At 43.2% G+C, this 58,040-nt stretch overlaps 5 protein-coding genes across 7 annotated transcripts; 1 reads left to right on the top strand and 4 right to left on the bottom strand.

Annotated features, from left to right (window-relative positions):
- The first annotated feature begins 11,111 nt into the window (after positions 1-11,111).
- On the top strand, positions 11,112-17,648 carry gjb3 (gap junction protein beta 3). Of its 2 annotated transcripts, XM_014157241.2 has the most exons (3): positions 11,112-11,293; positions 11,707-11,859; positions 14,540-17,648. In XM_014157241.2, the coding sequence occupies exon 3, from the start codon at positions 14,608-14,610 to the stop codon at positions 15,442-15,444; it is 837 nt and encodes a 278-aa protein (XP_014012716.1). In that variant the 5' UTR covers positions 11,112-11,293; positions 11,707-11,859; positions 14,540-14,607; the 3' UTR covers positions 15,445-17,648. The 2 variants fall into 2 exon arrangements, with proteins under 2 accessions (XP_014012716.1, XP_045571038.1); XM_045715082.1 differs by lacking the exon at positions 11,112-11,293 and having other exon boundaries at positions 11,408-11,859.
- Positions 17,649-18,656: 1,008 nt separating this feature from the next.
- On the bottom strand, positions 18,657-22,425 carry hmgcl (3-hydroxy-3-methylglutaryl-CoA lyase). Its single transcript, XM_014157129.2, has 9 exons — positions 22,159-22,425; positions 21,799-21,888; positions 21,461-21,568; positions 21,166-21,261; positions 20,802-20,950; positions 20,577-20,640; positions 20,220-20,408; positions 19,976-20,101; positions 18,657-19,718 (listed from the first exon to the last, which is right to left on the bottom strand). The coding sequence occupies exons 1-9, from the start codon at positions 22,255-22,257 to the stop codon at positions 19,617-19,619; spliced, it is 1,023 nt and encodes a 340-aa protein (XP_014012604.1). The 5' UTR covers positions 22,258-22,425; the 3' UTR covers positions 18,657-19,616.
- Positions 22,426-23,114: 689 nt separating this feature from the next.
- On the bottom strand, positions 23,115-27,311 carry zbtb8a (zinc finger and BTB domain containing 8A). 2 transcript variants are annotated; one of them, XM_014156955.2, is made up of 4 exons: positions 27,092-27,311; positions 24,513-25,372; positions 24,249-24,418; positions 23,115-24,138 (listed from the first exon to the last, which is right to left on the bottom strand). In XM_014156955.2, exons 1-4 carry the CDS (start codon positions 27,154-27,156, stop codon positions 23,818-23,820), a joined length of 1,416 nt encoding a protein of 471 aa, XP_014012430.1. In that variant the 5' UTR covers positions 27,157-27,311; the 3' UTR covers positions 23,115-23,817. The 2 variants fall into 2 exon arrangements, with proteins under 2 accessions (XP_014012430.1, XP_045571031.1); XM_045715075.1 differs by lacking the exon at positions 27,092-27,311 and adding an exon at positions 26,856-27,051.
- A 386-nt stretch (positions 27,312-27,697) lies between these two features.
- Positions 27,698-33,336, bottom strand: LOC106578183 (UDP-glucose 4-epimerase). Its single transcript, XM_045715064.1, has 11 exons — positions 33,163-33,336; positions 31,547-31,707; positions 31,260-31,375; positions 30,954-31,067; positions 30,470-30,646; positions 30,205-30,318; positions 29,216-29,282; positions 28,965-29,050; positions 28,756-28,833; positions 28,423-28,537; positions 27,698-28,064 (listed from the first exon to the last, which is right to left on the bottom strand). Exons 2-11 carry the CDS (start codon positions 31,698-31,700, stop codon positions 27,997-27,999), a joined length of 1,089 nt encoding a protein of 362 aa, XP_045571020.1. The 5' UTR covers positions 31,701-31,707; positions 33,163-33,336; the 3' UTR covers positions 27,698-27,996.
- An 8,743-nt stretch (positions 33,337-42,079) lies between these two features.
- Positions 42,080-50,419, bottom strand: LOC106583458 (C-type lectin domain family 4 member M-like). Its single transcript, XM_045694430.1, has 4 exons — positions 50,335-50,419; positions 49,824-49,949; positions 43,881-44,005; positions 42,080-43,650 (listed from the first exon to the last, which is right to left on the bottom strand). The coding sequence occupies exons 1-4, from the start codon at positions 50,417-50,419 to the stop codon at positions 43,546-43,548; spliced, it is 441 nt and encodes a 146-aa protein (XP_045550386.1). The 3' UTR covers positions 42,080-43,545.
- Between the last annotated feature and the right edge of the window lie 7,621 nt (positions 50,420-58,040).

Here is a 58,040-nt window from a genome sequence, read left to right as displayed (position 1 = left end):
TCATCCGCGATGGCCATCCGTCTGGATAACCTTCTTCAGGAGCGTTGGTGTCCACCTCGCCACTCACCTCCCTGCTTTGGCTGTCCTGAGGCAGAGCCTGAACCCATGGAGGTAGGGGCCACACACCTCTCCACGGCAGAGCGGTGTTGCCGGAGACAGCTGGGGCTCTGTCCCTATTGCGGCCAGGAGAGGCACCAGCTTCAGTGGTGTCCGGTGCGTCCTTACCCGGGTTCCACTAGAGCAGAGCAGGGTTGGCGTGAGTATTCCATTATCGTTTCCACCAAACCCTTTCTGGTTCCCATTTCACTGGCGGGCTGTCCCTCAGGTGTTGTCTCTACAGCTCTAGTGGACTCCGGTGCCGTGGGGAACTTTATCAACCAGGCCCTTGCCTCCTCCCTGAAGTTAACCTCATACCCTCTCTTCTTCTTTTCCTGTCCAAGCCCTGGATATGCGACCATTGGGATCCAGCACAATTACTCAGGTCACAGCACCACTCCCCCTCACCGTGGGACCCAAGCACCAGGAAAGCCTTCCCTTCATCACCGCACCCGCACACAGTCACCCTTGGCCTCCATCTCCATAACCTCACGGTCTCCTGGTCGAAGATGAGAATCTCCGCCTGGGGACCAGGATCCCGGAGGACCTTCTTTCCCACACCCTGTGGCTCCACGTCAGTGGAGGGTCCTGTGAGTGTCCTCCAGCCCATCAAGTGGTCCTCCTGTATCATTGGCCCCGTGTTTTGGGATGTAAATGTGGACATCGGCCAGGCTCTGGAGAGGGAACCCGCTCCTGCCATCTGCCCTCCAGAGGGCATGCACGTCCCCATGGGGATGAGAGATCGGCTGTTGACCTGGGCACACACATCCCTCGCCACTGAACACCCAGGTATCACCCGCACCATCCAATCCATCTCAGATAAATACTGGTGGCCCACCTTGGCACAGGACGTCACCAACTATGTCTACTCATGTTCTGTATGTACTCAATCCAAATCTCTCCGGCACGCTCCAGCAGGTAAACTACCTCCCCTTATTGTGCCTCAGCGGCCTTGGTCACATCTGTACACAGACTTTGTAATGGATGTCCCGCTTTCTGATGGTTTTACCACTATCTGGTTGTTGTTGAAAAATCCTCCAAATCCTGCTGTTTTTATCCCTCTCTTTGGTCTACCTACTGCTCTCCAGGTCGCTGAGACACTATTCCAGCAGGTTTTCCAGCACTATGGCCTTCTGGAGGACATAAACTCAGCAAAAAAAGAAACATCCCTTTTTCAGGTCCCTGTCTTTCAAAGATCATTTGTAAAAATCCAAATAACTTCACAGATCTTCATTGTAAAGGGTTTAAACACTGTTTCCCATGCTTGTTCAATGAACCATAAACAATTAATGAACATGCACCTGTGGAACGATCATTAAGACACTAACAGTTTACAGACTGTAGGCAATTATGGTCACAGTTATGAAAACTTAGGACACTAAAAAGGCCTTTCTACTGACTCTGAAAACCACCAAAAGAAAGACTCCCAGGGTCCCTGCTTATCTGTGTGAACGTGCCTTAGGCATGCTGCAAGGAGGCATGAGGACTGCAGATGTGGCCAGGGCAATAAATTGCAATGTTCGTACTGTGAGACGCCTAAGACAGCGCTACAGGGAGACAGGATGGACAGCTGGACAACAACAACTGCCCGAGTTACACCAGGAACGCACAATCCCTCCATCAGTGCTCAGACTGTCCTCAATAGGCTGAGGGAGGCTGGCTTGAGGGCTTGTAGGCCTGTCGTAAGGCAGGTCAAATCAAATCAAATTTATTTATATAGCCCTTCGTACATCAGCTGATATCTCAAAGTGCTGTACAGAAACCCAGCCTAAAACCCCAAACAGCAAGCAATGCATGTGAAAGAAGCATGGTGGCTAGGAAAAACTCCCTAGGAAAAACTCCCTAGAAAGGCCAAAAACCTAGGAAGAAACCTAGAGGAACCAGGCTATGAGGGGTGGCCAGTCCTCTTCTGGCTGTGCCGGGTGGATATTATAACAGAACATGGTCAAGATGTTAAAATGTTCATAAATGACCAGCATGGTCAAATAATAATAATAATAATCATAGTAGTTGTCGAGGGTGCAACAAGCACGTCCGGTGAACAGGTCAGGGTTCCATAGCCGCAGGTAGAACAGTTGAAACTGGAGCAGCAGCACGGCCAGGTGGACTGGGGACAGCAAGGAGTAATCATGCCAGGTAGTCCTGAGGCATGGTCCTAGGGCTCAGGTCGTCCGAAAGAGAGAATTAGAGAGAGCATATTTAAATTCACACAGGATACCGGATAAGACAAGAGAAATACTCCAGATGTAACAGACTGACCCTAGCCCCCCAGACACATAAACTACTGCAGCATAAATACTGGACAGGTCCTCATCACTGGAAACAATGTCTGTCGCCTATGGGCAAAAACCCACCGTCTCTAGACCAGACAGGACTGGCAAAAAGTGCTCTTCACTGACGAGTCGCGGTTTTGTCTCACCAGGGGTAATGGTCGGATTCGCGTTTATTGTCGAAGGAATGAGCGTTACACTGAGGTCTGTACTCTGGAGCGGGATCGATTTGGAGGTGGAGGGTCCGTCATGGTCTGGGGCAGTGTGTCACAGCATCATCAGACTGAGCTTTTTGGCATTGCAGGCAAACTCAACACTGTGCATTACAGGGAAGACATCCTCCTCCCTCATGTGGTACCCTTCCTGCAGGCTCATCCTGACATGACCCTCCAGCATGACAATGCCTCTAGCCATACTGCTCGTTCTGTGCGTGATTTCCTGCAAGACAGGAATGTCAGTGTGCTGCCACGGTCAGCGAAGAGCCCGGATCTCAATCCCATTGAGCACATCTGGGACCTGTTGGCTCAGAGGGTGAGGGCTAGGGCCATTCCCCCCAGAAATGTCAGAGAACTTGCAGGTGCCTTAGTGGAAGAGTGGGGAAACATCTCACAGCAAGAACTGGCAAATCTGGTGCAGTCCATGAGGAGGAGATACACTGCAGTACTTAATGCAGCTGGTGGCCACACCAGATACTGACTGTTACTTTTGATTTTGACCCCCCCCCCTTTGTTCAGGGACACATTATTCCATTTCTGTTAGTCACATGTCTGTGGATCTTGTTCAGTTTATGCCTCAGTTGTTGAATCTTATTATCTTCATACAAATATTTACACGTTAAGTTTGCTGAAAATAAACGCAGTTGACAGTGAGGACGTTTCTTTTATTGCTGAGTTTAGTGTCTGACCGTGGTCCCCAATTCAAGTCACGGGTCTGGAAAGCCTTTATGGAGAAGCTGGGGGCCATGGTCAGCCACACATCCGGGTAATGGCCTCAGTGTAACGGGCAGGTGGAGAGGACCAACCAGGAGCGGTGGAGGTTCATAAGGAGTCACTGCCAGGACCGGCAGGGGGAGTGGGCCCGGTTCCTTCCCTGTGTGGAATATGCTCAACTCACCGTCACTCCTACACCGGGCTTACTCCCTTCCAGTGTGTCCTGGAATATCAGCCATGTGGAACATCGCCCACGGGAGGCTCCAGCGTGCCGTCCGTCGTCAGAAGGATCAGGCAGACCGCCACCGCAGTGAGGCTCCCATGTTCCATCCTGGTGATCGCGTCTGGCTCTCCACCAGGAATCTCCCGCTCCGCCTGCCCTGCCGGAAGTTGAGCCTCCGGTTTGTGGGGCCTTCACGGTCCTCCGGAGGTTACCTCATTGACCCTATCGGATAGAACTCACCGCCAACTACCGGATCTCACCCTCCTTTCATGTTTCCCTCCTCAGGCCAGTGGTTCCTGGTCCCCTGGCTGATGCCACCCCCCCACCCCGGACATCGAGGGGACCCCTGCCAATGCTGTTTGACTTCCGTCTGGCCTGATTGGTGGAGTGCTGCAGAAATGGTTGACCTTCTGGAAGGTTCTCCCATCTACACAGAGAAACTCTGAAGCTCCCCCTGATTTCTCAGTTTGGCCGGGCGGCCAGCTCTAGGAAGAGTTTTGGTGGTTCCAAACTTCTTCTATTTAAGAATGATGGAGGCCACTGTGTTCATGGGGACCTTCAATGCTCCAGACATTCAATGCTTCCCAGACCTGTGCCTCGACACAATCCTGTCTCGGAGCTCTACGGACAATTCCTTTGACCTCATGACATGGTTTTTGATCTGACATAAACTGTCAACTATGGGACCTTATAACTCCTGAGCTAAATTGTTTAGACCGGCCAGGGCCTTGGTCACTGATCCATCTGGAGCTGTGTTCTCAGGGATGAAAGTACAGCATTCAGATCCGAATATCACACACACACCACCCTTTTCAGCCAGAAGCATATCCAAAGCTATTCTATTCTGTAATACCATCAAAGTAGTCGCAGCCGTCTGTTCTGCTAACCCTTGAATCGCATCTCTGTTATAGTTGATGAAACGCTGCTGGTTATAATAAATGTAATTTATCCAATCTACATTTTTATTGAGAGTCGACCACCAAGAAAGACTTGATTCCAATCCAGCCCATATCTGATTCCTAGCTTTAAACTCATCAGGCACCCCCCTTGGAACTCCAATGCTATCAAGGTAAACTCTATCGTCGAACGACCCTGACGGAGCGCCCCTCCTCTCTCTTCTACCTGGCACTAGGTCTTTGTGTTGGATAAGGGTGAAGGGCATGCCGAACTGTACCAATGCACAAGTACCAGTCCAATTCGTAGGCAGGCTAGGCCACAGCTTCTTACCCCCACACATCCACCCGACATCCGCTCTAGGACTTTTTATCTTACTGAAGTCCTCGGGACTCAACCACCCAGTCAGGTCCCTCATAGTTTCAGTCGTCGTCACGTTCTCTGTCCTATTGCATGTTCCTACTTCCCCTACATTCCGCCCGTGAGTGTTGTATCGGGTCAGACAATAATAGTCTCCTCCGGCGACTGTAAAAGGGCGAAGTCTGGACCTAATGGGCACATGGGGATACAGATAATGCAGATCAGTACAACTGTCATTGTCTGGCTTCCCTGCCTTCATGAACAGCTTTACCATACATGCCATACCCCTGGGTGAATTTCTTCCATCCAGTGGGAAGGGAATGGTTGTCAACTGAGGTTTGGCTGTTGCGCAGGCATAGCATTCTTCCTTGACCACTGACCTAGCTGTATACTGAATCCATTCCAGCCATAGGTTAGAATCCCCAAACCCGGTTTCCACCTCTATCACTTCCTTAAGATCTTTCGTCTGAATTATCCTTACCGGTCCTTGACTCTGGACAGCATCATGGGGGATGTCTATGTCCTCAGGGTTTGTGCTTGTATTCTGGCTAGTCATGGAATCCTTTCCTACCTCAAGCTTTGCTACTCTGAATGATACCAGAGTGTCAACTGAAGTCTGGTCAAATCCCACAAACCATAACCCTAAATCCTCTTTCTTTACGCTTCTAATGGCTATTCGTACCTTTATGCAATACTTCCCTCGCTCTGGATTACAGTCAAAAACCCTGACCTTTACGATGCTCCATCTGTTTCTATATTGGGTGTGTGGATTGACATAGCCTTCTCTCTCTGTGTGAGCTATGACCTGATTCCGTGAGTTATACAGGGATCTACACAGATATCTTCCCCATGAAGTCAAGAGTCCTAGACTGCCAGGAGGTTAGGGACCTCATTTGGTCTGCATAGAACTCTATTGAGACATCCTTCCCTAACTCTACTCTCACTTCCTTTTTATCCAGATCGAGTGACCTTTTGTACCTAGGCAATAAAAAATCCTCATCTTCTACACTATGGGTCAAGTTATCACTTTCTGACTTCTCGAGTGGTTCATGGTGTATTTAGGAATATGGCACCCACAATCAGACAGCTCAGACTGACCAGTACCCCTGTAAAGCCCCACCCCCTCCCGGAGAACATATCACTGGCTAGAGGCAAACCCACACTTTCACTTCTATGAACGCACACAGTGAGGATCGGGCAGGTTAGGGAATCTTCGTTAGAGAGGTAACCCCCGAACCTTATTGGTATTCGGTTCTTCTCCTAACTCTGTGATTGTTCGACAGTGTCAGTGTGTCTTACCCTCCCGCAATGTGTGATATGAACCCAGGTAGCTCTTTCAGCTATTCTCACAAGAAAAGCTGTTAACAGGAGCAATTGGTATGGCCCCTCCCACCGTGGCTGCTTCCAGTTCTTTTTTTCCACAGGGACTGGATCCACACCCAGTCTGGTGTGGATCAACCTTGCCGCATATCTAAACAATGACTTAGGTAGTATTGGTAACTTATCATGATACCAAATACCGTCCTTATACAAATTGCTCCTAACTTCTCCCATTTCGAAATCTCTTTCACTGGTGCTCTAGACTGACAATTTTAATATAGCTTTGTCTATGTTTACTTCCTCTTTTAAGAACTGCTGTGTCGACTCCTGTGGTTTAAGACCTGCCTGTTTTGCTCCCGCATCGGCTTTCCTAATTCCATTCTATCTTATCTCTGGCTGTCATAGCTTTACCATATATCAACTCAACTTTCCGGTATGTAATGCAAAGTCGGATATCCACGCACGACAATAGTTAATCATTCTAAGAAAACTCATCTGTTTCTTATTAAGCAGTTTAGGTACTTCTAAAATGGCTGCTTTTCTGGTAGAGTTAAGTGTTCTCTCTTCCTGTGCTATAGTATGTCTAAGATAACTTTCCTTTTTCATAGTCGCAACTTCTTCTTTCTTACTTTGTGTCCCTGTTCTGCCAAAAACATTAATAGTCCCAACATATCTGCCTTACAGCCCTCCTGAGAAGGATTCTTAAAATATCATTTTCATAAATCAAAATTTAGCTTCCCTCTGGGGGCTCAAATTTTCCTAAATTACTAATAATTACTTTTAATAAAATCTATAATTTGACTTTAGGACTACTTATCCTAAAATAACTCCTTTAATTAACCCCACATCAACGGGTCCTTGGGACCATAACACGGAGGGTACCGCTTCTAACTCTTCTTCCTGTGCCTAAGGATATCGGGCGCTACAGCGATTTTTGAAAAAAGTTCATGCCCATTTTAAACGGCCTCCTACTCAAACTCAGAAGCTAGGATATGCATATAATTAATACTTGTGGATAGAAAACACCCTAAAGTTTCTAAAACTGTTTGAATGGTGTCTGTGAGTATAACAGAACTCATATGGCAGTCAAAACCCCGAGACAGATTGTAACAGGATGTGGAATTCTGAATTGCGGACTCAATTTCATCACTTTGCCTATAAATCACACCGTGTGCTATGGTTCATTGAGCACTTCCTATTGCTTCCACTAGATGTCCCCAGTCTTTACAAAGTGGTTTGAGCCTTCTACTGTGAAAACGGACAGAATGAGAGTCTGTGGAACGTGGTCACATGGGGAGGGCCATCACCATTATGACGCCGGCGCCCCTGGCTACCCTCCCCTTTCGAAACGTTTTGAAAGACAATGCAATCGTCCCCCTTGAATGTTATTGGAGCTCTGGTTGAAAAAGGCCCTAAAGATTTATGTTATACAACGTTTGACGTTTGAACGAACTTAAGTAAATAAAAAATCTATTTTGGTAAGAGAGGAGTCCCTCGCACGACGGTACTTTTGGTGCAGCCTTCAGAACGCGCTAACAAGAAGACATAAAGGATTAACTTTTTCGAACGAAAATACATTTGTTGTGGACCTGGGATTCCTGGAAGTGCCTTCTGATGAAGGTAATCAAAGGTAAGGGATTATTGACAATAGTATACAAGACTAGATTTGATATGCGATTGTTCCAAGATGGCGCTGACCTGTATTGCTAGCCTATTTTTCTGAGTATCGCATCGCAAAGTGTGATTACCCAGTAAAGTTATTTTTAAATCTGGCATTGCAGGTGCTTTCAAGAGATGCTAATCTATAAATCTTAGAATGACAATATTACATTTTTAAAATGTTTTCGAATAGTAATTTAGTAAATTGTAGCGTTGTTTCACCGGACGCATTTGAGGGAAAATAGTCAACGTCACGCGCCGACGTAAAATGCTGTTTTTATATATAAATATGAACTTTATCGAACAAAAGAATGCATGTATTGTGTAACATGATGTACTAGGAGTGTCATCTGATGAAGATTGTCAGAGGTTAGTGCTGCATTTAGCTGTTTTTTGGTTATTTGTGATGCATGTGGTTGGTCGGAAAATGGCTATGTGGCTACTTTTACGATATACTCCTCTAACATAATCTAATGTTTTGCTTTTGCTGTAAAGCCTTTTTGAAATCTGACAACGTGGTTCGATTCAGGAGAGGTGTATCTATAAAACGATATAAAATAGTCCTATATTTGAAAAAATATATATATTACATTTTGTTATGCAAATGGAGATAGGATTTTTCGCTGGATGTCGAGCCCGTCCAGAGGCTAAGTTAAAAAAATAAATCATCCTGTCATTAACCTCTTACATCTATACGTTCCGCTAGCGGAACACCTGCTCCAATATCCAATGATAGGCGTGGCACGAATTACAAATTCCTCAAAAATACAAAAACTTCCATTTTTCAAACATATGACTATTTTACAGCATTTTAAAGACAAGATTCTCCTTTATCTAACCACACTGTCCGATTTCAAAAAGGCTTTACAGCGAAAGCAAAACATTAGATTATGTCAGCAGAGTACCCAGCCAGAAATAATCAGACACCCATTTTTCAAGCTAGCATATAATGTCACAAAAAACAAAACCACAGCTAAATGCAGCACTAACCTTTGATCTTCATCAGATGACACACCTAGGACATTATGTTATACAATACATGCATGTTTTGTTCAATCAAGTTCATATTTATATCAAAAACCAGCTTTTACATTAGCATGTGACGTTCAGAACTAGCATACCCCCGCAAACCTCCGGTGAATTTACTAAATTACTCACGATAAACGTTCACAAAAAACATAACAATTATTTTAAGAATTATAGATACAGAACTCCTTTATGCAATCGAGGTGTCCGATTTTAAAATAGCTTTTCGGTGAAAGCACATTTTGCAATATTCTGAGTAGATAGTCCAGCCATCACGGCTAGCTATTTAGACACCCACCAAGTTTAGCCCTCACCAAACTCCGATTTACTATTAGAAAAGTTTGATTACCTTTGGTGTTCTTCGTCAGAATGCACTCCCAGGACTGCTACTTCAATAACAAATGTTGGTTTGGTTCCAAATAATCCATTGTTATATCCAAATAGCGGCGTTTTGTTCGTGCGTTCAAGACACTATCCGAAGTGTAAATAAGGGTCATGCGCACGACACATTTCGTGACAAAACATTTCTAAATATTCCATTACCGTACTTCGAAGCATGTCAACCGCTGTTTAAAATCAATTTTTATGCCATTTTTCTCGTAAAAAAGCGATAATATTCCGACCGGGAAAGCGTGTTTACGTACAAAAGAGAGAGAAAATAAAAGCATGGGATCCCCTCGTGCACGAGCCTGAGTCTCATAGTACTGTGACTGGCCACTATCCAAACGCGCTAATGTTTTTCAGCCAGAGGCTGCCTCGATATCATTCAGCTTTTTCCCGGGTTCTGAGAGCCCATGGGAGCCGTAGGAAGTGTCACGTAACAGCAGAGATCCCCTGTATTGGATAGAGATAATCAAGAAGGCAAAGAAATGGTCAGACAGGGTACTTCCTGTACAGAATCTTCTCAGGTTTTGGCCTGCCAAATGAGTTCTGTTATACTCACAGACACCATTCAAACAGTTTTAGAAACTTTGGAGTGTTTTCTATCCAAAGCTAATAATTATATGCATATTCTTGTTTCTGGGCAGGAGTAATAATCAGATTAAATTGGGTACGTTTTTTATCCGGCCGTGAAAATACTGCCCCCTAGCCATAACAGGTTAATCGGGCCCCACGTCTAAGTGGACCCCAGGTTAAAACTTTCTCTCTGCTCTCTCTATGGCTCTATCACTTTCTTCTCATTGGTTCATATTACAAATATGTCAAAGAACTATAAAATCCATCATAATTATCATTTACACAAATTACCTTAAAACCAGTATTACAAATGACCTTAAATTGATAATCTAAATGGCCCTCCCATGAGGCTGATCAGACCACAAAGGAGTGCCATGATAGAGGTCAAAAGTCATACCACCCTTTCAAAACAGTGTTTCTTATTATATTAGACAAATTAAAGCAAAAGCCATCACATTTTCTACATGTTGGATCCCAGGTTCCCAGAACATTCCCTTATCACATATTTAATTAAAACTCAGAAAATAAAACTTCTAAAATTCCATATGTGTGCATGCCCCTTTAAGATATCGTGGCCCTTCAGCAAATGTAAATATCACCAAACCCAAAAGAAATAGTACACACAAACCCAAACATAGTATTTTAAAAACACCAACAAATAGTTATACACTATTTGTTGTGTGTATGTATTTGCTAACCCTTGTTAAAAACAAACAAAACATTTCCAGGCCTTTTTCAATTTGGTAGAAATATGTTCACTTGCTCCCTCCAAGATTATAGCCCTAAGAAACCTTCCAAAAAGAGACAATGAAACACTTATTTTCCCAGAGAAAAAAAAACACCACCACTTGGTCAGCATTCATTATACTATACCAATTCAGAAACCCAAATGTTGACTACAAACAAAACCTAATAATAATGATAATTTCATTGTACTTCAAATCTATGAACCTCCCCTACTTAATATACTACTTGAATAATTTGACCCACGCTTGCTTTACAACATTAAAACCCATTCAGTCTCTAAACTCAAAGTGCTTGATAGGAAGTTATGATGTAAGGATTCCAGGCATATGCGTTGTTAGTGGCTGTGATGTAGGGTTCAGCCAGGAGTGGATACTGTCGGAAGAGCCAATGAAATGGTAGGAGTGACAACCCAGCTTCAAGTGGTGTCAGATTTCCCATCCTGTTTCACACAGGTAGAAGATACAGTAAGTAACAGGTAATATGATAAGTCATTGTTTTGCCTTTATGGAAAAAGTTGAAAGGATTAATTCCCTTGATGATTTGAGAGTGCCCCCCTCCCTCTCACCCACTGCCATGCCCCACCTCTTCATCCCACAATAGAGTTACCTTGCACCAGGTAAACCTTTGATACTTTCCACCAATCAGGTGCGAGGAACAGCAGAAGAACAACAACTGTTATTCACCTCTGGGTGTGGTGGTCTCTTATGTTAGTGGAGGGCTGGAGGCCTTCTGGAACAAGTTTTAACTGGAAGAAAGGACTCTGCATGGAAACTATTTATTGTGTTTGTAATTTTAAAAAAAAATCGGTTTGAGTATGTAATATTGTAGTTCTTTCACCAAAACATTATTAGGCTAATCCATTGTTGTCACTAAGAATCATCTGACATTAACCATAATATCTGAGCTCTAATTGATGGACACAGTAAACTATATAAAATGGGTCTATTTGCTTTTGTGCTACTAAGGGATTAACATAGTTTGATAATTAGCCAAACCAGATGTGTTTTTATTGTATTTTACATATAATAGGCCATGTGAAGGACAAAGTCACAATTTCTTTATCATTGTAAAGTGCAGTCTGGACTGTCAGGAGGCAGATATCTATCGAACTAGTGTGATTAGTGGATGCATCAGACTGATCATAAAAGAGCGAAGAGTTGTGTATTCCAGCGAAAAAAAAATCTGTAAATCCTAAAGCTACAAGAATTTTTTCCCCCACCCACAGGCATACTCCAAATACCCATTACTCAAGGCAACGACGGTCTACCTGTAGAGCGGGCTAAATCTCTGCGTAAAACGAATTAACCCAAGACAAATCTACAGAAAAAGAAAAGTGATTTATGAACAAAGGCACAAACAACGGATTAACATTTGTTAAGTAAGTGGAATGTAGGCTATCTATTTTTAAATATAATCTGTTACTTACTTTTGCTGTGTGAATTAGTTGAGCATGGGGTGTAGGCATTTGTATTGTTTTATTGCGTTGGTGTTGAATTGTAGCCTACGTTTTGACATGCGTCACCTATTCCGTTTAAGTTGTTTGACAAAATTCAGAGATTTACCGTACATTGTACCAATGTATCATAAAAGTTTATACTCAGCCACCTGAAAATGCGCAATAGAAGAGGTTATGAGTAAAAGCTAGTTTGATGAAGAACCATGGTGCCTGTACGTTGAACTGTATCCATTCCTTTTTTGGGGATAATGTTTGAACAGTTCACATTGGCTTTATACCAACATGTTACATTTCTAAGCAGGCATAAGCAATGAGGGGAACAAAGAACATTTTTTAGAAAGATGATGGCACTGATGTCCTTCCCTGTACAGCCAAACAGTAAAAATCAGATTTATTAGGAAAATCATACTTATCCAATATCACAGACATCCCAACTGTTATAGCTAGGTCAGTGTGTGGTAAAGCAAGTTAAACCAAGACCTACTATAGCTGCATATGCCTTCATTTGCATTCCCACCTTGCCCAATTGTAATCCCCCCCCCCCAAATTCGAATTGATCAATTGCCACATTTACAGTGCATTCGGAAAGTATTCAGACACCTTGACTTTTTCCACATTTTGTTACATTACAGCCTTATTCTAAAATGTATTAAATTAAATACCCCATAATGACAAAACAGGTTTTTAGAAATGTTTGCAAATGTATTACAAATAAATACCTTATTTACATACAGTACCAGTCAAAAGTTTGGACACACCTACTCATTCCAGGGGTTTTCTTTATTTTTACTATTTTCTATAATAGTGAAGACATCACAGCTATGAAATGACACATATGGAATCATGTAGTAACCCAAAAAGTGTTAAACAAATATAAAATATATTTTGATTCGTACAACACTTTTTTCCATATGTGTTATTTCATAGTTTTGATGTATTCAGTCCCGTGTGGCTCAGTTGGTAGAGCATGGTGTTTGCAATGCCAGGGTTGTGGGTTCGATTCCCATGAGAGACCAGTATGGAGAATTTTTTTTATGAGATGTATGCATTCACTACTGTAAATTGCTCTGGATAAGAGCGTCTGCTAAATGACTAAAATGTATTCACTATTATTCTACAATGTAGAAAATAGTACAAATAAAGAAAAACCCTGGAATGATTAGGTGTGTCTAAACTTTTGCCTGGTACTGTAAGTATTCAGACCCTTTGCTATGAGACTCGAATTTGAGGTCATGTGCATCCTGTTTCCCATTGGTCATCCTAGAGATGTTTCTACAACTTGATTGGAGTCCATCAAGAACCCGATGGTTACTCTGACAGAGCTCCAGAGTTCTTCTGTGGAGATGGGAGAACCTTCCAGAAGGTCAACAATCTCTGCAGCACTCCACCAATCAGACCTTTATGGTAGAGTGGCTAGACGGAAGCCACTCCTCAGTAAAAGGCACATGACAGCCCGCTTGGAGTTTGCCAAAAGTCACGTAAAGACTCTCAGACCATGAGAAACAAGATTGTCTGGTCTGATGAAACCAAGATTGAAATCTTCGGCCTGAATGCCAAACGTCATGTCTGGAAGAAACCTGGCACCATCCCTACGGTGAGCATGGTGGTGGCAGTTTTTCAGCGGCAGGGACTGTGAGACTAGTCAGGATCAAGGGAAAGATGAATGGAGCAAAGTACAGAGAGATCCTTGATGAAAACCTGCTCCAGAGTGCTCAGGACCTCAGACTGGGGCGAAGGTTTACCGTCCAACAGGACAACGTCCCTAAGCACACAGCCAAGACAACGCAGGAGTGGCTTCAGGACAAATCTCAATGTCCTTGAGTGGCCCAGCCAGAGCCCGGTTTTGAACCCGATCAAACATCTCTGGAAAGACCTGAAAATAGCAGTGCAGTGACACCCCCCCCCATCCAACCTGACAGAACTTGAGAAGATCTGCAGAGAAGAATGGGAGAAACTCCCCAAATACAGGTGTGCCAAGCTTGTAGCATCATACCCAAGAAGACTCTTGGCTGTAATCGCTGTCAAAGGTGCTTCAACAAAGTACTGAGTAAAGGGTCTGAATACTTATCTAAATGTGATATTATTATTTTATTTTATGCAAACATTTCTAAAAACCTGTTTTTGCTTTGTCATTATGGGGTATTGTGTGTAGCTTGAGGGGGAGAAAACAGTTTAATGAATTTTAGAATAAGGCTGTAACGAAACAAAATGTGCAAAAATTCAAACGGTCTGAATACTTTCCGAATGCACTGTACCTGTGTGTAAAACTTTTTGGTTGTGTAAACCTTCTCAGGTAAATATTACAAGGATAAAAAGTGATCTTTGTTGACAAAGTTCACTTTATATGCATGTCAACATATGGGATATGTGGAAGTAAACTAATGACAAATCTATTGAAAAGGGGAAACAAAATGCCACTGCATTCAAGTCAATTTCTCAAAAAATAGATATTATACTTCTGGTTCCTATAAAAGGCACATCAAAGTAATAGCCCTACACCCCAAAAATCTTCACGTGTTTGTGAAGATTGTGAAATGAATTTATACCATGATCCAGGTTATAGTGATGCCTCTCTCCCCCATCTTCTCTTTTATCTACTCAGGTTGATCCAATAATCAAGCTAAAGAAAGCTCATTCTAAAAAGGGGGCTGTCAACATCCAGCCCCAATCATGGATTGGAAGACCTTCCAAGCCCTCCTGAGTGGGGTGAATAAGTACTCCACTGCGTTCGGTCGTATCTGGCTCTCTGTGGTGTTTGTGTTCAGGGTAATGGTGTACGTGGTGGCGGCGGAACGCGTGTGGGGCGATGAGCAGAAGGACTTTGACTGCAACACCAAGCAGCCCGGCTGTGCTAACGTCTGCTATGACCACTACTTCCCCATCTCCCACATCCGCCTGTGGGCCCTGCAGCTCATCTTCGTCACCTGCCCCTCCTTGATGGTGGTGATGCATGTGGCATATCGCGATGAACGTGAGCGGAAGTACCACGCCAAGCATGGCAACAAGACCAAGCTGTACGAGAACACAGGCAAAAAGCACGGCGGCCTCTGGTGGACCTACCTGATCAGCCTCTTCGTCAAGACAGGCATCGAGATCTCCTTCCTCTACATCCTCCACAAAATCTATGACAGCTTCTACTTGCCCAGGCTGGTCAAGTGTGAGGTCAGCCCCTGCCCCAATCAGGTGGACTGCTACATCGGCCACCCCACAGAGAAGAAGGTCTTCACCTACTTCATGGTGGGCGCCTCGGCCCTCTGCATCGTGCTCAACGTCTGTGAGATCATCTACCTCGTCTCCAAGCGTGTCGCTCGCATGGCACAAAAGATGAAGAGAAGAGCGCGCACCTTGGCCTTGCATGAACGGTACAACAAGGAGAATTCCTGCAGCGACTGCAGCACTCTACCTATGTCTCGGCTGGAGAAACAATCCTTAAAGCCCCAGTTTCCAGGCCACCTTCAAGCCACCTTACCGGCTCACATGCATGCGTCTGCCCCTAATCTGTCCTAGAGTGGATGTCCACTCTATCCCAAGACTGAACCAAACATGGAGGCCTATGGAGCCAGGCCTCACCTCATTGTTCAAGCCTGTTCAAGCTGGTCCTCCTGTAAGACTTTGTATGAGAGACAGACTTTTCTCAAAGTCTCTACTGCCCTAGCTATTACTGCCTTATACTGCCATGGAGCAAGGCTTTGTATTGATGTCCATGACCCTGGGACTAGACAACCCTGTCGTGAGCCACATTCCATTTTATACAACTAAACTCCTACTGCCAGACTGAATGACCAACCCTTCCAACCCATTTCCCTTTACTATCAATGTTTCCCTTTCAATGCAACATAGCGAAACAAAATGTACTATGCAAGAGTTAGCATGCAAAACTACTGTCACTATGGAATACATTTTTTGCAGGCAAAACGCATCGGAGTAGGATTCTATTGCATTGACACGCACGACTCAGACCGTACTCTACACAGACTGGTGTAGCATAACCAATCAGAGCTGCAGTAGGCCTATTTAAGAAATTAGGCCCACGGGGGTGTGGTTTATGGCCAATATACATCGTGCATAAGAAGGGCTGTTCTTACGCACGACGCAATGCGGAGTGCCTGGACACAGTCCTTAGCCGTGATATATTTGCCATATACCACAAACCCCCGAAGTGCCTTATTGCTATTATAAACTGGTTACCAATGTAATTAGAACAGTCTGATGTACCACAGCTTTCAGCCAGTCAGCATTCAGGGCTCGAACCACCCAGTTTATAAATGCAAATTGATCATTGCCATATATGGATCTGTGCCATTCGCTTTGAACTTGACTGTGTTTACAGCATGAGCGGTCGTGAGTAGATGCACTTTTTTATTTATCAAAGCAAGAGCTGCATGTAGCCACATGTGCACATTTTGTTCATATCCTTTGCTAGTTAGTGAGTTATTAGCCCAGTTATAAATAATAATAATTTGTAGTCAGCAATGGGGGAGTGATTGCTTCATACAAGAGCACAAAACGTGTACATTTCTTTGAAAATGCGAGTTGAGTATGAGCTTTTTTTTTGTCTTAAAGGGGCAGTGTTGTATTTTGAGACAGGTTTGACTAAGCGAAGTAGCCAATAGGCAGCAGAGGGTAACATAATTTGTCATATTCTCTGAAATAATGTTTTGGGAATAATACTGCATGTTATTTTGTAAAGTGGTTTCTTACCTCAAACAATACAATTACCTTTTCAGTCACCTCCTTGTCTGAAGGACAAGGTAATTTTTTAAATGGTAGGCCACTCTGGTAGACCTACATTATGATCAAATAGCCACAGTAGCCTTCTTGACCACCGTCTGAACCTGTAACTTAAAGCGCTCAGCAGACCTGAAATTTGCTCTGTGCCAAAAAATATTTGAGGGAACATAAGCTAAGAGGTGGGAGGGCGAAGAGTGAAATGCTCACAGGGAACTATTTTGTCAGTGACAAGCATCTATTCAAGACACACCTGGCAGAGGTATTCACCCACATCACCGATACTTTGGAGGTGTGCTAAGGAGCTCTAGAAACAGGGACTACTAGAAAGAAAATGCATTTCAGAGATTTGCTTATTAATTACTGAAATGTGTTGTTACTTGCCTCAAAGACATTTGTATACTCTCTGTTTTATGACTTCAATATGAGACAACAGAATGATAACAAATATCTTTGCTTTGACAGTGTTGGTGCAAGATTAGTCTAAACTGGACAGTGGCTTACCACTACTTGGCGATGGTGCAACATAATTAATCATTTATTTTGTTTGATTTAAAGCATGCATTCTAATAGAAGCTCCTCAATCATTTAATCACTTTTGAAATTGTTTTTACTCTATTACAAGACTACATCTGCATGGTTCCTCTCATATTTATGTTGTAATGCCACAACAGATTGTCTGTGTTTGTACATGCTTGTACACAAACGTTCCTCATCCAAGGCCTATGTTGATTCAAATGAGAGACAAGGAATGCTGCTGTTTAATTTATCAAGTCCACGTATGCAAGTAAATGCTGGCATCTTGGAAAGCTGGAGCACAAAATCTGACTACAGAGAAAAGTGGATAAAACAGTGTTTCTCAGTGAACAATGGTGTGGACACCTGATAGCCTCACATTGTCAGGAACAGAACCTTCACAATCAGCTTCAAACTTCTGTTTTGTACATTATTTTTTTATAAATAAAATATGAACATTTATTTTACTTTGGTATCATTCATATTACAGTAGTGGACTTCATTCCTGTTACTGTTTCACTTTATCTGGAAAATTACTCTTCAGGTAACTCGGTATTCAGTAATATTAGATATTTGGCCACATTTCTGTCTGACTTAGCCTGAGTGACTAGATCAGAACATGTCTAATCGGGACCTTAACAGCCCCACGTGACATACAGGACCAAGCCAGTAGCACAGGGCAATGACGTCCTGTTATACAGGATGTTTAATTCATTAATGTACACACATGCACAGAGAGTGAATAGAATTTCCCAACCTCCCAACCTCAACCATTACCTCCCACCACTGAGATGACGGTTAGGGTTCCATTCAATCAGTATCGCTTAAGCGTTACAGATTGCTTGATCTACATTTTCGACTGAGCTGACATATGCAGCGTTTACCGTGAATGCAGTCTCCGCTAACGCGGGAACATTGCCTTTACATTTCTATCACGCTGTAACAATGAACTTCAGCGATACAGATTAAATCCAGCCCTTAGTCTATAGAAGACTCCGATTGGATTCCTGTACAGTACGTCCTATGGTTTACAAGTATCTCAATGGTACCGCCTTTGATTGGTTTTGGAGTGATAAAAAAAAAAAAACATGTTTTACCTTTAACTACGCAAGTCAGTTAAGAACAAATTCTTATTTACAATGACGGCCTAGGAACAGTGGGTTAACTGCCTTGTTCAGGGGCAGAACGACAGATTTTTACCTTGTCAGCTCAGGGATTCGATCTAGCAACCTTTCGGTTACTGGCCCAACACTCTAACCACTAGGCTACCTGCCGCCCCAATGTGGATTCCTCAGCTAGTCTAGTGTTATAAACTCACCAGAACTCTAGGTGATTCATCTCTATTTCCTGGTTGAGTAGGCAGTGTCATGCTGGTAGATATTTCAGCTACACTTCCGTAGCTGTGTCACAGACACTGGCTGTGTAAATGCACAAGGTTATGCAATTTGTTCGATTAAATATGCATAACACATTCATTAAAGAGTACGTTTTTTTTATTTTTAAATACAGCAAAGAATTTAGCTTCCTTAGATTTGTGATAAACTTTTCTAACAGCGTCATTTCAGAAGTGCAACCTTTTACAATAAATATTTCCATTCACAATGAGACACACCAAAACCAAGAATTAAACAGACAAAAACATTCAAATTCTATTCCAACTGCTGGAATGACGGACTTGACTGCCCTAATATGGTAGGTTTGCAAATCCCAAGTGGTTTTCAAGTAAGGATAGTCGGAAGATTTGGAAGATGACAATAACAAACATGACAACACAATGGCTAAATCCTGTGACTCCCTGTCCCATAATAGAAATCAATTTGTTGATTCTCATCAATAGATCTGTTTTCTATTCCACTCTGCAACCATCAAGGCCCGTTTTAGATACCTACTGCAATATACTGGCATTACCCATCCCTTAGCCACAGTTCCAACAGCTGGCTGAACATGAAGATTGACAAATAAGGACAAGGCTGTTATATACAAATAAGGACACACCCAAATGGTCAATACAACAATAAGTGTCAATAATCCCTTCATTTAACTTTGTTGATTTAAGTTTGGTATGAGATACATATTCAACAGCATAATTTACTCTGAATAAACCGTTTGTGCATTTGCAATGATCATGTAACACACAGAGGGAGAGGACAACAAGGCACCAGGTGTATGGAGGACATGAGAAGAATGAGAAGGCACCACTTGAGCAAGGCTTTCCAACTATTTTGATGTTTTCATTTATAAGAAAGGTACTTGACTTATATCAAATAACGGAACACACACAGTTCTTACAACCGTTTTTACCTACAGCTAAATCAAAGTATATTACATCTAAGTGGCACAGGTGTGTGTGTGCCTTGCCTTGGTAATGCCATATCTGGCCATATCTGTAGGTATCATTCGTGACATCCCTCTTATAGGCCTTCGTGGAGCCAGGTTCAGAGTTTGCAGGTTGCCTGGGCCACTTTAGAGCTAGTCTTTCTGTTCAGGGAACTACAGATGAATGCTCCAGCATCCATCAGCTTGGGCAGGTCCACTCCCTGAGACAGAGGAGGACAACAGAGTCACACACTGAAACAGGGAACTTTACATGTGTACTGACCAGTTTAAAAAGAGAACTGGGACTCCTCCAGATCAAACGTGTTGTGTTAAATGTAAACACCGAAGACAATTCATTTTTCAATACACAGGAAGTAGAACATTATCTCATAACAGATTGCCAGACCTATTGGACTGAGGGAGGACGTGAAAGAGGGAGACTGATAAAAAAAAAGAGAGGGAAGAGGTGAATTCTCACTGTCTGAATGCCGAGTCCATGCAGCATGTACACCACATCCTCTGTGGCCACATTCCCAGAAGCCCCTTGTGCATATGGACACCCTCCCAGGCCAGCCACGGACGAGTCCACAACACTGATGCCCATCTGCAAAAATAAACAGCATCTTCATCAAATGTATGCCAGAAGTATTGCAGTACTTTTTATACACCAAATCAGAGAGGCCTCTATATTGCACTCAGTTTCAGGTCTTACTGTGCAGTACCTGCAGGGCGATGAGGATGTTGGCCAGAGCCTGACCATAGGTGTCATGGCAGTGGACTGCCAAGGCGTCAACAGGTACCTCCCTGCTCACTGCCTCCAGCATCTCAGTCATGCCGCCCGGTGTGCCCACACCTATGGTGTCGCCCAGAGAGATCTCATAGCAACCCATTCTATACAGACGCTTGGCTACCTGCATTAGAGAAAGCAACAGATGAAATCTTCAAGCGGGTTTAAACCTCTATGACACTGTTAATAAAATCTATTTGGAGTATAATTACATTTATAAGGGAAGCTGAAGAGACTGTTCTCAGTGACAAGTAATAGAATGCTGGGCTTGGTCTGAGTCAGAGGAACTCACCTGAGCCACTTTGTCTGGTGACACCTGGCCCTCATATGGGCATCCCAGCACACATGACACATACCTGAGGGAACAGAGCAAGGAGGTGAGACTGATGCCCTGGAGTCAAACAACCTGACGTCTTAGAGTAAACAACCCTACAGCATTTTACAGACTTTCCCATTGAAAATCACGACCGCTCCCATTTTCTTCCTCTGCTTCTCCGTGTCTGTCTGTCAATCTTACCCTCTGACTCGCACACCGGCCTCTTTGGCTGCTTTGGTGACCTCCTCAAAGCGCTGCAGGCTCTCATCCACAGAGCAGTTGATGTTCTTCTTACTAAACAGCTCAGAGGCAGCCCCAAATATGGCCACCTCTGCTGCTCCTGCCTTCACCTGAGAAAATAACCAGCAACATACTTGCTCAATACCTACACTCTAAAAATACCACAGTGCTTACAATGGTTTAATAATTAGCTTTGATGGAATTATTAAGTTACTGAGTTACATGAGTTACGCAAACATATGTGTTTCTGTTATGTGTCTATTTGATGTTGAGGTGACACAGTAAGCACAGTAACATGTGCATGGAGCCAATCAGAGGTATGTACAGCTGCCTGGAAGCCCTTGAGGTTGGGGGTCAGTACGGGATAGGACACACCAGGCCGTCTGTTGATCCCCTTCATCACCTCTACCTGGTCGGCCATCTGTCAATCAGGAGGGACAGGACACATCACAAATTATGCAATTGCAACTATTTTCATAATTGAATGAATACAGTATCCATAATAAACATCTGTAAAGCAAACTATGGTAGTCACATGGACACCGATATTCAGTGATGATCTGGAATATACAATGTGAAAGGACATGTTGTTGAGTAAACAAAACACTCCAGTAAGCTACCTGTGGGACCCATTTTGGAGAGACAAAGCTTGTGGCTTCAATGACAGGAAGACCCGCCTCTGAGAGCATGTTAATCAGGTGAATCTTAACTTCAGTAGGGACAAGAGTCTGACAGGGACAGCAGGAGAGAGACATGAGTTATGACAATAACATCTGCAACAGGTGGCTTTTGACACAGTTCCCCAGAACTGTAAAAATACTTCCTGGTTACTCTTGAGTTTGAGCGACACCCACCCAGCCACACCTGCTCAATTCAATGGACCACCAAAAATATGTAATTCACCGGTGGACTCAGCAAAAAAAGCATCAAATCCTAATAAAGTGGAATACTACTATACCTTTTCATTCTGAAGACCATCTCTGGGTCCAACCTCCACTATCTTTACCCTCTCTGGTAGAGCCTTCCCTGCAGATGCACCAACCTGAACCTGTTGACAACAGAGGTAAGTGTGAGACAGTACATGTAGCTAACTACAAGTAAACACACATACATACATTATGGCTATGACATTGCCCGTTATACCAAAATAGAGTATTTCACACACATTTTAAAAGCGGTCTTTAGCATTAATTTTAACCAAAAGTTAGCTAGTACTGCTGTAACCTTAGCTAGCTAAGTTAGGCTAATAAAATGAATTTTTTTTTAAACAAGCCACTGCACTGGAGAGACGTTGAAGAAAGAAAACACACGGACTTACTGATTTCGCCACTGCTGCTGAACAACTGAAGGATAAACATTGATGACCCACTCTAGAACCAAAGGTGCTTCTGTTGACAAATCTCATGACAGCCGCCATGTTCGTCCAGCCTTAGCAGTGACGTACGTTTCTTCTTCTTCTTTGGGATTGGGTTGGCAGATAGCATCCAACTTTAAGGTGCATACACCGCCACCTACTGTACTGAAGTGTGAGGCCAGCCACGACCTACCTACGTTCAATTCTCTTCATTATTCCTGTTCTTATGAAAAAATTGCACCACCAACTAACCCTACCCCTATATACCACTATTCCCGAAAAATTCAAATCACCACCCCATTAACTCTTCTGCAGTAACATCCCATACACCCAGGTTATTCTCTGCAGTTAACACCTACACTCATTAAAAACCCACTAACCCATTCCACTACTTTGACCCTATCTGCTCCTGCACCATGCCAACGGCCTGGGAGGACGGGACACCACCACTCAACACACCCTGTAACTCTTCTGAAGTCAAATCTCGTATACTCTCAGGATTCCTCACCCTTGACCCACCCTACTGTACTTTCTTCACTGCCTCAGCACACAACAATTTCTTCTGCTGGTCCTCTACTCCACAAAAAAAGTGGTACATTACCACCACCTACTGACCAGCCCAGATATAGCCTACATTTGCACCAGGTGTAAAGTTGACTTGAAACACCTCCAATTGTTCTGAAAAGGATATTGGAAAGCGAAGTTACATCATGAACGTGAATGACTGTAGTTTCTTTAACTTTAATGTTTTATTCTATCTCATAATCTTTATTTTGACTTTGGTTTAAATGGTTTACAACATTATAAACCATTTGTGAGCAAAGAACAGCCGCAATATGGCCCTAGACCCCACCATAGATAATCAAACTCAAATTGAAAGACATTTCCTGATGAATCAATAAAACAAAGTCAACTTGGAATTTCTTTAAAAATATAAATTTTATGTGTGTAAAATAAGTAGAAAAGATAATAAATAAACATGGATGATACATCAATAATAATCATGGTCAAAATAATGTGTAGTAATTCATTTGTAAATAAAAACAAACAATTAATAGTAAACAATTAACAGAGTAAAACATTCTCTACACAAAATCGTGCAAACACTGTCCACTGTAGTTGACTTAACATGAAAGGTATTGGCAAACATATATAAACACCATTGACTTCCCTTTGATGTCCCTTAAAATCCTCACTAACATCAAAGGTGTGAGGAGTATTTGGCTGGAAATAAGTGTTAATATTCTTGATGCAAAGAAAGATGAAAGCTGACAAACAAAATGGTAACATTATACATTGTACATTGAATATCAAACACTTTGTCTTTTCATATTAAACTGAAAATACAAGCTTGAAAACGTCTTGTTAAGAATAAAAGCAGTCTATTATATTACAAATTCTAATATTTACAGTTATAAACAATTATTATTCAACATAACTTTCTCCAATGAATAGTCATTAAAAATGTGGATGCTTATATATAATCACTGACAATAAACATTATAGCAGACACTCATACACAAAAGTGCCCAGTCAAGCAAACACACACACACACACACACACACACACACACACACACACACACACACACACACACACACACACACACATACACACACACATTCACTGAAGCTCCTCATCGCTGTCTTCCACTTCCTGGATGATAAGGTCAGCTCCTGAGTCTTCTGCCAGGTCATCATCATCGGTTACCAGCCAGCTCCTCTGTGTGTCTCCATCCTCCTCCTCCCCGTCCACCCCCAGCAGTAGGGCAGGCTCCTCGCTAGCCCCCTCCAGGCCATCGATAGGCAGATCCTCACAGCCCGTCTCCTGGATGCACTCAGTACACATGCGGTAGCGCCGCAAGCCCTCACACACTACCCGCCCACTCTGCTCTGTCACCTGACGCTTACACTTCCTGCACACTAGCTTCCTGGCCTGATGGATCTGTAGAGCATTAATCAGGGAAACAAATTGAGAAATTATACAGGAAAAACACTAATAGAATGTCTACACCTGTAAATCTGCCCACCATGTTTTAGCCCTAGATGACTCACCGTCTCGAAGTGGCTGCGAAGGTGCTCCAGGCGGGTGAAGCGTTTGTTGCAGGCCTGGCAGGGATACGGCCGCTCGCCCGTGTGACAGCGCAGGTGCCTCTTCAGGTCTGCCTTCCTCTTGACCGTGTGAGTGCAGAACGGGCACTTGAAGCGCATGGAGGGGTTAGGGTCTAAAGTGAGATTAGGGGGACATTAATTAGAACCTGTGTTAACCCTAAGAACGTAATAATTAATAACGGTCAATAATAATATCACCGCACTCACCTTTGTTAAAGAGTCCCACAACACCCACAATGGTAGGTAGAGTGGCATACAGTTCGTCTGCCTTCTGTGCCGTTTGTGACCGGGCCTCTTGGATGGCCAGGGCCTCATCTGTTGAGGAGCGCATGCAGTAGGGTTTCCTCTTGCCAGCCCCTTTCCGTCTGCGCTCCGCACGAGGCCGGGCAAACTGGGGCTCCGCTGCATCCGGCAGCACCTCCACCTCAGGGCTGTGCTGCTGGCTGGGCTGAGGGGAGCTGAGATCCTGCTTCAGGACTGCAGCATCCAGGTCCAACTCCTTCACCAAGTACCTGGAAGACTGGGGCCTGGAGCTGTCGTGGGTCCAGAGGGCAGAGGGAGGGCTGATGGAGGTGGCTGCTTGGTGGTCTATGGCGTTGTCCTCCCTACCCCCCTGAGGATAGCTGTTCTCAGACAAGCTGAGGTAGCGGACATCATCCTCTTTGGCACTGATCTCCAGGGAGGACTTGATGAAGTCCTTGCAGTAGCTGATGACGTTGTTCATCTGCAGGTAGCTGGCAGCGGACATCACCTCGATCACATTGTGGCTGGAGAGGTCCAGCTGTCCAGAGTAGATGAAGTCCAGGATGACGGTGAACGTGTCGGGGCTAAAGACCTCGAAGGAGGTGCTGACCGGCTCGGCGTTGTCATCGGCCCCATGGGAAAGCAGCATACGGAAGTAGCCGCTGCTGCCGAAAAGGACATTGCGGTGGGCCTTGAAAAGCTGTCCCTCCACCAGAACGTTGCAGTCACAGAACAGCTCCTGACGCCTCTGATTATCCAACTGCTTCAGCAGATAGCTCTGGTGATCGGCTGTGATGTCCGTATGGTACCACCGCTGGGCCTGTCTGCAACACACAACAGACATATGTGACAGGTGAATATAATGTCACACACAAATTATAATAAGAGGAAAATTGTTGAGACTGATCACATGATCTGGATTGTAAAATCATTCAACATACAAATATGAATTCACACCACCAAGATAAACTGAAATAAAGGTGAATTCAATGAATTATTTATGAAAACAATTATACACTACAAAATTTGCAATTTTCATCTTCTTGTGTAACCATCACTGACTGCCTTTGTTTTCTAGGTGGAGCCAATCCAACTCAATGATTTATATACACACTAGATGAATTGTGGGGTGCTGTGTTGAAGCCACTGTGCCTCCATCTTGGCACTCCCCCATGTTGTAAAAAAAGATTTTATAGCTATAGTAATTACTTTATTAATGTCTACATTCATTTTTGCAACATTAATTTTAATCCATACTTTAAACTATATTATGTGAGCTAAACATACAAATAAGATAACTGTAAACGATATTTTAAAAAATTCCTTTAAGTATTATATTTTTTTAGATTACTAATGTTACTGTTCCCGCTACAGCAAAATAAAAGATGGAAAAAAAGTACATGAATTTAAGTCTTTGAAACATTTAATTGAAATACAGCAGTATTCCATTCCTATGGAGGACTAGGCCTACTAGGGAGTGCCAATATGGCCGACTCGTGTCTTCAAAGCCTCTCAATGGCCAATACATACATTTACAATCCAGGGTTTATATACGCCATTGATCCAACTCTTCAGAGAGTCAGCCTACTAGTCCCCAACCTGCACCGTGAGTGGTTGCCTCAGCCGTCAATCAAGCGCTTTACAATCTGAGGGGCTACACCCGACTCACTGACACCATCGGGTAACGAAACCCTGCAACCATCCCACAGGAGAATAATAAACCCTCACCAGAAAACTCTTCACAAATAGAAAACGACAGTAATGAGAGATTATGAATGTGTGCTGCTCTCATACACAGAGGGTATATTTGCTTTGTGGATTTATTGGTTGTTTAAAACCATGTCAAAATTTTCTCGTTTAGGCATGTATTTATCACTAATTACTTATATCTAATTAGCTGATAACGTTTTAAAAAATATCAGCATTTCGTAATAAATAAATGGAATACACGAAGAGCTGCATGCAGCACTGCGCCCACTTAACGCCCGGTTGGAGTGGATACCCTATACATCAAAACAACGAACTAATTCCCCCAAATATATATATATAAATCAATATACCATTTAATTCAAAAGCATTTACGTATCCATATCTTAAAATTACTGTGAACAATAATAGGCTACTACAGCGCATCGAAATAAAAATCGGGTAGCTTCAGTGCCTGTGCGCGAGCGCAGGAGACGCCCACTTACAGCTCCCGCACAATGGAATTACAGTAAAACAGAGATATTATGGTAGACTTCAATCAACCAAGCACAAACAAATACGAATCATAGTTATATCCCAGGTGCCAACGGACCGCATCACCTTCACACCCGATTTTGGATCCATTGATCACCCCTTTCATGCCCACACTCCAGAGCTCAGTAGCCTACGAGCAGCGAGGGGAATTTCCGTGCTGCGGAACCTAGTGCATTTTCCTCAGGCGAGCGATGTCCGCAGGACCCGCTTACGCCCTATAGGCTAGACTGCTTACCCGCACTCCCTGCTTCTGCCAATGCTCTAGCCAATGCTCTACCCACGACAAAGGTATCGATACTCACAGGTGATTTGGTTCGCCCGTTGCCCGATATGCCAAATTCGCCCCCATCTCTGTCACCATTGCCATTTTTTTTGGGGCAATTTTACTCCTTCTTTTACTGGTTCGGGGTACACATTCGCTTCACTTCCTGCTCAGCCCTAAAGACCGAAACCCGTTTATAGACCGAGAAAAAACGGCAGTGCTGACGTGGGTGTTTAACTGAGCGCCCGAGGGCCAAGGAGCCACTTAAAGTACAAGTGCCCCTTTTAGAGACTATACTCGCCTTTTTCGGCCTTGAAATGGGAAAGTGTTGAAATAGTAACATTCCTAAAATACCGGATCCTCCTAATTTTTGTTTAAAACACAATTTGAACAGATTATTTGTTTAAAAAACATAGCCTATCCCATAGCCGCAGGAAGTATGGTGCTGAGGGTGCTGCAGCGCCCCCTGATAAATCTAAATTTAAAACAAATAATCAATAAAAATAACATAAATAAATATTGTTCAACAAAATTAGTGAACTTGGCCTTTATTACTCCTGTATTAGCAAGAGAAATACTCCTCAAATACTCCCCCCCAACACATCAACTCTTACCAGGGTCATCAATGAGGCCAATGAAATCAAAACACAATATAACTTCTTTATTTCCCCATTTTATGTCTATAGACTCAACTATTAAATAATTACAGAACATGTCTATGACAATACATATAAATGACAAGACATGGTATTTTTTATTTAAGCATTAGAGAATAGTCTTAGTGAAAGTAGCTGTAAGGAATCAACAACATAATATTAAATCATTATGAAATATAAATCATTCATTTTGTCTTGAGGTCTCTTCATGTGTGAATGTGATAGAAAAATTTGCTTTGGCCCAGTAATTTAGGAGGAAGTGAAGAAGGTACTCAATGAGATGAACATCTCATGAAGACGGGCCGTTATTGGTGAATCCGGTTGGGTTTTTGGACTGCCAGCGCCACAGGTCCTTACCTTGGAAGACATAACCAGAGGCATAACATTATTACATTTTAGTCATTTAGCAGAAGATCATCTATCTTAACCATGGTAACTTACAGGAGCAATTAGGGTTAAGTGCCTTGCTCAAGGGCACATTGACAGTTTTTCACCTAGTCGGCTTGGAGATTAGAACCAGCAACTTTTCGGTTACTGGCCCAATGCTCTAAACAGCTAGGCTACCTGCCGCCCCGTATTATTATTATACATTGCACTCTATGGAATCAGGATTGTGCATTGTGCTGAGGACTGGGGCTGTTGTGATGTGTTGACAAATTATGTATAAACTCAGAGTAACAGTAAGTGGTAGGTAGTTCAATAAAGGTTTACTTACACATTCTCTCCAGGTTGAAGTCAGCTTTCCAGCCCAGCTCTTTCTCAGCCAGACGGGGGTCAGCATAGCAGGACGCTACATCTCCTCCTCGTCGAGGGGCAATCAGGTACATGATCTGTGGCAAAGACAATCATAACAGTACAACCACCCCCACGTGAAATTGCTTGGTCTGAAATTAGCGGTCAGACAGGTATCGCTTGAAGTAGCTGCTTTCTACACATGAAGACCTAAAAAGGATTCCATTCCCTGTAATTAAGAAGTAATAAATATAAAATACAGGAATACTGATGGATGAAGGCTCTGAAGTTTTTAAAAGAGGGTCAAGTCACTCACCTCTATCCCTGAGGCCTTCTCCATAGCCTTTACCATCTGTAGCACAGAGTAACCCGTTCCTGTTCCTAAGTTATACACCTAGAGGGAGATAAGGGGAAAATGTCACATTTCTAAAAGACAATGGATGAGACAAGAGCAATTGTGAATGAATGAGGAAAGACAGGACACATGTAACAGTGGGGTCAGGTAAGCCAGCCTGTATACTGTACTTTGCATCCACAATTGTCCTTCAGTTTCTTGAGAGCAGCTATGTGTCCTTTGGCCAAATCCACAACATGGATGTAATCTCGCACCCCTAAAGAGAAGAAGGATTATTCACAATTGGATGCATTACTGTACAATATGATTTGACATTTACCATCAGACATGGTTATGCCTGATTGAATTCTATTCAATGCTGTTTTCAAACAATGTCAATCAATCCTCTTTTTTCTTTAAGCATAAAGTCAGTCATCATTACCTGTTCCATCAATAGTGTCGTAGTCATTCCCAAACACATTGAGGTGTTTTCTTCTCCCAATGGCAACCTGGGTTAGAGAAGAGAGAGCCACAGCACCTAAAGTTAAGTCCATTACACTCAACAAAAATATAAAAATGCAACATGCAACAATTTCAAAGATTTTACCGAGTTACAGTTCATAAGGAAATGAGTCAATTTAATTAAATTCATTAGCCGCTAATCTATGGATTTCACATGACTGGGAATACAGATATGCATCTGTTGGTCACCGATACCTTAAAAGAAATGAGCCTCACAATAGGCCTCAGGATCTCGTCATGGTATTTCTGTGCATTCAAATTGCCATCGATAAAATGCAATTGTGTTTGTTGTTCGTAGCTTATGCCTGCCCATACCCCCCCTGATACCATGGGGCACTCTGTTCACAACCTTGACATCAGCAAACCACTCGCAAAACACGACGCCATACACGTGGTCTCCGGTTGCAAGGCCGGTTGTATGTAATGCCAAATTCTCTAAAACGAGGTTGGGGGCGGCATATGGTAGAGAAATGAACATTCAATTATCTGGCAACAGCTCTAGTGGACATTCCTGAAGTCAGCATGACAATTGCACACCCCTCAAAACTTGAGACATCTGTGGCATTGTGTACACATGTGTAATGATCATGCTGTTTAATCAGCTTCTTGATATGCCACACCTGTCAGGTGGATTGATTATCTTGGCAAAGGAGAAATGCTCACTAACAGGGATGTAAACAAATTTGTGCACAACATTTCAGAGAAATAAGCTTTTTATGTGTATGGAACATTTCTGGGTTCTTTTATTTCAGCTCATGAAACATGGGACCAACACTTTACATGTTGCGTTTATATTTTTTGTTCAGAGTACAAAACTACATCCCGGTGAAAAGAACAGAAATTAGAAAAGCAATAGTTCGAAGTGGGATACCACATCATTCATGGTGGATAAACATTATTTGTGGTTACCTGGGCGACATAGGGCAGCAGGTTGTTGGGGATGCCCTGAGGGTCTTCTCCGATGAGCCCAGAGGAGTGAGCCCCAATGGGGTTGAAATACCGCAGCAGCACCGCGTTCCAGTCCTGTGGAATACATGAAGTAGTATGGGCATTATTATCATTATACACATTGTTATACAAACTGTTATTCAGGACATCTATCATGCATGGGATGTATGTGACAGATGGTCAGGGTGTGTGTTGAAGAATAGAGAGCCTGGGGTAGGTACAGTACCTTCTCTGCCTTACACTGGTCCATAATCATCTCCTCTATGAAGTACTTGGTCTTGCCGTAGGGGTTGGTGCACCCCCCAACAGGGTGCTGTTCATCTATGGGAAGCCACTGGGGGTCTCCATACACTGTGGCTGAGCTGCTGAAGACCAGATTGCGCACGCCATGAGTCTGCATCACCTGGGAGACATGCAGATGCACACACGACACACACACACACGGACAGCAGCCGTTGAGACAGCAATCTAAAGCACACACGCTTAAGCATACAGACTAACGTCCCGAGGTTGGTTGAGATTATTGCAAGCAACACGTAAACATTAGTAGCAGGTCATAAAGTAAAAGACAAGAACAGTGCTACAAAGTTATAAAATCAATACACAGCGGCACCCATGCACTTAGGTAGCAGTTCTCGGAAAGCAGCCATTACAGAATAGGTCACTTCAAATGATGCAAGGCAAGCTGAGATTGAGGTATTCTAACTTACCTCAAGCAAGTTCATGGTTGCAGTGAGGTTGACCTGATAGTACCTCAATGGCTGCTCAACTGACTCACCCACCGCTTTCAGACCAGCAAAATGCATTACAGCACTGAATGAATGCTGTTAAGACATTAAGACAGCGACAAACAAGTAAACACTTCATAAAGACAAAGGAGAGTGATGTCTTGAGCAAAACTAATAATAGGGCCAGGAGCTGTCCCGGACCACATGACCTGAAGAGTAAAACTCTGGTGCCTAGTTAAAGCAAATGCATTGGAACACTGTTCAGCAGGGATGAGTGTAGTTTCTAACCTGTTTGAAAAGCTTCTCCAAGCCTGGGCGGTCCAGCAGGTCCAGCTCATGGAACTCAATGCTGGTGTCCAGGATCTTCTCTATCCTCCGCAGGCTCTCAGGGACATCTCCTTCTCCTCCATGAAACATCAGGATGTGGAACAATGATCAACACACATGCATGTGCACACACACAGAAACACACCTTTACTGTAACTGTTCTCACCCAAAACAAACAGTAACTGTCAAACCGATAGCGTGTGTTACATCACTATCAAAGTTACGCCGGGCAAACTAAGGACACTTACCTCGGACAGCATTGCTGAAGTTATCTATGACCACAGGGCAGAATCCTGCCTCAATCAGTTCCACCACACAGTGGCTGCCGATGTAGCCTCCTCCCCCAGTCACCAGGACCTTCTGTGCCATCGTGACCGCCTGCCTTACAAAGACAGAACACATCACACACCAGCAACACATGACAACACATTTAGTGGACACAGCAACAATCTGGAGACGTGCTCAGATCTACCTTACTGAATTCCTAAAGATCAATGTCTGACTAGAGCTTTGCAGGAAAAACAAATGCAGAGGAGAATGTTTTATGGTGAACAACTCATGGTGTGATTATAGGAATGCACAAACCCTTAAGAGTTTATGTTCCCTGCTTATCTTGTGTAATTTCTCCCAGTGTACACATGTATAGATTGCATTTGATAATTGCTACAGTGCTATTTGGCTTGTTAAATCTGATTTGCCCCACCATTCTTAATTTCTTGTATTTTTCCCCATACATTTTAATTGTTTGACATTTTACTGCATTGTAAGGAGCTACACTGGACAAAAATATAAACCCAATGTAAAGTGTTGGTATTACAGACAGAGGAGTATTTCTGTCTGTAACAAAGCCCTTTCATGGGAAAAACTCATGATTGGCTGGGCCTGGCCTGGCTGCCAAGTGCTGGGCCTATGCCCTCCAAGGCCCACCTATGGCAGAACCCCTGCCCAGTCATGTGAAATCCATAGATTAGGGTCTAATGAATTTATTTCAATTGACTGATTTCCTTATATGAACTGTAACTCAGTCAAATCTTTGAAATTGTTGCATGTTGCGTTTATATTTTTGTTTGTGCTCTAACACAAACTGTGTACACAACCAATAAACTTTGATTTGATCTGACTTTCATTAGACTGTAATAGTATTTCAGGAACAGCCCAGGTTACCTTTTGTCTAAGAGAGCAACCCATAAAATCTGGAGGGCTTGTCAAGCTAGAATTTTTTAAATAGGTATGCGGTTCAACTATTCAATTTCAGTTCCCCACCCCACCCAATCCACGTCACCATTCAGTGCACCTGTACGACCAGGATATAGAGGATGAAAAGATAACATTGGTGCAGTAAAGAGAGGCTGTGTTCGAGAGGATCAAAACCGTAATGTATCATGGGTAAATTGTGACTGACTGATCTACAAACCTATTTATAACTTTACATCATAAATAACTACTCATTATTATTTGTAGATCGGTCAGTCAGTCAGTCACAATTTACCCATGAGACATTACGGTTTTGATCCTCTTGAACATTGCCAGTGTCCCTAATATCACATTACACTGTAGTTGCATTGAACATCATCTGAATAAGACTGATTCCTGGCCTTTTTTTGTGCATTTCCTGACATCAAGGAGACACAACATAATCAGTCAGTTAAAAATTGTCATTGGACTGCTATGTTATGCTTGACTCTCTCAATCCTGTCTGTAATAAGTCATCAGCCACTAAAGTCTTAAGTCCATTATACAGCCTATAGCGGCAGTAAACATTCATCCAACTCTTCTGATTTTCGTTATTGCTAAGCTGTCATCACTGGATAAATCCTAACACTGTCATTCACCCAGAAAATCATTCATGAATGAAAATACTTACTTGTACGTCCTTTACACCAAATTAATTCTATTCGCGGGAAGGAAGACGTCCGAAGAATATAGGAGTGTGTAAAGGACTGCTTAGACAGAATTAAGCTATCACCTGAAACAAGGGACGTCTCTCCCTGTCCTGTTCGGACATATTTCTTGCTTCCTGTTCAGAGAGAGACGTGGAGCTGTGTTAAGTCAGAACAATCAGATACTACATCCGGTAGCGTAGGTCTGTTTTTTTTCTCAAAATAAAAGCCATGTTTTCTGTAATTAATAATATCCACTTTTTTGTGCCTCCTCCTGACTTTTTAAGCATATATTCCTGCAGTAGAGCTTTCTCTTCGTGGAGACTTAAGATGTTATAATTGTATTATCAAAAATTATAATATTTGACTTACAGAAATACTGTCTATTTTCTATTTATCAGAGAGGACTTTTATTTTTGTAAAGTCACCTGGTTCAGTTAGAAAATCTACGGACTACTTGCGCTAACTTCCTGGCACTGATACGTGAATGGCATCAAACAAGGAAGCCTCACATGCCCCGACGTCAGAAATCACTCGATGGAAACCACGCCTTTGACTATTAGACAGTACAGTGACTGTGGTGGCAGAGAGCTTGGGGCACTACTGGCCAGATGTACCCATCTATGCCCACATTTAAGGCATGGAAACTTCAGAAAAAAGTCAAACAATTCAACCCTTCCTCTCTCTCGCTCTCTCTCTCTCAATTCAATTTCAATTTAAAGGGCTTTATTGGCTTTGCCAAAGCAAGTGAAGTAGAGAATAAACAAAAGTGAAATAAACAATACAAAATGAACTGTAAACATCACACTCATAAAGTTCCAAAAGAATAAAGACATTTCAAATGTCATATGATGTCGATATACATTGTTGTAACTATGTGCAAATAGTTAAAGTACTAAATGGAAAATAAATAAAAATAAATATGGGTTGTTCTTCACTTGTTGCTGTTTTCTTGTGGCAAAAGCTCACAAATCTTGCTGCTGTGATTGCACACTGTGGTATTTCACCCAATAGATATGGGAGTTCATCGACAAGGCAAGAAGAGCCTTCGATGCCATCAAAAGGAACATCAAATTCGACATACCAATTAGGATCTGGCTAGGAATACTTAAATCAGTTGTAGAACCCATGGTCTTTATGGTTGTGAGGTGAGGTCCAGCTCTTTACTGGATTTTTATAATTAGTGGGTATCGGCCTTAATCTGCTCTCTATGCATTATGTGGTGTTCCACATCGTACACTGAGGATATGTTTGCAGAATTCTGCATGCAGAGTCTCAATTTGGTGTTTGTCCCATTTAGTGAATTCTTGGTTGGTGAGCGGACCCCAGACCTCACAACCATAAAGACCATGGGTTCTACAACTGATTCAAGTATTCCTAGCCAGATCCTAATTGGTATGTCGAATTTGATGTTCCTTTTGATGGTATCGAAGGCCCTTCTTGCCTTTGTCGATCAGATCGTTCACAGCCTTGTGGAAGTCTCTCTCTCTCTATTTCTCTCACACACACAAATGCGTGCACGCACGCACGCACGCACGCACGCACACACACACACACACACACACACACACACACACACACACACACACACACACACACACACACACACACACACACACACACACACACACACACACACACACACACACACACACACACACACACACACACACACACACACACACACCACAATACATTTATAAGCTTGTTGATGCTCTCCCCAATGGGTACACACTGATAGAATCAATGTTGTTTCCACGTCATTTCCATGAAATTACATTGAACCAATGTGGAAATTAAATTGACATCTGTGTCCAGTGGGTCTTCGCTAATGAAACACGAACCCTCAAGGCAGAACAATGCCTCTTTGTTTGTAGGCCTAAAACAATTTCTTTAACAAATAAGAATAAAAAACATGTTTCAAAATTGCACATTACAACTGATATTAAATAACACTTTTTCCCGTCTATTCCCCAAATGCAAACAGATTCGCTGACGGACACGAAGCGTTGCCAGACCCAGCAATGTCCCACTGCCCCACTAGAGAGTGTGGCTCTGAGACAAGGGGAGAGAGAGGGATGATACAACCGAAAGGATTTCATCATAAAATCTACATTTAGATGTTATATTATTGAAGATGTGTGTTTCAGTGTGTCATCTGTAAGGTCCTTATGGTCTGTGCAGTTGACAGATATAAAGGACTGGAGGCATCCCCACATGAATGCCTATATGAAATAAAACACTGAGTGGCATTCTTTTATATGTTGTGCCATTTTTGAAACCCTTGCGGCAGTCCTGCCTTGCCAAGGAACACTGGCACATGAAGCAAGGCAGACACTGTGACGCAGGCAGACACTGTGATGGAGGCAGACACTGTGACGGAGGCAGACACTGTGACGGAGGCAGACACTGTGATGGAGAAGAGAAGAGGGAGAAAAGAAGAGCTGAGTATTTGGGGGGTACAATTTCCTCACACCTCATTGAATTGCATTCTCTAAAACTGGGGAAACATGAACTGAGGGGAAATATTTGAGAAAGGTAAACAAAATACTTTTGGAACAAGCACAGATAAACAGAAATAAAAATCCAACAATCCAGGAGGCCCAAACAAAGCGTGGCACTAAATACAAAAGGGAACATTATTATTCAACTCAGAGAAGAACAACACATTTTTAAAATGTATTTAACGAGGCAAGTCAGTTAAGAACAAATTCTTATTTACAATGACGGCCTAGGAACAGTGGGTTAACTGCCTTGTTCAGGGGCAGAACGACAGATTTTTACCTTCTCAGCTCAGGCATTCGATCCAGCAACCTTTCAGTTACTGGCCCAACGCTCTAACCACTAGGCTACCTGCCGCCCCATGAACCACAGGCTTTCACAGATTAACAGCTGGATCAACTTTCTCGAGCTTTGGACTGAGTCAGGGGATTTGACTCTACAGAAACAACCCTTCTGCCGTTTGGTGCTGGATATACTTTGGTGTCTCCTCTCTCTGTAAGTTTCTAATAAGAAATTGCTCTGTCTGTGGTTGACTCAGAGAGCATTTGTGTGTGTGTGTGTGTGTGTGTGTGTGTGTGTGTGTGTGTGTGTGTGTGTGTGTGTGTGTGTGTGTGTGTGTGTGTGTGTGTGTCTGCGTGTGTGTGTGTGTGTGTGTGTGTGTGTGTGTGTGTGTGTTTGCTGTGGGATGCATGTGCTATGGCCTGGGCTGGGGTGTGGTTGTGTGTGTCTGTGTGAGTGTGTGTGTTAGTCCGATCCTTGGGGTGCTCCTCCAGCACCGTAGCTGGCTGCGTCTAGAGGAGAACCAGGAGAGGACGTAGGGGGAGGTGCCGTGGGAGGGGAGAACCAGAACTTAAGTGTATGAGTGAGGCACATGGTTCTGTGTGTGGCTCTGATGGACGTACCTACCCCAACCTGTGTCAGCTGAGAGAGGCAGCCAGTCGGAAAGGGACCACTCTGAGGCTCACTGGACAGGGACCATGCTACTCTGGTGACTATAATCAATTCTTATTATAGCATCAGTCAGGTAGAAGCTATTGGACCATAAATACAGTAGAGAGATTGTTGCTGTCACATGGTTTATAGGTTTATAACTTTGCGCTTAACTATAGATCATATTTTTAAATTCACTACATTATTACATTTCTGAAAAGCCATGTGGATATGTTGTGTCAAAACAGCCAGAATGTAAGCTCACATGTCTATATGCCGTTCCTCTCTCGCACAGCCCCTCGCATCTCCAGAGCCCCCAGAGACCTGTCCAACTACACTGGGAACGACATTGTGTTAGAGCCCCCAGAGACCTGTCCAACTACACTGGGAACGACATTGTGTTAGAGCCCCCAGAGACCTGTCCAACTACACTTGGGAACAACATTGTGTTAGAGCCCCCAGAGACCTGTCCAACTACACTTGGGAACGACATTGTGTTAGAGCCCCCAGAGACCTGTCCAACTACACTTGGGAACGACATTGTGTTAGAGCCCCCAGAGACCTGTCCAACTACACTTGGGAACGACATTGTGTTAGAGCACCCAGAGACCTGTCCAACTACACTTGGGAACGACATTGTGTTAGAGCACCCAGAGACCTGTCCAACTACACTTGGGAACGACATTGTGTTAGAGCACCCAGAGACCTGTCCAACTACACTTGGGAACGACATTGTGTTAGAGCACCCAGAGACCTGTCCAACTACACTTGGGAACGACATTGTGTTAGAGCCCCCAGAGACCTGTCCAACTACACTTGGGAACGACATTGTGTTAGAGCACCCAGAGACCTGTCCAACTACACTTGGGAACGACATTGTGTTAGAGCACCCAGAGACCTGTCCAACTACACTTGGGAACGACATTGTGTTAGAGCCCCCAGAGACCTGTCCAACTACACTTGGGAACGACATTGTGTTAGAGCACCCAGAGACCTGTCCAACTACACTTGGGAACGACATTGTGTTAGAGCCCCCAGAGACCTGTCCAACTACACTTGGGAACGACATTGTGTTAGAGCCCCCAGAGACCTGTCCAACTACACTTGGGAACGACATTGTGTTAGAGCCCCCAGAGACCTGTCCAACTACACTTGGGAACGACATTGTGTTAGAGCCCCCAGAGACCTGTCCAACTACACTTGGGAACAACATCTTGTTAGAGCCCCCAGAGACCTGTCCAACTACACTTGGGAACGACATTGTGTTAGAGCCCCCAGAGACCTGTCCAACTACACTTGGGAACAACATCTTGTTAGAGCCCCCAGAGACCTGTCCAACTACACTTGGGAACGACATTGTGTTAGAGCCCCCAAGCTGTCATCAAGGCAAACAGTGGCTATTTGAAGAATCTCAAATATAAAATATATTTGGATTTATTTTACACTTTTTTGGTTACTACATGATTCCATGTGTGTTATTTCAAAGTTTCGATGTCTTCACTATTATTCTACAATGTAGAAAATAGTCAAATTAAAGAAAAACCCTTGAATGAGTAGGTGTTCTAAAACTTTTGACCGGTAGTGTACACAGTCTCTACCTGGCTGCAGATACAGAATCTCCACCTCTCAGACACAGGGATCTACTTCTGCATCTCCCACAATGCACTGTGGGAGACATCTGCGTCCACCCGTCTCACAACGCTCAGACAGGGTGAGTCAGAGCTGCAGATACTAACCACTCAGTATGTAAGAAAGGATGTTTTTCCAGTCAAAAACTGACCTTTGACATTTTTTGATATGTCTCTCCATCAGAGCTGAGGGTTCTGAAAGGCAGTCTGGACGAAGAGGAGGATGAGGGGTATTACTATGATGATACTGAGGAAGGCAGCGATGACAGGCGGCCAGAGTCTGGAGACTACCTTGTGAGCTATGGGTCTATACAACAACAGCAGTGTTTAACTTACAGAAAAATGTAACAAACTGACCAAAGGAGGTGTTAGGAGGAGCATGTAGTCTAGAGCATGACATTTTTTAACAAAATGTTATCATACTTAGTAGAATACCACATATCAATAGACTAGTTTGTATTTTAGTGCATCATACTATGGAACAACGTATCATGGCACAAAGAGAATAAAACACTGTTGTTAACTTTTTGTATGTTTTTATGTCATTATTTGCAGCATGCCGTTGAGTTGCAACATTTTCAATTTGCTTGCACTCTGCATGTTGTTCCAAATCACAGCAGTAGAGGGTGCAATGCCCACTGGGAGTGTGTAAATACTTGCATGGTCCAAAAGCAATCACTGGTCCCTTCCCATAGAGAGAGTCTATCTGAAAGACTGAAATATGTGACCATCCAGAGGGACTGTCTGTGTGTGTGCGTGTGTGTGTGTGTGTGTGTGTGTGTGTGTGTGTATGTGTGTGTGTGTGTATGTGTGTGTGTGTGTGTGTGTGTGTGTGTGTGTGTGTGTGTGTGTGTGTGTGTGTGTGTGTGTGTGTGTGTGTGTGTGTGTCTCCCTACCCGAGTGCTTGTTAATCCTCTCCTCTCTTCAGCTCATCCACTGGTCCCTGCTGGATATAGAGGCTCCATATGAATGGCAGCCTGCATTAGCACTGAGAACCTTTCACAGCAGTCTGTGTTAGTCAATGCTGATTAGAGATTAGAAACCTGTGGGGAGACACAGTCTATCCAACCTTAACTCTCTCTCTCTCTCCATCTCTCCTTCCTTTCTCTCTCTCGTCCCCTCTATTTCTCACACATGTATTCCTTCCCTCTCTTTGTCTTCCCATTACCGCCTCCATTCTCCTAACCTTTATTGACACTCATCTCTGAAGGGACCAACCGGAACTAAAAGTTCCTTTCATTTGGCATGCTAATTGATGATGTCATGAGACGTTTCCTCATGGTGTGGAGGCTTCCCTTCCTCTGCTAATTACCTTGTACAAACTAGAATCTGATATGAGTCACAAATACAATTATTATGGGCTAACAAATACAGATTGAGATGCAGAGGATGAGTGACAGAATGAGAGCAAGAAAAAAAACAGAGAGAGAGCGAGAGAGAGAGAGAGCGAGAGAAAGAGAGAGAGAGAGAGAGAGAGAGAGAGAGAGAGAGAGAGAGAGAGTGAGCATTTCACAGTAAGGTCTACACCTGTTGTATTCGGTGCGCATGTGACAAATAACATTTTATTTGAAGATAGTTGTCAATTTACTGTAATTCATTCAAAGCAGGACAAAACTTACACACGCGCACACACACACACACACACACACACACACACACACACACACACACACACACACACACACACACACACACACACACACACACACACACACACACACACACACACACATACACTCTCCATTCCCTCAGATACGGTAATGTCATTACTGTGGTAATTATCCTCATTAGTGGCAGCAGCAGTAGAGAGCTCAGTGTGGCTAGTCCTTCAGACCCCACCCCAACCATCTCTCTCATTAGATCTCCCTTGACTGATGTACAATAATACTCATCTGTGCCATTTTACTTATAGTAATACACTCATAGAGCTACTTGGCCAGCAGAATTGTATATTATGGGATGAATATCTTTGAATTGAACTAATATATCTACACCCAACAACTGTAATGGTTTCGATGCCTTTAACCATCGGCCTGAATGCCCATTTGTTTAATGAGGCTTGGTGTGGAACAGGAGTGTCTGAGAGGAAACGGGTAGCAGAAGGGGATGTGGTGCAGTGGGTACAGTCATTACAGTTTGTTTTAATCGCTTTAATCAATGAAGAATCCTCTACAATCATTCATGCCAATTTTTTTTTCATTGTCTTTCCCTCGATCCTGACTAGTCTCCCAGTCCCTGTCGTTGAAAAACATCCCCACAGCATGATGCTGCCACCACCATGCTTCACCGTAGGGATGGTGCCAGTTTTCTTCCAGACGTGACGCTTGGTATTGAGATCAAAGAGTTCAATCTTGGTTTCATCAGACCAGAGAATCTTGTTTCTCATGGTCTGAGTCCTTTAGGTGCCTTTTGACAAATTCCAAGCGGGCTGTCATGTGCCTTTTACTGAGGAGTGTCTTCCATCTGGCCACTCTACCAAAAATACCTGATTGGTGGAGTGCTGCAGAGATTGTTGACCTTCTGAAAGGTTCTCCCATCTTCACAGAGAAACTCTGGAGCTCTGTCAGAGTAACCACTGGGTTCTTGGTCACCTCCCCGACCAAGGCCCTTTTCCCCCGACTGCTCAGTTTGACCGGGCGGCCAGCTCTAGGAAGAGTCTTGGTAGTTCCAAACTTCTTCCATTTAAGATTGATGGAGGCCACTGTGTTCTTGGGGACCTTCAACGCTGCAGAAATGTTTTCAATTCCTTTGACCTCATGGCATGGTTTTTGCTCTGACATTCACTGTCAACTGTGGGACCTTATATAGGCAGGTGTGTGCCTCTCCAAATCATCTCCAATAAATTGAATTTACCACAGGTGGACTTAGAAAAATCTCAAAGATGATCAATAGAAACAGGATGCACCTGAGCTCAATTTCGAGTCTCATAGCAAATGGTCTGAATACTTATGTAAATAAGGTATCTGTTTTTTTTTTTTAATTATACATTTGCTAAAAAGTCTAAAAACCTGTTTTTGCTTTGTCATTATGGGGTATTGTGTGTAGATTGATGAGGAAATGTTTTTATTTCATCAATTTTAGAATAAGGCTGTGACCTAACAAAATGTGGAAAAAGTCAAGGGGTCTGAATACTTTCCGAATGCACTGTATATCTTTGTTGATGAAGATGAATACTCGGCGCCGTGGGTGGAACCTCATTGGCCAATGGGCGATTGTCCAAGTGCCTGGACAAAGGTCAAGTGCCTGGACACATATCCATGCGCACAGCTATCTCTGAAGATGGTGTGGTAGTACGTAGGCCATTACTTGTATCCTACAAAGCTGCACACCTCATTGTGTTTCTCAATGAAATTGAGCAGGCCTATCAAGGGGAAGGATTAACTTATGTCATTGTGTGGTAGAATGTCAGGTTCCACAATGCAGAGGTGGTTCAGGCATGCTTACTGGCCCATCCCCAATTCGTGACCCTATACAGTACATGCCCCAAAACTCTCCTTCCTCAACCGTATTGAGGATTTTTTTCAGCATGGAGGTGGAAGGTGTATGATCACCATTCCCATGAGCATGCCACCCTTTCTATTGACAATGGATGAGGCATGCGACAACATCAATGCAGACCAATGTCAAGCTTGGATTCAGCATGCCAAAATATTTTTCCCGAGGTGCATGAACAATTCACTGAGATGTGGATGAGAAACGTTGATTAATGTGCACTGTCTCTGTAAAAATAAAATTAACTCAAACTCAATTTATGGCCAAATGCACAAGACAGGCTTGATGCAAATTAACGCTTGTGTCACGGCTGTCAGAAGGATCAGACCAACGCGCAGCATGGTTGTAGTTCCACATCTTTTTATTTATAGTGAAACGTTGCAATACACCAAATACTGAAATACACCAAATACTAGAAATACACCAAATACTAGAAATACAAAAAACAAACCGTGACGCAGAGAGGAAAACACACTACTCAAAATTAACAACCCACAAACCCAAAAGGAAAACCCCCCTACTTAAATATGATCTCCAATCAGAGGCAACGAGGACCAGCTGCTTCCAATTGGAGATCAACCCCCCAAAAAAACATAGAAATAGAACACCTAGAACACAAAACCTAGAAATAGAAAACAAGAAAACCAACCAAACACCCCCTGTCACGCCCTGACCCATCTACTATAGAAAATGACCTCTTACAAGGGTCAGGACGTGACAGCTTGCTAAACGTTATGTTTAATTTTCATTCATTTAATTTGTTGCATTTCATTTCTTCCATTTGATTACAGACAGTACCCCTATGTTTTTTTGCATGACTGATTGTTGAGGATGTCTTCATTGATCACACCTTTGACTACACATTTCTGTCAATTTTGTTGGGTAATGTAAGTGTATTGCCTAATGTGAAAACTGTGTAATCTACTGTAATTTACAGAACTGTAGCATATTAATTTCAGCACTTCTAAGGGCGATTTGAAACACCTATCTTGTATTGTTTGCTATTGGATTAACTAGTAGTTAAAACGACTCAATTAAAAAGATACTGTATCATTATGTTGTGATTTGGTGATTAAACCAATGTTCTCACTACATTTCACAATAAACTTATATTTTGAATCAATGGTTATGTGGTGAGAGATGTTTACAATCCAAATGAATGCACAATGACAGGTTTTTAATGAAAGACCGGCTCCGTTACAAGTGTGACCAGTTTGGAGTTTTGTACTAAGCGTTATGGAAATGTACCACATACTTGTGAAAATAGTTCCACAGCGATACAAAAAAAAAATGCAATCCAGTAACGGCTAATAACAGTAAAGCAAATACTTAAAATGCCAAATAACATTTGTAATTAATGTATTATAAACAAGAAATAAGAATACATGTAAAAAGCTATTTCTAAGGGTGTGTATACATTCTTACCTCCTAAAAAGTCAAAGCTGTGTGTGTGAGTGAGTGTGTGTGTAGTGTGTGTCTCCCTGCATGGGTGTATTTACAGAATCTGTGTGTCTGTTTGTCTGTGGATCAGCCATTTACAATCTCACAGATCCACATCAACTCTGTGCTGCATGCTAGGTCATTCCAGTTCTTCAACACAGACTCGGTATGGTAATAAAGGCTGACACAGTCCTCTCCATTCACAGCTCCATCATTAGGCTCTTTAGTAAACCAAAACCTACAAACCATACTGATGTTACATTTCAACTCATCCCAAATCATGTGTTAAAAATACTTTGACTGTGCCGAGTCTGGTCAAGCGATGGTTTAATAATACATTTCAAAAAGGATGTTATGAGAAAACGTTACTATCTCTTACGCTGTGGTCAGTGGTGTTCCGTCCACCCATTTCCAGGTCCCCTCAGAATCCTTGTCAGTCAGACCAATCCAGGGCTTGGTGTTCAGTTGACTGATAAACACCTTGGAAGAAAGAAAGCAACAGTTATGTCATGACACAACTTCACTTAATGCAGTGAAGTTTTGATGAGACCTGTAGCCTGAGGATCATTGGTTTGAATCTTGAAGGTCTGAACTGAAAACAGGCAATCTCTCTCTCTCTCTCTCTCTCTCTCTCTCTCTCTCTCTCTCTCTCTCTCTCTCTCTCTCTCTCTCTCTCTCTCTCTCACTCACTCACTCACTCACTCACTCACCTGTTCCCCGTCACTGTTTATGACTGCCAGGTCCGCTCCTCTTTTCAGACAGTCCCGTCTGCTGTCTTCCCAAGTTTTATACTCGTTGGAGATGTAGTACAAGCTGGAGTTAAACTTCCTCCATTCTTTCACACAGAGATCAGGAGAAAACATGAAAACATGAAAGTGCTTTCTACCAACTGGAGTGTGCATGCGCTATTAGCTGATCCAACACACACTAGTGTTCATTTTAGCACTCTTTTTTTAGATTTAGTGTAATCTTACTCATTTTGACTAAAATATAATTCAGTGTTAGTCACATTTTTGTCATTTGAATAATGATGTAGTCTAGTTATTATGAAAATGATGAAAACAGTGGACAATTTTAGTCAACTAGCTTAATTCCCTTTATTTTTAGTCATATTTTAGTCACATCACATTTTGATTGCTTCATTAGCCTATAGTAAACATAAATCACTGATTTCCATTTGCACAAACAAACAGTACATAGCCTTGTGCTACGAACATATTTTTCTGCATAACATTCTATCGCATGATTTTCTTCCCAACAGCCAAATTAGTTGTTATTCTAGATTCAAAATCACACCCCTTGACAGGTCTCTAACATTTTCCCCAGTGCCACCAACTTTTTCAGTTGGCGTCACTCAATAGAAAATATCTTTAGACCAGGGGTTCCCAAACTTTTTCACTCGAGGCCCCCCTTCCAGCATTGGGGAACATCCCGCGTTCTGCTTTAGACTGTGTAATAGACTACTGAGATGGTAGGCTATTCAATAAATATGTTGTTTCTAACATCTAACATGTCCAAGCAGGAATGCATGATTCAAGATATTTTGATGTACAACCTAATCCAGCGATTGTCATGAATTGTGAGTTGACAATAGGCTATTGTTGTTATATTTTACTGTTAAAATAGGGCTCCAGAATTTTCTGAATTTCATTGTTCAAGAGAGATTCATTTGTCTACATCTTTATGTGCAACAATATCATAGGCACATTTATTTTGGGGCTTATTCACCACATGAGGAAACAAAAACTCAAACACATTAGCTAACTAACACTAAATATAATACCCAATGCTAGTAGTCATGCATTAATATATCAAATATAAAACGTTGCAGTTGTAGCCATAGCCGCGGGAAGTAGGGGTGCTGAGGGTGCTACAGCACCCCCTGATAAATGGCCGATGCGCATTACGCGTGCTTGATATCTTAAAGCCACTTCAAATATCTTGGTTGTGAAATAGTTGCTTTTGGGCCTCCCAAGCAGTGCAGCAGTTGAAGGCACTGCATTGCTGTGCTTGAGGTGTCACTACAGACCCGGGTTCGATCCCAGGCTGTGCTGCAGCCGGCCGCGACCGGGAGCCCCATAAGGCGGCGCACAATTGGCCCAGCGTCGTCCAGGTTAGGGGAGGGTTTGGTCAGCCGGGATGTCCTTGTCCCATCGCGCTCTAGTGACTCCTTGTGGCGGGCCGGGCGCATGCTCGCTGACTTTGGTCGCCAGTTGTACAATGTTTCCTCCGACACATTGGTGCAGCTGGCTTCCGGGTTAAGCGAGCAGTGTGTCAAGAAGCAGTGCGGCTTGGCAGGATCGTGTTTCGGAGGATGCATGGCTCTCGACCGTCGCCTATCCTGAGTCCGTACGGGAGTTGCAACAATAGGACAGACTGTAACTACCAATTGGGGAGAAAAATGTGTAAAAAGTAAAATAAATATATACAGTTGAAGTCGGAAGTTTACATACACCTTAGCCAAATACATTTAAACTCAGTTTTTCACAATTCCTGACATTTAATCAGAGTAAAAATTAGCAAAGCTTTTAAATTGTTTAACTTGGGTCAAATGTTTCGGGTAGCCTTCCACAAGCTTCCCACAATAAGTTGGATGAATTTTGGCCCATTCCTCCTGACAGAGCTGGTGTAACTGAGTCAGGTTTGTAGGCCTCCTTGCTCGCGCATGCTTTTTCAGTTCTGCCCACAAATTTTCTATAGGATTGAGGTCAGGGCTTTGTGATGGCCACTCCAATACCGTGACTTTTGTCCTTAAGCCATTTTGCCACAACTTTGGAAGTATGCTTGGGGTCATTGTCCATTTGGAAGACCCATTTTCGACCAAGCTTTAACTTCCTGACTGATGTCTTGAGATGTTGCTTCAATATGTCCACGTAATTTTCCTCCCTCACGATGCCATCTATTTTGTGAAGTGCACCAGTCCCTCCTGCAACAAAGCACCCCCACAACATGATGCTGCCACCCCTGTGCTTCACGGTTGGGATGGTGTTCTTCGGCTTGCAAGCCTCCCCCCTTTTCCTCCAAACATAACGATGGTCATTATGGCCAAACAGTTCTATTTTTGTTTCATCAGACCAGAGGACATTTCTACAAAAAGTACAATCTTTATCCCCATGTGCAGTTGCAAACTATAGTCTAGCATTTTTATGGCGGTTTTGGAGCAGTGGCTTCTTCCTTGCTGAGCGGCCTTTCAGGTTATGTCGATATAGGACTCGTTTTACTGTGGATATAGATACTTTTGTACCTGTTTCCTCCAGCATCTTCACAAGGTCCTTTGCTGTTGTTCTGGGATTGATTTGCACTTTTCGCACCAAAGTACGTTTATCTCTAGGAGAAAGAAACGCGTCTCCTTCCTGAGCGGTATGACGGCTGCGTGGTCCCATGGTGTTTATACTTGCGTACTATTGTTTGTACAGATGAATGTGGTACTTTCAGGCATTTGGAAATTGCTCCCAAGGATGAAACAGACTTGTGGAGGTCTACAATTTCTTTTCTGAGGTCTTGGCTAATTTATTTTGATTTTCCCATGATGTCAAGCAAAGAGGCACTGAGTTTCAAGGTAGACCTTGAAATAGATCCACAGGTACACCTCCAATTGACTCAAATGATGTCAATTAGCCTATCAGAAGCTTCTAAAGCCATGACATCATTTTCTGGAATTTTCCAAGCTGTTTAAAGGCACAGTCAACTTAGTGTATGTAAACGTCTGACTCACTGGAATTGTGATACAGTGAATTATTGTCACGTCCTGACCAGTAAAAGGGGTTGTTTGTTAATGTAGTTTGGTCAGGGCGTGGCAGGGGGTGTTTGTTTAATGTGTTTCGTTTTTTTTTGGTTAATGTTCTATGTTAGTATATTTCTATGTTCGTTCTAGTCTTTCTATTTCTATGTTTAGTTTTTGGGTTGACCTTCAATTCGAGGCAAACGTTCCTCGTTGCCTCTAATTGAAGGTCCTATTTAGTAGGGGTGTTTTTTAAAGTTTTTTTGTGGGTAGTTGTTCCGTGTGTAGCTGTGTGCCTCACAGGACTGTTTTTTCGTCGTTGTTTTGTATTAAGTGTTTATTTTGGTTTTCTTCTAAATAAAGAAAATGGGTATACATGTTCCCGCTGCGTTTTGGTCCCATCCTTACGACGAACGTGACAGAACTACCCATCACCAATGGACCAAGCAGCGGGCCCAGGAGGAGCAAGGATCCTGGGCCAGGGAAAGAAGGGAGTGGAGGACATCATGGACATGGGAGGAGGTAATGGCAGGGGACAAGACCCTGCCATGGAAACAGGTGGAGACAGCGAGGGAGGAACGGCGACAGTATGAAGAGCGTGCCCAACGACGGAAGCACGAGAGGCACCCCCAATAATTATTTTGGGGGGGGCACACGGATAGTTTCGCTGGGCCAAGGGTGAGCCCTAAGTCAACTCCTCGTGCTTATTATGGGGAGCAGTGGATCAGAAGAGCGGCGGTCTATGCGGAAGTGCGCACAATCTCGCACATGCGCACGCACAGTCCGGTGCGCCAGCCCCACGCACTAGGCCTGTAGTGCGCCTGTCCAGTCCAGAGCTTCCGGAGACAGTTCCCCGTCTAGAGCTTCCGGCGACAGTTACCCGTCCAGAGCTTTCGACGACAGTTCCCCGTCTAGAGCTTCCGGCGACAGTTCCCCGTCTAGAGCTTCCGGAGACAGTTCCCCGTCTAGAGCTTCCAGCGACAGTTCTCCGTCCAGTGCTTCCGGCGATGTCCTACAGTCCGGAGCCTGCAAAGACGGCCCACAGTCTGGAACCGGCAGAGACGGCCCACAGTCCGGAACCGTCAGAGACGGCCCACAGTCCGGAGCCTACAGAGACGGCCCACAGTCCAGAGCCTGCAGATACGGCCCACAGTCCGGAGCCTGCAGAGACGGCCCACAGTCCGGAGCCTGCAGAGATGGCCCACAGTCCGGAGCCTGCAGAGACGGCCCACAGTCCGGAGCCTGCAGAGACGGCCCATAGTCCGGAGCCTGCAGAGACGGCCCACAGTCCGGAGCCTGCAGAGTCGCCCTACAGTCCAGAACCGGCACAGCCAGAGTCGCCCTACAGTCCGGAACCGGCGCAGCCAGAGTCGCCCTACAGTCCGGAACCGGCGCAGCCAGAGTCTCCCTCCAGTCCGGAGCTCCCAGAGTCGCCCTCCAGTCCGGAGCTCCCAGAGTCGCCCCGCACATCAGCCCGAGGTCTCCAGCGACGCGCATCGGCCCTAGGTCTCCAGTGAAGCGCATCAGCCCGAGGTCTCCAGTGACGCGCATCAGCCCGAGGTCTCCAGCAACGCGCATCAGCCCGAGGTCTCCAGCGACGTGCATCAGCCCGAGGTCTCCAGTGACGCACCTCAGCCCGAGGTCTCCAGCGACGCGCTTTAGGCCTGAGCCTTCAGCGGGGGTGGACAGGTTAGGTTGGGGACTAAGGCCAGAGCCTGAGCCACCTCCATAGTTGGAGGATTGGGGAGGGGGGGGGTGTAGCACAAGAACCGTCGGTGACGGTGGCCACCCTCCCTTCCCTCCCTTTAGTTTGGGATTATGTTTTTTGTTTTGGGGTTTATTTTTGTGTTTTTTGGTTTGAGGTGCATCCGGGGTCTGCACCTTTGGGGGGGGTACTGTCACGTCCTGACCAGTAAAAGGGGTTGTTTGTTATTGCAGTTTGGTCAGGGCATGGCAGGGGGTGTTTGTTTTATGTGTTTCTTTTTTTGTTGTTGTTAATGTTCTATGTTAGTATATTTCTATGTTCGTTCTAGTCTTTCTATTTCTATGTTTAGTTTTTGGGTTGACCTTCAATTGGAGGCAGCTGTTCCGCGTTGCCTCTAATTGAAGGTCCTATTTAGTAGGGGGGGGTTTTCATGGGTTTTTGTGGGTAGTTGTTCCTTGTGTAGCTGTGTGCCTCACAGGACAGTTTTTTTGTTGTTGTTTTGTATTAAGTGTTTATTTTGGTTTTCTTCTAAATAAAGAAGATGAGTATACACGTTCCTGCTGCGTTTTGGTCCCATCCTTACGACGAACATGACAATTATAAAAGAAATAATCTGTCAGTAAACAATTGTTGGAAAAATTCCTTGTGTCATGCACAAAGTAGATGTCCTAACCGACTTGCCAAAACTATAGTTTGTTAAGACATTTATGGAGTGGTTGAAAAATAATTTTAATGACTCCAACCTAAGTGTATGTAAACTTCCAACTTCAACTGTACATTAAAAAAAGATGTTACTATTGACATCTACACAAAATACCCCATAATGACAAAGATATGGATTTTTCTTTGCAACTCTGCCTAGAAGGCCAGCATCCTGGAGTCACCTCTTCACTGTTGACGTTGAGACTGGTGTTTTGCAGGTACATTTTAATGAAGCTGCCAGTTGAGGCCTTGTGAGGTGTCTGTTTCTCAAACTAGACACTCTAATGTACTTGTTCTTTTGCTCAGTTGTGCACTGGGGCCTCCAACTCCTCCTTCTATTCTGGTTAGGGCCAGTTTGCGCTGTTCTGTGATGGGAGTAGTACCCAGCATTGTACGAGATCTTCAGTTTCTTGGCAATTTCTCGCATGGAATAGCATTCATTTCTCTGAACAAGAATAGACTGACAAGTTTCAGAAGAACGTTCTTTAACACTGACACGCACACACTTGACACTTTATTACTCACCCAGCTCAGTGAACTTGTCTCTCTCATTAGTCAGGTTGTTGTAACTGATCTGTAGCTGTTTTTTCTCTTCAGTCAGGTTGTTATAACTGGTCTCTAACCATTTTATCTGTTCCTCCAAGAAGTTAGCTGGAATAAGACAGAGAAGCTGTGATTGAGTTTGCTGAAAGAAGCTGTGTGTTTCCTATTTCATCAGAGGACAGAACTTATGCTTATTATTTGAGAACTTCAGAAAGGTTACATTTCACATTACTGTCCTGCTTAATGAATCCGTATCTTTTAATGGCTTAATTTTGCTATAGAGTATATAATTCTAAAAGCGCACTATAAAGAGAATGGGCCTGAGTAACAGGAAGTTTATTTTGGGCATGTCAGTCAGACAGGAAGTGGAGAAAAATAGACACTAGCCTGAAGAAGTTAATGAATCTGTATATTTTCATGTCTTAATTTTGCTATCTAGCTATAGAGTATATAATTCTAAAAGCGCACTATAAACAGAAGTTATTAAACTCACAGTGGGCTAGACGCAAGGAGATGTTCAGAGTGACTTGCAGAACACACATCAGCCCAAAGCTGACACCAACCAGTATGTAGAGCATTTTACCTGCAGGACCTGAGGACCAACACACATTTAACCTGGATGCGCCCCAAACTGCACCCTATGTAGTGCACTACTTTTTACCAGGGCACATAGGGCTTGGATCAAAAGTAATGCACCACATAGGGGATATGGTGGCATTTGGGGACACAACCCCTGCATCAGTGAACATGTTTGGAGTGGAGTTACTGACTTCAAAAACTCATAGGTCCGGTTTCCCGGACCCAGATTATGCCTAGTATTTCACCTAAAAAACAAAGGATATTCTCCTTTTTAGTCCAGGACTTTTAATCTGTGTCTGGGAAACCAGCCCATGGTTTTTAGTCTTCATTTATTTTTTGACAATGAAAACAATATTGACTTCACAAATACAAGGAAAAGAAGAAAGAACAGTGATGTATTGGAAAATATTACAACCCACATCCATTTTACCATGCTAGGGAATCTGGACCTTCTATAGAAAGAAAGCTTTCAAATATTTCACCTTCCCATCTTAGCAGCCAACAAACACAACTGTGTAGGCTACAGTGCAATTGCTCTCTTACCCGATTTTTGGACTGCCTCTGTTTTTTTTGCTGTGTTTGTCTTCGTATTGACGTAGTTTGCCAAATCCTCAGAAAGGTTTGTTTCAACCTCAATGATTTCAGAATCCCCTGCACTGACAGACACGGCCATCTTTGGTATCTTGGTTTGTGTGTATCTGAATGTTACAGTGTGTTTCTCTACACTGAAATGTACCGCTCTGTGTGTGTGAGTTTTAACACATCTAAATGCAGGAAGCTGTCATATCAGACGCATGTAGGCTTAGCCTACATACAAAGGTTTAGGATTAGATTTACCATGAGATGAGGCTGAAATGAGTTGTGTGATATTTAACTTTAGAATTTGATTGTACAACGTATACTGACTGAACAGTGATAATTATTTTGTCCAACATCTACACACATTGAACCTTTACTTATTCTGAAGAAAGAAAAATCTAACACAAGAGGACACAGTTCTGCAATGGCAACATCTTGACAAGTCTTTGGTACAATTCGACAGACTTCTATTTGACATAAAGTGCTCTATTTTCGGCTGGTGTTAATCCAGCGCAATTGTCAAACGCATGCTAGTTTACAATCTCGAACTGTTAAAGCTGCAATATGTAACTTTTGGGTGACAGGACCAAATTCACATTGAAATGTGAGTTATAGATCTGTCATTCTCATTGAAAGCAAGCCTAAGAAGTGGTAGATCTGTTCTATGGCCGCTATTTTTATGTTTCCTGTTCTTAAGTTTTGTTTTTGCGTCTTTTACTTTCGGGTTTTGTACACCAGCTTCAAACAGCTGAAAATACAGTATTTTTGGTTATTGAACATATATTTCACAGCGGTGTAGATGGTACAATGATTCTTCTCTACACTATAGCTTGCTTATTTTGTCATATAAACGGAAATTAGGCAAAATACTAGAATTTTAGCAACCAGGTAAGGGCAGAGCATTTCTACATATTTCACCTTTAAAGCGGCACTCTTTTATTCTCAAACCTTAGCATCAGGATTGGTCATTTAGTTCTCTTTAATGAGCTCGCTTATGCTGAGGTGGAAGGGGTGGCAATATCTGAGGTTTGTTCTTAAAACATGTGCAAAAGTGCAAATTTCAGTAAGCACTAGAGCGGATATTTAAGACCAACCGAAAGCTGGTCTTATGGTTGGTTATGGCATGGATTTTGACAACGGAAGTGCAGCCTATCCAGCTGTGACCCACCTTTGGCAGCGATTACACCCTCAGGTGTATTTGGGGAGTTTCTCCCATTCTTCTCTGCAGATCCTCACAAGCTCTGTCAGGTTGGATGGGGAGCGTCGTTGCAAAGCTATTTTCAGGTCTCTCCAGAGATGTTCAATTGGGTTCAAGTCCGGGCTCTGGCTGGGCCACTCAAGGACATTCAGAGACTTGTCCCAAAGCCACTCCTGCGTTGCCTTGACTGTGTGCTTAGGGTTGTTGTCCTGTAGGAAGGTTAACCTTCACCCTAGTCTGAGGTCCTGAGTGCTCTGGAGCAGGTTTTCATCAAGGATCTCTCTGTACTTTGCTCCGTTCATCTTTGCCTCGATTCTGACTAGTCTCCCAGTCCCTGCCGCTGAAAAACATCCCTAGAGCATGATGCTGCTACCACCATGCTTCACCGTAGGGATGGTGCCAGGTTTCCTCCAGACGTGACGCTTGGCATTCAGGCCAAAGAGTTCAATCTTGGTTTCATCAGACAAGAGAATCTTGTTTCTCATGGTCTGAGAGTCCCTTAGGTGCCTTTTGGCAAACTCCAAGCGGGCTGTCATGTGCCTTTCACTGAGGAGTGTCTTCCGTCTGGCCACTCTACCATAAAGTCCTGATTGGTGGAGTGCTGCAGAGATGTTTGTCCTTCTGGAAGGTTCTCCCATCTCCACAGAGGAGCTCAGTTTGGCCGGGCGGCCAGCTCTAGGAAGAGTCTTGGTGGTTCCAAACTTCTTCCATTTAAGAATGATGGAGGCCCCTATGTTCTTGGGGACCTTCAGTGCTACAGAAATGTTTTGGTACCCTCCCCTGATCTGTGCCTCAACACAATCCTGTCGAGAACATCTATGGACAATTCCTTTGACTTCATGGCTTGGTTTTTGCTCTGACATGCACTGTCAACTGTGGGACCTTATATAGACAGGTGTGTGCCTTTCCAAATCATGTCCAATCAATTGAATCTACACAAGGTGGACTCCAATCAAGTTGTAGAAAAATCTCAAGGATGATCAACGGAAACAGGACGCACCTGAGCTCAATTTTGAGTCTCATAGCAAATGGTCTGAATACTTATGTAAATAAGGTATTTCTGTTTTCTATTTTTAATACATTAGCAACATTTTGAAAAAACAGTTTTTGCTTTGTCATTATGGGGTATTGTGTGTAGATTGATGAGAAAAAAAAACAATTTGATCAATTTTAGAATAAGGCTTTAATGTAACAAAATGTGGAAAAAGTCAAGGGGTCTGAATACTTTCCGAATGCACTGTACTTAGCATGTTAGCTAACCCTTCCCTTAACCCTTCCCTTAACCCTAACCTTAACTCCTAACCCCTAGCCTAGCTAACATTAGTATTAGCCACCTAGCTAACGTCAGCCACAACAAATCGGAATTCGTAACATATCATACATTTTAATATTGTACTAAGTTCAATTTGTAAGATATTGTACACATTGCAATTAGTAACATATCATAACAATTGTAATTCGTAACATATCATATGAATGGATGATGGACATCCTTAAATTAACACATACCATATGAAATGTAACATATCATACTAATTGGAATGTCCCGGATTTACATTTACTATGTTATATCTACCTCTGAGTCCAGGTTGCAATATTCCGTGCCCCCAGCTGAATTGGAGTTGATGGCAACGCAAAGACTGTCAATAACCTACAGAACTTGGGGCAAACGCTTGCAGGCAGTAGTGTGGTGCTCAAATCATGACGTCAGTGATCTTCAGGTCGGAAAGTTGGTTTCTGACTTGGAATTCCGAGTTGGATGACCATTCAAAGCGATTCTCCCAGTCTGAGCATGTATTTTTCCACGAGTTCCCAGTTGTCTTGAACGCACTGAAGTCTTTCTGACTTCCCAGTTGTTTTGAAAGTGGCATTACGCCATGGAATGCCTTGATTGGCCAGTGTGTGGCCAAGCCCTCCTCACACCTACAAATTGTTTATTCATCAAAACTCGTCCGTTACGCACCACCGGCAGTTATTGTGCTCATAATAACCGCTGTGAAAATAGCAAAATATTTATGTCACACCCCTGGACCAAAAGCGCTGCCGCCAGCGCTTAGATTTGCATTAGATTTGGTAAAATAGAGCCAACATTCAGCCTATAGGACCACATTATTCACAATTCAGTTGTCAACAAAACACACACTGTGCACCTGGGTAAATGCCCGTCATTAAAAGTAATGTTTGACTTTATTGTACCATAAGATTTTCTGAATGGGTCAACTCTAAATTAAGAATAGGATGATATTCTCCTTCTTGTAACAAAGGCTATTGGCTATTAGTTCACATGAAGTTTATTTGACAACAACATGAGAATCATTCCCTTCAGTGCCTTTAATCATATAATCTTCCCCCATCCCTACAAAGACAAATATGATATCCATGCCTAAAACAGACTGTTTTACACAAAGTAATCCACACTCTCTGAAATTGCCAGTCTTTTATTGGTAAAGGACAGTGTACAGGGAGTAACCTGTGAGGAGCTACAGCCCTGTAATAGGAGCAAAATGTCATGCATAGCCTGTTTTTATTGGTCGTTGTGGCACAATCTGCCCTTTTCCCTTCCCAGATGCCATTGTTAAAAAGGTGGTTTTAATGCGCTGCACCAGATGGGCTCTCCTACAGGTCGGACTGGGAGTGTTTACCATCCACTGGTGTGTGGATAACAGGTGAGCATATTGCATCCCCATCAGCCAATCAGGACTCAGCAGATGTCACGTTAACCTTTATTTGGTGTGGGGCTGTTAATGGAAGGAGAGGGAAGCACATTTGATCAGGACAATTGTCAAGGTTTATCCCATCACCTATTTATGCCATCAAGACTATATCTTTTTTTGCAACCGGGTCTCAGAGCATTTCGGACTATTCTTTACGTAAATCCGAGACACTCTATTTAATATGATATGTTCCATTTTGCGTAGTATGTTATAATTTGTGGATGTCCATCGGACATTTTGTATGATATGTTTTACGAATTACAATTTGTATTATATGTAAAAAAAAATCAAAACGTACAATATGCTACAAATTTTCAAAACATATGGTATACTACGAATTCTAGCTAGGTGGCTAATGTTATCCAGCACGCTAGCGTTAGCTAGTTGGCTAACCTTAGCTAGGCTAGGGGTTAGGGTTCAGGTTAAGGTTTGGGTTAAGTTGACAAGTTAGGTTAAAGGGTTAGAGGAAGGGTTAGCTAAAAGGGTTAGGGTTAGGGGAATGGTTAACATGCTAAGTACTTGCAAAGTAACTAAAAGTAGTAAGTAGTTAAAAAGTTGATAATTAGCTAAAATGCTAAAGTTTTCCGTGATGAGATTCAAACTCACAACCTTTGGGTGTCTATGGATGGTATATACGTATACCCATCGACCCCGACCAACCATCCTACTTTTGTTTTTGCCTTAAGTAACCATCTGTCTAATGTAACCATACCAAACGTAACATATCATACTAAATGGCGTGTCTAGGCTTTACGAACAGAATAATACGAAATGCTCTGAGACCAGGTTGCTTTTTTGATGGCTCTGAATATGATTGGATGATGATAAATGATTTGTAGGCCCATTGAGCAGCAAACAAAACATATTAAAGTGCTGGGAGGTTGTCCCTTTAGCTGTCCCAAAATAAGTGAATCAAGTTAGTTCAATAGTTATTAGAAACATGACACTAACAAGCCATTTTCAGTTTCAACCTATGTTGTTGTGCCTGTCTAGTCCAGTCTTTCTGCTTATTCATGTTTCAGAGAACTCTCCACTGTGAACATAAGGTAAATAAACATGGAGCTTTCCTTTTTAAGCCAGGCCATCCTGCATTACTGTAATGTGGTATCATGGCAACCAGACTGGTAAGGGAGGGCAGAGGGGAGAGGTCTGAATTAGTTGCCTAATGGCTGACCTGTGTCTACTAGCAGTACATATGAATTGGGTTCAGTCAGACTCAGAGCACCTGTCCACTCTGTGTCAACATCAGATCAGGTTACCTACTGCATCCTGATCCTGGAGCTCTTAACCTCATCCTTCTCTCACCTGGCTGGCTGGGTAGCCTCTCAAAAGGTTACACCATTTCCTGTTATTACAATAGACCAGTGCTTGACTTGGACTGAAATAAGTGCCAGTACTCATTTTGAGTGCTGGCACTATTTATATTTATCTGCAATACGTTTTAGCTAATATTCTATAAGAGATGTAGGAATTAAAGCAGTAGAAAATTGGTGGTGCCGGTACTCAGTTCCGGTGAGCTCCTGCCCAAGTCAAGCACTGCAATAGACTGTCCCTGTTTGGTAGTGCCTTCACACCACAATTGCATTCACTGACTCATTGTTTACCTGTACAGGCATCAATTTAATACATCATTGACTGTGATATAATTACATATACTGAAATATATTTACTTGTGTGTTTATTACATAATAATAATATCACAACTATAGACAGATTAATCACACTTGATTTGTGACTAGAGCCCAGAGTTTGTTCTGGTCAGGTAAGTTATGTTGTACCGAAAAACTCCTAGCCCAAAGGTCATCTCACTACATCCTTCCAGCAACACCATATTCCTGACCAGCAACACCATATTCCGACCAGCCACACCATGTATCGACCAGCCATACCATATTCCGACCAGCCATACTATATTTCGACCAGCCACACCATATTCCGACCAGCCACACCATGTATCGACCAGCCATACCATATTCCGACCAGCCATACTATATTTCATCCAGCCACACCTTATTCCAACCAGGCACACCTTATTCCGACCAACCACACCATATTCCGACCAGCAACACCATATTCCGACCAGCCACACCATATTCCGACCAGCCACACCATATTCTGACCAGCCACACCATATTCTGACCAGCCACACCATATTCCGACCAGTCCCACCATATTCCGAACAGTCCCACCATATTCCGAACAGTCCCACCATATTCCGAACAACAACACCATATTCCTACCAGTCCCACCATATTCCGAACAGTCCCACCATATTCCTACCAGTCCCACCATATTCCGACCAGCCACACCATATTCCGAACAACAACACCATATTCCTACCAGTCCCACCATATTCCGAACAGTCCCACCATATTCCGAAAAACAACACCATATTCCGACCAGTCCCACCATATTCCTACCAGTCCCACCATATTCCGAACAACAACACCATATTCCGACCAGCCACACCATATTCCTACCAGTCCCACCATATTCCGAACAACAACACCATATTCCTACCAGCCACACCATATTCTGACCAGTCCCACCATATTCCGAAAAACAACACCATATTCCGACCAGTCCCACCATATTCCGAACAGTCCCACCATATTCCGAACAGTCCCACCATATTCCGAAAAACAACACCATATTCCTACCAGTCCCACCATATTCCGAACAGTCCCACCATATTCCGAACAGTCCCACCATATTCCGAACAGTCCCACCATATTCCGAACAACAACACCATATTCCTACCAGTCCCACCATATTCCGAAAAACAACACCATATTCCTACCAGTCCCACCATATTCCGAAAAACAACACCATATTCCGACCAGTCCCACCATATTCCGAACAACAACACCATATTCCTACCAGTCCCACCATATTCCGAACAGTCCCACCATATTCTGAAAAACAACACCATATTCCGACCAGTCCCACCATATTCCGAAAAACAACACCATATTCCGACCAGTCCCACCATATTCCGAACAACAACACCATATTCCTACCAGTCCCACCATATTCCGAACAGTCCCACCATATTCCGAAAAACAACACCATATTCCTACCAGTCCCACCATATTCCGAAAAACAACACCATATTCCGACCAGTCCCAC

This window comes from Salmo salar, chromosome ssa01, assembly GCF_905237065.1.
Source record: "Salmo salar chromosome ssa01, Ssal_v3.1, whole genome shotgun sequence".
Lineage (NCBI taxonomy): Eukaryota > Metazoa > Chordata > Actinopteri > Salmoniformes > Salmonidae > Salmo > Salmo salar.
The sequence above is the reverse complement of the archived record's forward strand: the minus strand, read 5'-3'. Positions and strand labels throughout refer to the sequence as shown.

Bases quoted from the DNA above. Each gene is read 5' to 3' on its own strand.
- gjb3 (XM_014157241.2), top strand. From the start codon at position 14,608: ATGGATTGGAAGACCTTCCAAGCCCTCCTGAGTGGGGTGAATAAGTAC.
- hmgcl (XM_014157129.2), bottom strand. From the start codon at position 22,257: ATGGCGGCTGTCATGAGATTTGTCAACAGAAGCACCTTTGGTTCTAGA. The intron at 21,569-21,798 runs GTATAGTAGTAT...TGTCCCTGTCAG, and splicing joins ATGGTCTTCAGAATGAAAAG to ACTCTTGTCCCTACTGAAGT. The intron at 20,409-20,576 runs GTGAGTTCCTCT...TCTCTAATGCAG, and splicing joins CACCAGACAAAGTGGCTCAG to GTAGCCAAGCGTCTGTATAG.
- zbtb8a (XM_014156955.2), bottom strand. From the start codon at position 27,156: ATGGCAATGGTGACAGAGATGGGGGCGAATTTGGCATATCGGGCAACG. The intron at 25,373-27,091 runs GTGAGTATCGAT...TGTGTGTTGCAG, and splicing joins ACGGGCGAACCAAATCACCT to ACAGGCCCAGCGGTGGTACC. The intron at 24,139-24,248 runs GTGAGTCATCTA...AATGCTCTACAG, and splicing joins TTCGCAGCCACTTCGAGACG to ATCCATCAGGCCAGGAAGCT.
- LOC106578183 (XM_045715064.1), bottom strand. From the start codon at position 31,700: ATGTGTTCTGTCTTTGTAAGGCAGGCGGTCACGATGGCACAGAAGGTC. The intron at 30,319-30,469 runs GTACTGTACCTA...TGTATTCCACAG, and splicing joins ACCAGTGTAAGGCAGAGAAG to GACTGGAACGCGGTGCTGCT. The intron at 29,051-29,215 runs GTAATGATGACT...TCTTCTCTTTAG, and splicing joins CGACACTATTGATGGAACAG to GGGTGCGAGATTACATCCAT.
- LOC106583458 (XM_045694430.1), bottom strand. From the start codon at position 50,419: ATGCTCTACATACTGGTTGGTGTCAGCTTTGGGCTGATGTGTGTTCTG. The intron at 44,006-49,823 runs GTGAGTAATAAA...TCTGTGTGAAAG, and splicing joins AGACAAGTTCACTGAGCTGG to AATGGAGGAAGTTTAACTCC. The intron at 43,651-43,880 runs GTGAGTGAGTGA...CTTTCTTCCAAG, and splicing joins TAAACAGTGACGGGGAACAG to GTGTTTATCAGTCAACTGAA.